The 72,089-nt window shown below is 42.8% G+C and overlaps 1 protein-coding gene across 2 annotated transcripts; it reads left to right on the forward strand.

Moving 5' to 3' along the window:
• The first annotated feature begins 18,190 nt into the window (after positions 1 to 18,190).
• On the forward strand, positions 18,191 to 46,960 carry LOC142439712 (zinc finger and BTB domain-containing protein 21). 2 transcript variants are annotated; one of them, XM_075542268.1, is made up of 4 exons: positions 18,191 to 18,330; positions 31,942 to 32,008; positions 39,875 to 41,481; positions 42,085 to 46,960. In XM_075542268.1, the coding sequence occupies exons 3-4, from the start codon at positions 39,888 to 39,890 to the stop codon at positions 43,086 to 43,088; spliced, it is 2,598 nt and encodes an 865-aa protein (XP_075398383.1). In that variant the 5' UTR covers positions 18,191 to 18,330; positions 31,942 to 32,008; positions 39,875 to 39,887; the 3' UTR covers positions 43,089 to 46,960. The 2 variants fall into 2 exon arrangements, with proteins under 2 accessions (XP_075398383.1, XP_075398382.1); XM_075542267.1 differs by having other exon boundaries at positions 39,875 to 46,960.
• The last annotated feature ends 25,129 nt before the right edge of the window (positions 46,961 to 72,089 follow it).

Consider the following 72,089-nt stretch of genomic DNA (forward strand, 5'->3'; position numbering starts at 1 on the left):
CTTCAGGCAATCCACATAGTCTCAAAAGTCTTTTCCAACACCATTACTCAATTGCATTAATTCTCTGCTTTTCCTTATTCATTGTTCAACATTCACATATACATGAGGTGATTAAAAATAGCATTGCTTAGGTCAGATACACCTTAGTCTCAAAGTGACATCTTTGTTACTTAACACTTTAAATAGAGCTTGTGCAGTAAATTTGTCCAATGCAATGAATAGTGGGTTTTTTATTACTACTCCAATGAGCACTTATTGTAGACCCAAGCAAGATGAAATCCTTAACAACTTCAATCTTTTTTCAATTTTTCATGGTGTCTACTTAGTCCAGCTTTGAGAATTTGTATTTTCTTCACATTGAGTTGTAATCTATATTGAAGGTTTTCATCTGTGATCTTATCAATAAGAGCTTCCCATTCAACAAGCAAAGTTGTGTGACTTGAATATCACATGTTGCAAATGAGCCTTGCACTGATCTTGATGCCTTGTTCTTCATATTGTCCAGCTTGTCAGATTATTTGTACTACAGATTAAATAAGTATAGTGAATGGACACAACCTTGATGAATGCCTTTCTTGACCTTAAATCATGCAGTATCTCCTTGTTCTGTATGAATGGTTGCCTCTTAATAAATGTACAGGTTCTGCATGACCACAATGAAATGTTCTGGAATTTCATTTTTCTATGTTATAGTTTGTTATGATCCACAAGTTGAATGCCTTTGCATATTTAATAAAACAAAAATGTTATAGTAGGCTTTTTATCAACTTGGCTAGGTCAGGCTTCCCAGTGGTTTAGCAGTTAACACTTAGTAATCCCCCTTGGCCTGACGTGAAACAACCTAATCATCTCTATAATGGGTTTGGCTATGATCAGCCACACAATTGTAAAAATGCAACTCTCTTATTCAGGTCAGGCCCTGATGCAATTCAAAGGAATTTTCTTCAGGGTATGGCCTATTACCAATATAAATATTTTGCTATGGAAAAGCTAACTTGCTTTTAGCTGGCCCATCAACTGGACCTACTGTTCACAAAGCTGACCTACTGACTTTAGATTCATTTGCCTCTGAAGCTACCAGTCTGTGGTCTCCCTGTTCATCTTAGGTTTGTCAGCCCTCAAAGCTACACAAGTCAGAACCCTTCAGTTCTCTAGCTGATTCATGACTTGGAATATAGCAGTAAATGCCTACTTCTACAGCTGTATGGGTCATTTTCTTGATATAAATTTATGTATGTAATTGGGTTTGCCTCTTTAGAGAACCCAGCCTAACAAGTAAACATTTTTCTGATATTCTCTGCTTTCATCCAAGACCCATATGACATCTGCAAGGATATCCATCATGCCATCTTCTCTTCTGAACCCTGCTCAAATTTTAAGCAGGTCCCTGTTTGATATACTGTTGCAACCATTATTGGATGATCTTCAGCAAAATCCTACTTGCATGTGATATTAATGATATCGTCCAGCAATTTCTGCTTTCTATTGGGGCACTTTTCTTTGGAATGGGCCCAAACAAGGATCTTCTCCAGCTGGTTAGCTAGACAGATGACTTCCAAGTTTCTTGATATGAACAAGTGAGTTTTTTTAATGCTCAATCAGCTTGTTGAAACATTTCAATTGGTATGCCATCAATTCCTGGATGCTTCTTTTCTGCTAATTGCTTCAATGCAGTTTAGGCTTCTTCCTTCAATACCATCAGTTTTTGATGACACACTGCCTCTAGAAATGGTTGGATGCTAACCAGTTCTTTTGGGTACAGTGACTCTTTGTAGTTCTCTCATTGCCTTTTTTATGTTTCATTCATTGTTCAATATCTCACCTACGGAATTCTTTGCTATTGCACCATGAGGCTTGATTATTGTTCTTCAGTTCTTTTAACTTGAAATGTGCTGAATAAACAGAACAAGTGATCTATCTAACAGAACTATCTTATGACCTATTTACCTAGGGAGATAATATATTTACTTCAAGCACTAACTCACATAATTGAGATGCCCCTACCAAAATGAAACCAAATACACTGTCATCCAGTTTATTCCAAACCATAGATACCCTATAGGATAGGGAATTTCTGATCTTTAGGGATCTATGTACATCTTTATGGAAGCAGACAGCCCACACAGTGGCTGATGGGTTTGAATCACCAGCCTGTGGTTAGCAGCACAATACTTAACCTGCTGCACCACCAGGGGTCAAATCAAGGGGGCTACCTACTGCCATTGAGGTGACTCCTACTCATTGCGATGGTATGTAGGGTTTCTGAGATTGTAAATCTATATAGGAGCAGACGGCCTCATCTTTACCCCAAGGAATGGCTGGCAGATTTGAACCTTACTGTGAATAGCACAACACATAACCTTCAGCACCAAAAAGGCCCAAATCAAACAACAAGCTGGATATTCCTGCCTAGTGAAGAAAGAAAGAGTTCTGCCAAGATATCTATTTTCGGACTGGGGAAGAACACACCTTAAGAAAACAGCAGTTTTCAATGAATTGATTACATCATGAAAAAGGATTGCACACATCACAAGCTATTCTGATATTTCAGGAGGTAGGATTTAATCAATAACCAATGATATTGAAGGAAGATATCTAAACTGAACTGAAGGCATTTTTTTTTATTAAGGCAGCAGAATTGACAGACCAACAACTGAAATGTTTCAATAAGCTGATGCAGCACTGGCAGGAGTAGCTCATGTATATTAAGAAATTTGGAAGACAAATACCAACAGGAAGAAATCCATATTCATCCTCATTGTATCATGTGAAGATTATTGAATAACATCATTAATATCTGATGCAAGTAAAATTTTGCTGAAGACAATTTTAAAATGGTTGCAGCAGTACATTCACAGGGAGCTGCTAGATACACAAAACCAGATTCAGGAACGTGCATGGAATGAGGGGTAGCATTGCTGACATCACATGGATCTTGACTGAAATAGAGACTAACAGGAAGGTGTCTATCAGTGTTTCATTACCTATGCAAAAGCATCAGATTGCATGGATTATAGTAAATTATGGATAATACTGAGAAGAATTGGCATTCTAGTACACTTAATTTGGTAATGCAGAATCTGTCCATAGACAAAGGGAGTCAGTTGAACAGAACCAGGTTTAAACTCAAAAAAAGTGTGCATCAGGATTGGGTCCTTGCACTGTACTTTTTCAATCTATATGGTTAGCAAATGATCCAAGAAGCTGCTCTATACAAGAAGAATGAAGCATCAAGATTGGTGGAAGACTCATTAACAACATATAATATGCAGATGATACAGCTTTGCTTGCAGAAAGAGGACATGAAACATTTTCTGACAGAGATCAAAGACAATAGCCTTCAATATGGATTAAATCTCAACTTTTAAAAAAATCCTCAAAACTGTTCTAACAGGAAAGATCACAATAAACGGGGAAAAGATTGACATTAGCAAGGATTTCATTTTATTTGGATCCAAAACTAACATTCATGCAAAACGTAGTCAGGAAATAAAATAACGTATTGCATTTGGGAAAATCTGCTGCAAAAGATCTTTCAGTAGTAACAAAGCAATGATGTCACTTTGAAGGTTAAAGTGTGCCTGGTTCAAGTCATGGTATTTTCAATCACCTCATCTGCATATGAAAGTTGGACAACAAATAAGGAAGGCTGAAAAGAACTGATGCCTCTGACTTTTGCTCTTGGCAAAGAATACTGACTATATCACAGAAAGAGCATAGTAGAATGCTCCTTAGAAGCAAAACGGTGAAATCTGGTCTCACATACTTTGGATAGGTCATCAAGAGGACTCAGTCCCTGGAAAAGAAGACCACATTTGATAAAATAGAGGATCCATGAAAGAGGAAGCCCCTCAACAAGACGGATTAAGACATAGTCTGCAACAGTGGATTCGAACATGGGAAGCAGCATTGTGAGGAAGGCACAGGACCAGGCACTGTTTCATTCTGTTCTTTCAGAGTCAGAATTCACTCAACAGCACCGACCAACCTAAGTAACATTATCATCACACGGTGTCTCATCCCACCACATAAGATAGCAACTAAACTAGGGTTTGGCTGCACCCCTGAGAAGCCTGGCCGAACTGACATGAAATTAACCATCACAGCAGTGTTATGCTTGGGAGAATCAGAAAGGGCACCTCAGTAGGTTATACCTAAACATAGTCTTTGAACGATGTGCTAGAGTTCACCAGGTCACCTGCCCTAAAGGATAACTATAAGGACAGTCTTATAGGTCTTTAGGTCTACTGAGTAAAGTGGTTTGGGTCATTCATGTATTGCAGAACTCTGAAAGTTAATTAATAATTTGATGATTACTAGGGAATCTATATTGTTACCCATCGTTACAACTTTAATCCATTTTTTAATTCTTCCTATGTTTCATTAGAAAAAATAACTGTGCAATTATTTGATGAAACATAGTTAAGTAGGTATCGCTTCTCAGCCTTTCGGCTAAGATCGAGTGCAAAGTTAACTTGGTGGCATACTAAGATGTATTCAGTGCCAGTCCTGCAGACTACATTCATTCCACAGGTCAAAGCAGCCCAGCTCCCCTCGGTACTCTGACAGTACTAGAAACACTCGGCCAGATCCCCAATGGGTGCTCTTGTACTCAGATACATTTGGAAAGTTCCTAATGTGGCCAGGATGCAAGATCTCTTTAATTAGTAGCCTTTTCAAAGCTGTTTTTAAAATACTATGGATATTTTAACTAATATGGAATTTCTTTTAATTTTCCTTTTAGCACCAATTTTCCTTTTTCCTGGTTCATATCTTGTCATACTAGGTGCTGTGCAGTAGGTTCTGATTCATAACAAGCTACAACAGGACAAAGCACTGCCTAGTCCTATGCCATCCTCACAAGTGTTATGTTTGAGCCTATTGTTGCAGCCACGAGTCAATCCATCTCATCCAGGGTCTTCCTCGTTTTTGCTGATCCTTTACCAAGCATGTCCTTTTCCAGAGACTGTCTCTCCTGATAACATGTCCAAAATACATGAGACTAAGCCTTGCCTTCCTCACTTCTAAGTACTGCATCTTTACTTCTTGCAAGACAGATTTGTGTGTTCTTCTGGCAGTCCATGCTATTTTCAATTTTCTTCCCCAACATCCTAATTCAAATGTATCAATTATTTGGTCTTCCTTATTCAATGTCCGTGTTTATGAGGTGACTGAAAACACATGGCATGGATCTGACACACCTTTATCCTCAAAATAACACTTTAAAAAGTATTCACCGCAGCATTGTTCACAACAGCAAGATGATGAAAACAGCCTAAATGCCCACCAGTAGAAGAACAGGTAAGGAAACTGGTACACTATGGAATACTATGTATCGCTAAGAAGCAATGATACAACTACAAAGCACCCCATGGTATGGGTCAACCAGGAATACATTATGCTACATGAAATTAGTCAATCACAAAAGGGTAAATATTGCATGAATTCACTGTTAGAAGGGTGGGGTGAGACAAAGATTGTCATACCAAAGGGAAGAGGCAGGGCCAAGAAGGAAAGATGAAGCAATAGGATAGTGTCAAAAGGTATAACAAGTGAATGGGGAATATAGCAATCCACAAGAATGTGGAGAGAGCTCAAAGGCAGGATAGGGTAAGCTATTGGGGGACTTGAAAAGCCGTTTAAACTGATAAGCACTTTAAATGTAAAATTGATCATCTGAAATGTAAAGCCAGCACCTAAATCACAATACACAAGCAGTTAAAAATATATAAATGCAGAGGTCTTGGTACAGGAGATATACCCAATGTAATACATCATTTGATTTCTTGACTGCTAATTCCATGAGCACTGGCTGTGGATCCAAGCAAGAATTTTTTGGCAACCTCAAACATTTCTCTGTTTATCATGATGTTATCTATTGGCCCAGTTGTGAGGATTTGCGTTTTCTTATATTGAGTTGAAATACATCCTGAAGGCTGCCATCCTTGACCTTCACTAGAAAGTGCTTCAAGTCCTTCATGCTTTCAGCAGCAAGATTATCTGCATATGTAAGCCTTCCTCCAATCCTGATGCTGAGTAGTGCTTCATATAGTCCAGCTTTTCTGATTATTTGTTCAGCATTCAGATTGAAATTAAGTATAGTGAAAGGATACATTCCTCACACACACACCTTTCCTGATTTTGAACCAAGCAGTATCCCCTTGCTGTTTGAACCACTGCCTTTTGGTCCATGTACAAGTTCTACATGAGCAAAATGAGGTCTTCTGGATTTCCCATGCTTTAAAATATTAGTTATAACTTGGTATGATGCACATACTGCCTTTGCAAAGTCAGTAAACTGCAACAAAACATCTTTCTGATTATCTATGCTTTCAACCAAGATCCATCTGAGACATCTGTAATGAAATCCCATATACCACTACCAAATCCTGCTTGAACAAGCAACTCCCTGTTAATGTATCACTCCAACTATTATTGAATTATCTTAGCAAAATTTTACTTGCATATGATATTGATATTGTTCAACCATTTGTGCATTAATCTGAGTCATTTTTCTTTGGAATAGGCACAAATATGGACATCTTCCAGTCAGTGGGCCAAGTAGCTATCTTCCAACTGTCTTGGCATAGACAAGTGAGCGCTTCCAGTGCTCCATCAGCTTGTTGAAATATTTCACTTGATATGCCATCAATTCCTGAAGCCTTGTTTTTGGCTCATGACTTCAATGCAGCTTGGACTACTATTGACTCTTGATCATAGGTTACTTCCTGCAGTGATGTTTTTGTATACCAGTTATTTTTGGTACAGTAACTGTGCATTTCTTAAATCTTCTTTAGATACTTCCTGCATAGTTCAATAATTACTGTCAGTGCAGTTTCAAATGTAAAATAGAGTATGAAAACCTTATCAATTTATCATAAGTGGTATCATAGGAAATTGTCATTATTTTATTATCTCTTTTGCTAACCTGAAACATAATTAGAGTCAGCATTTTCTCAGGATGTTTATATGCTGACTCCATTTTACCCCATGCAATTTGCTACTCACTTCAAGTAGATTGTGGACCACATCTATCTTAAGGGTACATTTATTCAAGATCTTTGTATGACTTTTAGCTGAAAGTGGCCCTTTTAAGTAAGCATTAGAAATGACAACAATATCTACTATCTGCTAAGTACTTTGTCTTAGTTTTATCATAAAATGCAACCTGATTAGATAGGTACTATCAGCGATCCCATTTTGTGGAGAGGGAAACTGAAGATTACAGGGATTATGTAACTTGCTCTAGGTCGTTTTGTAATTAAGTTGAAGAACTGGCAGTTTTAGGTTTTGAACCCAGAACTGAGTCCCCAGCACCAGCTCTCAGGATCAGTCTGCTTTGTCATGTACACCAGTATCAAACAGCAAATAAAACCCTACTTATTTATGGCTTTTTATTGTGAACATTTACAGAGAGTAAGTGGTTTTCCATTCAACAATTCATACACATGTGAACCACATGTATTTCTGTGGCTATGTTTCTGCCAGTGTTTTTAAAATTACTGTATCTACATGCTTGTGTTTTTCATTCTCTGCGGCTAAGGCGCTTTCTCTATTTCAGAGAAAATAACTTTTGAGTTAACCCATGGTTTCTCATCATCACACGAAGCTTCTTAATTTAGAGTATGAGAACAGCAGTTCTCACTTGAAGGTGTTTTAGTCTTCACAACGGCTCATCTTTGCTGTTATTGTTTCTCATCATCTATATGGTGATGAATTGTTGGTATAATTTTTGCTCATCTATTGCCTCTTCACATATCTGTAAAAAGGTAAGTTAAAAAAATGATTGCCACAAAACCGTATAAATCTTTATTAAACATATCAAAATGTGAGTTCTTCTTTCTCAACACATCCTCCATTCACCCACTCCATCTAAATACACTTCTGTCAGCGGTGCTTATGTAACTCTTCCTCAAAGATTTTGAAGAATTCTTTGTACTGCCATTAATGCCATGTCAAGATGACAACTTTGGCACCCTTTTGTTTCTTTGCAATATTGTTTGAGTTTTAGGATCTAAATGAAGTCTGAGGGGGCAAGAAGATGACTATAAGGTGGATAGATAAGGTTCCAGAACAAAATTTTCATCAACGAATTTACCTTACTACCTCAAGGAATGAGCAAGGTGCATAATCATAATGGGGTGGGAAAAATTCCCCAGTGCAACAATCTTGGCCATTTCTCACTAATGCAGTTTTCCTATAATTTTCTTAAAACTGCTTCCTAGTAAGCCCTGTGGTCATCCTGTATCCTCTGAGGCCAAATCTGTTAAGATTGCCACTTGGTTGTTTTTATTAGTGCCCTGAAGTTGGTTACAACTCCCAGGGGTCCCACATACATCAAAACAAGCACTGCCTACTCTTATCTGTACATCCTATACCATGCTCAATGATTATGGGTGAGTCCCTTGAGTCAATCCTTCTTGTGTAAGGTTTTCATATATTTTGATTACCCCCTACTTTATCAAGCACTATGGCCTTCTCCAAGGACTGATCTCTCTGTATATTTCTTCACCTCCTCAATGATTCTGCTTCTAGGTATGACTGCATCTCTCTTTCTAAACGCCCTAGGACTTTCCTATAGAATAAAAGTGTCATTGAAACTGACAGTCTGACAGGGATGGAGTAACTTGTGAGCAAGTTAAGTGCACATTTACTTATGTTTACTGATGTGTTGAAACCCATGTGAATTTGTTCACTACAAATTTGTAAGGACACACAAGTGGCCATGCACACCTTGTTAACTAGGTATTCCACCCCGATCACTTCAGTGAATTAACTGCAAGGGGAGAGCAAAATATAAAAAGGAAATCAGATTTAGTATGAATACTAAGCATGTTTCACGCTTATCTCTCTATCATAAATTCTAATTGTCTTTTATTTTTAAAATTTATTTAACTTGAAGTTTTAAGATAAAATTCTTGGAAATAAATCTTAGCATTATGTGAAAAGTCTCGATGTGATAAAGTGGATGAAATATGCAGACTTTGTAAAAACTCAATGACATCACTGTGGTTCTTGGTCATTGCTCATCACCACCTAACAATTCTCAAAGTGTTGGCATATTAAACATAATCTGTGTGCTTCTGAGAGGAATAGAATGTAAGAGGAAGAGGGGATCTATTTTTAGATGTAGTAATTTCACAGATATGAAAGGACCAGACAATTTATCAAATCAACTGAGTCACATTTAAAAGGGGGATAAGGAAGAGGGCAGTATCTAAGGGAGAAAACAGATGAAATCATTTGACCACATTTTTATGAGGTATAATCTTCAGGTATAAGTCCTATAATACTTTACCAGGACTAGTGTGAAAAGCAATGTGTTAATACAAATGTAGGAGAAAGTAGTTTTTAAGATGCTTAAATGGGTCAAATTTACAACATAAAACATGCCAAATATGAATCTTGAAGTATAATAAATATTTTAGAATCAAATTTAAATGCACATGTATATGTCTTTTTTCAATTTAGCCACTCCTCCTGTACCAATAAATACCTTTCAGCAAACATTTTATTCTGTTCATATAGAGCATGCACATGCAGCAAGAGGTATTTGTGTGAACAGAACAAAGGAACAGTGCATGGTTTAAAGTCATGAAAGGTGCACATCAGGGTTTATGCTCTCACCGTACCTATTCACTCTGTATGCAGAGCACATCACCAGGGAAGCTGACGAATCTAAAGAATGTGACACCAGGACTGAAGAAAGGCTTAACAACCTACGATATACACATGACACAACCTTGCTTGATGAAAATGAGGAGGACTTGAAACACTTGTGATGAAGATCAAGGATTGTAGCCTTAAGTATGGATTACGACTCAATGTAAGGTAGCATTGGAATAAATTGGAATGGAGAAAAAGTTGACATTGTTGAGGATTTTGTCTTTCTTGGATCCACAATCAATGCTTAGTCAAGAGATCAAAAGACATGTTGCATTGGGGAAATATGATGCACAAGACCTCTTTAGAACACTGAAAAGCAAAGATGTTGAGGATCAAGGTACACCTGACTCAAGTCATGACATTTTTAACTGCCTCATATGCATGTGTAAGTTGGCTATTGAACAAGAAAGATCAAAGACGAATCGATACATTGGAATTGTGGAGCTGGTGAAGAGTATGCACGGCTGAAGGGGAAATACATCGGTACTGGAAGAAGTATGGCCAGCATGCTCCTTAGTGGCTAGGATGGCAAGACTGTCACACACACTTGGGACATGTTGTCAGGAAAAGACTAGTCCCTGGACAAGAGCATGGTAAAGTGCTTGGTAAAGTTGCGGGGAAGTGAACGGGAGAAGGCTGTCAATGAGATGGATTGATGGAGTGGGTGCAACCATGGGCTCAGGCACAGGAACACCTATGAGGATTGGCACAGGAGTGGACAGTGTTTTGTTCTGTTGTGCACAGGATCCCTGTGGGTCAGAATTGACTTGAAGGCACCTAACAACAAAGCCTAGGTCAGGGTCCTAAGAATGGCTTTTGCTAAAAGGGGTAAAATGCTTAAAGGATCCAAGGGGTTAAAAAACAAACAAACTCAAAGCATTCAGAGTTCTGCTCTTTTAAAAAATAGCCTTAGGATTAGATATATCTAGTCAGCTTGATGTCCAAGTTGAACAAACACGGTCAGCAGCTTTGAACTGGCGGAGTCCTCAGTGCAGTGAGCTATTTAATATGATTCTTCTGGTCACTTTCTGTAACTCTACCTAGTGACCTTTTCCTGAATGTTCTGGGTAAGTGAAAGTAGGGGAAGACACTGATAGGATGCAGTTGAGTCACAGGGTTAATTGCGATTGCCATGCTGAAACATCTCACACAGGAAGGAGTGGGGGAATTTCACTACCAGAGAGATAAGACTCTGGTTGTATACTGTTGCTTTGTTTTCCTCTGTCTTGTTTTCGTGCATGTTAGTGACTCCACAGGTCTGTCTGAATAGGACAGGATGGATGAACTATCTGGAGGAAAAACAACGGGACCGACAGTTCCGGGGGGACTTGGGGTGGGGGGGTAGGGGGGGTAAGGAAGTGGTGTTAACAAACCCAGGGACAAGGGAAAAACATGGGACCCCAAATGGTAGAGAAGGGGGAGTGGCAGGCATGGTGGGAAATGATCAAGGGTAAGGTTGCTTAGAGAAGAGGTAGACTCTAGCCCAGGTGGCAATGAAGCATGGTAGTAGGGCAGGAGGAAAGTCAAGGGAGATGGAGGAAAGAGCTAGGAGTCAAAGGGCATTCATGGAGGTCTAGACAAAGACATGTACATGCAAATATATATAGGAAGATGGGGAAATAGATCTATGTGTCTATATTTATAGGTCAAGTATTAAGGTGGCGGAAGGACCTTGGGCCTCTACTCAAACACTCCCTCAATGCATGAATACCTTCTTTTATTAAATTGGAACTCTATGATGCTCACTCTCCCGACACAACGGCTGAAGCCAAAGTGGGTGAACAAGTAAATGTGGTGAAGAAAGCTGATGGTGCCCGGCTATCAAAAGAGATAGTGACTGGGGTCTTAAAGGCTTGAAGATAAACAAGCGGCCATCTAGCTCAGAAGCAACAAAGTCCACATGGAAGAACACACCAGCCGGTGTGATCGAGTGGTCCCAAAGGGATCAGTTACCAGGCATCAAAGAACAAAAAATCATATCATTGACTGCACACCTCCATGATAGGATCGCTGAAGACAAATGGGTGCATAAGCAAATGTGGTGAAGAAAGCTGATGGTGCCCGGCTATCAAAAGAGATAGCGTCTGGGGTCTTAAAGGCTTGAAGGTGAACAAGCGGCCATCTAGCTCAGAAGCAAAAAAGCCCACATGAAAGAAGCACACCGGCCAGTGCGATCACGAGGTGCCAAGGGACCAGGTATAAGGCATCATGCAAAAAAAACAACAATGATATAAGTGTGTGTATATATGTGTATATGTATATGTATATATATACCATATTAAATGAAGGGGGAAGTGCAGAGTGGAGACCCAAGGCCCAAGTGTCGGCCAATGGAGGTCCCCTCATAGAGGGGTTTAGGAGAGGAGATGGGTTAATTAGGGTGCGAGGTAGTACCGATGAAGAACACAGCTTTCCCCCAGATCCTGGATGCTTCCTCCCCCCAACTACCATGATCCGAATTCTACCTTGCAGGACTGGATAGGGCAGAGGCTGTACACTGGTACATATGAGGGCTGGAGGTACAGGGAATCCAGGGTGGATACCTTCAGGACCAAGGGTGTGAGGGGCGATACTGGGAGAGTGGAGGGTGAGTGGGTTGGAAGGGGGGAACTGATTACAAGGATCCACATGTGACCTCTTCCCTGGGAGAGGGACAGCAGAGAAGGGGGGAAGGGAGACTCCGGATAGGGCAAGATATGACAAAATAACGAGGTATAAATTACCAAGGGCACATGAGGGAGGGGGGAGAGGGGAGGGAGGGGAAAAAAAAAGAGGACCTGATGCAAGGGGCTTAAGTGGAGAGCAAATGCTTTGTGAATGATTGGGGCAGGGAATGTATGGATGTGCTTTATACAATTGATGTATGTATATGTATGGATGGTGATAAGAGTTGTATGGGTCCCTAATAAAATGTAAAAAAAGAAAAGAGGAGAAAAAAATGATTAGGGCAGGGACTGTACAGATGTGCTTTATACAATTGATGTATGTATATGTATGAACTGTGATAAGAATTGTATGAGCCCCTAATAAATTGTTAAAATTAAAAAAAAAAGATTGAAAAAGAAAAAGAAAGTGATTAGGGCAAAGAATGTACAGATGTGTTTTATACAATTGATGTATGTATATGTATGGATTGTGATAAGAGTTATAAGTGTTGTCTTCTTCCTGCTTACAGGCTCCTGAGCCAGGGAAGGGTAATCCGAGCCCCAGAAACAGTAGAACCCTCCCCATTCAATGGCCATAAATCAAAGCTAGTCAGCTTGGTCCTGATATAAGATGTCAGGCTATTTGCTGGGCAGTCATGAAGGAGCTGAGAATTGTTCTGGATATATGGATTGAGACCTCAGACTCTGGGAGGAGAGATGGTCTCATCAGAGGGCATTAATCTGTGAGGTCCATGCATGCCATAAGCACATCTTTTAAACAAACCCTGTGTCCCCTGCAGTAAAAGCAGGGGCAGGTGGCATGTTCCAGTGCTTCCTAGCCTGATCAAAGCTGGCAGCCCTCTGGCCCAGGGTCTTTGCTGTGCTTCTAACGGCACATTAGGACCACGGTGTCTGCTGTATTCTGCAGCCTGGGGACTACTTCTTGGCCACACCTTTCCCTGCTGCCTCCAGCAAGATGACACTGGAGACCAGAAGCAGCAAAATGGAGGTGGCCAGGGCAGATCTTAGTAATATCTAAAGAGGTTAATTGCTAATGACCAGTTGTGCAGAAACAGAGAGAATCTAAAATAGCCATCAAGTTTCTGGCTTGGGTAACAGGGCAGAAGTCAACACCATTAATCAAGTAGGGCAGGGATGGAGAAGCAAGAACAGGTTTAAGGTAAGATAGAATACAGATAGGAAGCTAATCTATGAGCTCATTAATTCATAACTGTGGGTTATCCAGGTGCTTTCTAAGTTGGAAGCTGGTTGTATATCTCATGTGATTTTTGTGAATAAATTTGTGTATGGATCTAGAGATCCTGTTTGGGAGCCATCCATGTATGGATAGCACTCAAAACAAAAACCAAAACTGTAGAGCTCCTAGGATGCTCAGCCCTGAGCAGGCAAAGGTGAATAAGAAACCTGTTGGAGTATGTGAGGCTCTGTGACAGGCAAAAGTGAACACAAGTGGTATTAACAAAAGCAACAGAGGGTGCTAAGGGAGCAAAGAAGTGGAGCTTCAAACACAGTAAGGTTGGGTAGGGTGACAGTCAAGGAATCAGGAAGGGAGAGGAGGAGGAAGGGGGCTTCTGGAGGAAGTACCACATGAACTTAGACCAGCAAGGCGAAATAATCAAGGTTAAAGGGGACATGTGCATGGTACCTAGAAGTAATACAGAGGGACAACATATGCAAAGACTCACGTGCAAAAGAAAGAGCATTTTTTTAGAAATGGCATGTATGTCTTGTGTGTGGGTAGAGAGATGTGTTCAGAGTGGGTCAGGTGATTAGGTCCTTGTAGGGCACAAGAAGTTTATCTCACTAACAATGGCAACCACTAAAAAGGTAAGTATGGGAATGAAATAATACAGTTCACTTTTTAAAAGATCGCTATAGTTGCATGGTTTAAAATCAAGAAAAATATGTGGCGGGTTGTGCTCTCTCACTATACGTATTCAATGAGTATGCTAAGCAAATCATCATAAAAGCTAGATCATATGGAGGAGAACGCAGCATGAGAATGGAAGGAAGGCTTATTAACAACCTGGGATATGCAGATGGCACAAACCTTAAAGACTTAAAGCACTTGCTGATGAAGATCATGGATGGTAGCCTTCAATACCTATTACAACTCAATGTCACGAAAACCAGAATCCTTACAATTGGACTGATAACATCATGATAAACAGAAAAGATTGAAATTACCAAGGATTTCATCTTGCTTAGATCTATAATCAATGCTCATGGAAGCAGCAAAAGATCAAATGATGCATGGGGCTGGGAAAATCTGCTGTACAAGACCTCTGTAAAGTGTTGAAAAGCAAGGATATTCCTTTGAGGACAAAGGTGTGCCTGACCCAAGCCGTGGCATTTTCAATTTTCTCATTCCCATGTGAAAGTTGGACATTAAATAAGGAAAACCAAAGAAGAATTGATGTTTTTGAAGTATGGTTCTGGTGAAGAATGTTGTGTAAGTACCATGGACTTCAAAACAGAACACACAAATCTGTCTTGAGAAGTACAGTTAAAACTCTCCTTAGAAACAAGGATGGCAAATCTTCATCTCATACTTTGGGCATGTTGTCCATAGACTAGTCCCTGGAAAAGCACAACATGCTTGGTAAAGTAGAGGGGCAGTGAAAAGAGGAAGACCTCCAACAAGATGGATTGACATAGTGGCCGCAATGAGGGCCTCAAATATAACAAAAATTGTGATGATGGCACAGGACTGGGCAGTGTTTCGTTGTTCACAGGGTCACTATGAGTCAGAACCGATTGGAAAGCACCTAACAACATAGTTGATTAAAGAAGAAAACAGCAAGGCCAGGAGAGCAGTTAGGATGCTGTTAAGGGTGGAATGAAGTAATCATGTCAGGGAAACCTTAAGAGCAGTGGTTCTCAACCTTCCTAATGCCAAGACCCTTTAATACAGGTTCCTCATGTTGTGGTGATCCTCCAACCATAAAATTATTTTAATTTCTACTTCATAACTGTAATTTTGCTACTGTTATGAATTGGGAGACTCCTGTGAAAGGGTCGTTTGACCGCCCAAAAGGGTCGTGACCCACAGGTGGAGAACCGCTGCTTTAGAGGATAGGGAGCACCAATGCCTTAGTGATGGGTGAATATTGGCAACAAGGGATAGGACCCAGGTTCCTGGATCAAACAACTGGGCTAATGAGCCAGGAATGGATGAGCATCCACAAGGAGAAAGTTTTAAGATCAAATAAGAGAGTCTGGGTCTGAAGCCTGGGGAAATCCCAATGAGAGGAGGAACAAGGGCAAAGGAACCTAACAAGAGGCAGAGAATGAGTAGTCAGAGAAGAGACAGAAAATCCAGGGTCATTGAGGTAACCAACTCTCAAGGAAGAAATGGTAAAGAGTGTCACAAACCAGAATGAAATAATGCTGGAAAGACTTCTGCTGACCTGAGAGGTTTCAATAATTTCAGTAAAATGATGAGGGAAAAATCCTGATGATGAATTTACAGGCAACCAATGTGTATCTTCATGATGAAACCTGAAAAAAAAATACTCCATGTGCCTAGAAGGGGCTACAAGGGTGAGGAAGTTTGGTTTTAAACAGGAGGGAGACCCCGGATGATTAACACATTGGGTTATAACCGCTAGGTAGGAGGTTCAAGTCCATTCAGAGGCACTTCAAAAGAAAGCAATGGTGATCTAAAAGGTCATATTCTGAAAACACATGGGGTTGTCATGAAGCAAAAATGACAGCAACGCATACTGGTAATAATAAACAAAGACTTAGAAAACCTAGCTTCTAACTTTAGTTCACACAATACAGCTAATCAGTGATTACTGGGTAATCACAGTATGGGTGAAATTGAGTTTAACTATATGTTAAGAGTTAATCAGACCCAGACTCATAGCAACCTGTTGTGTCAAATTGAACTGTACTCTGTAGGTTTTTAGTGGCTGATTTTTGGGAAGGAGAGCATCTTGGGGTAGACACAAACCTCCCAACTCTGTTAGCAACCAAGAACATTAACTGTCTGCACCACTCGGGGACTCATGGGCAGTCATCTCAGATGCAACTATTGGCTTCACCTTCTCTAGTGGAAAGAAGAGTGATGAAAATCAAAGACACAGTCAAACAATTAGTTCAATGGACTAATGACTCGCACAGATGTTCTCTACAACACCAAAAGAACAAGATGGTACCCAACTAAAAACACCAACTGCTCTGAAAGGGGTCATATTAGAAAGTTCTGGATAGAGTGGGAGAAAGTGTGGACTAAAATCAAAAATTTTAAAATACTAGTCTTACTGATCAGATAGACTGGTGGAACCCCTGAGACTACATACCTAAGTCACCCTCAGGTCTAGAAATGAATTCACCCATGATTATACACACACACACACACACACACAAAACCTGCCATTGACTCAATTCTGACTTATAGTGATACGGCTGGGTAGAACTGCCCTAGTAGGTTTCCGAGGCTGTAACTCGATGGGAGCAGAAAGTCTTATTTTTCTCCCCAAATGTCATTGGGAGGTTCCGCAGTTAACAGCCTAATTACATAACCCACTATGCCACTGGGCCCCTAACAATAACATTAATGAGGTATATACACCTTAACATTTGAGATCAAAAGGGCAGCATTACCTGGAGGACAAAGTTCAGAAGGGGTAGGGAAGGAGCAAGGGGAACAGGAAACGCATGGAAGAAGGGGGGTAATGGAAGGGATTGTGATTATGGCATGAAACAATGCATGAGTTGCTAAATGCAAAATGGATTATCTGCTCTTGAAACCTTCATCCTATCTACACGTTTTTTAAATAAAAGGCCACTATTATTAGTTGCCATACCAACAAGTACAGTCATCCCCTATGTTAATGAAGTGTAACTGCTCCACCACGGGGTTTTCTTAGTTGTAATCTTGGATATAAAATGTAATCTTAGCAGAAGACAAAAAAATGCTGTGGAAAGCGTCCAGGAATTGAAAGGGACGGGAACATAACCAGTTCGGGGTTAACTTTCTAACGTTGGACTGCAAATAGATCCTTTAACTCAAAACCGATTTTTAAAAGGTGCTTGTAGGTAAAGATGCGGTTTACGAAGAGACGTCCCCTGGCAGCGCAGCTACAGCCAGGGTCCCGCTGAAGAAGCCTGGAAGCCCAGGTTTTCTCAGCTCGCCGGCCGGCTGGCTGTCCTTTGTGACCCGGTTCAGTGAACCGGGGCTGGAAATGGACATTCCTGGGACCGACCCTCAGAAACGCCAGCTCGGTGTCATTCCCACGCTGCAGGGGCGCCTGAAACAAAGTTGTTGGCGCGCCCTGAGCTGCGTGGCCACATGGCCTCGGCCCGGTGACTCGGGACCCTCGGAAGGTGGGCTCGGACCGCTGTCCCCCGACGTCAGGTCCTGTGACGCAGGCCCCTCCGCCACACTTCCCAAGCGGATGCTCCATCCATCCGGGGGTCATCCCGCCGAGGGGCTCACGACCGACCCGGGTCGGCAAAGTCCGGACGGCACGGAGGCAGTAAAAGGAAGGCGGCGGCGGCGGCGGGCGGCCCTTTGGCAGATACGACATGTGGACGGGCACGTCCGGCTCCGGCCGGCAGGGTCCTCGGGATGTGCTCCTGGCAGAAGCCGCGGCGACCCCTCCCCGCCGCCCACTGACCTTTCCGCCCTTTCGGACGCGACGGCGGGCCGGGGCCGTGCGCTTCTCTGCCAAGCAGGAAGCTGACTCGGCAGCGCCGGCGGCGGATGCGGCAGGGGGCCGCCGCGGCGCGCGCTTCTGCTCGGCCCGCCCTCGGCCGGACCCCCAGCGTCTCGCACCTCCCTGGAGGCCCGCGCCCCCGCCCCGCGCCGCCGGGCAGCCAATCACAGCGCTGCGCACGTGACGAGCGCTGCCGGCGATGACCTCATCCCTGGTGTGGGATGACGTCAAATTCAAGATGGATGGAATCACAGCGGCAGCGGCGGCTGCGGCGCGCGCGAGCCGAGTGTGAGCGGAAGGGGGCCCTGCGCCTGCCTCGGGGCTGGAGAGCGGTGAGTACCTGCCTTGCCCCTCGCTCCGTGAGAACGACGGGGCCCCGTGGTAGGCGACAGTCTCCCCGCAAAACGCGGCCTTTCCTGACGTAACTCTGAGGTGATTTCTCTCCTCTTTTTTCTCTCCACTAGCGGGCTGCGGTCGCTGGGGGTTCTGCGCGTGCGCCGGGGCAGTAACTCTTACGGAGCATGCCCTGGGCTCCCACGTCGCCGCTCGTGCCTCCGCGCTGCGCATGCTCTGTGCTTGCGCCTGGCTTTGCCCACGCTTCTGCGCACGCTCCGTGGCTCCGCGCTTTTCTCAACCGGCTGGGCTGGAGACGCCGTCCGAGTAGGGCGCGTGCTCGCGGCCTGGGGAGGCTCTTTCGGGCTGGCGGGTGTTGCAAGGTCCGCCTAAACGAGCCTGCTTGGGTCGTGGCCGGCCGTTGTCGCGACTTGTTCCGCCGTCCCGAGTCCCCGGGTTGTCCCCCGCCCTCCACTTACTGTCAGGTCGCACCCCGCCGCAGCCCTGCCGACCCGGCGGCAGGGGGCTGTCACCGCCCGCACGACCGACCGGGTCCCAAGTTGGCTCTCCCCATCCGCAGGCGGGCCGGGAGTCTGGACGTCTGCACATCCGTTTCCACCCAGAATCTCGTGAAGGAAGACCTGGTCTCCGATTTTCACCGCTTAGCGCCCAGCTTTCCCTCTTGGTGAAAGCCCCTTGTCCTGAAGGCTTTTGGGAGGGCAGGGGTGTGGCGGGAGGAGGTCCAGCCCCAGCCACAGCCCACCGCACCTGTTACTGGGACCCCAGTGGCCAGAGGTGCCCTGGAGCCCCTCAGGGAGTTGTCGTGGGTTTTCTTATCAGCCCACCCACACAGACCCACTGCCATGGAGTTGATTTCGACTCATGCAGACTCCATAGGACAGAGTACAACGGCACAGTAGGGCCTCTGGTCTGTACATCTCTCAGGAGGAGACAGCACCCAAGGGGTGGCTGGTGCATTTGAACCCCTGTTATTGCAGATAGCAGGCCAATACATAACCCACTGCGCCACCAAGGCGCCTTCTTAACACCTACACCTTATCTGGAACAAGCTTGAGCTCTTCCAGAAAGCATCCTTTATCGTTCTATCTTACATGCTGTATGGTTCTGGAGATAACACAAATGCAGCACATTGGAAGGAGGGTAATTTTGGAGGCAGGCACACCAAGGGGATTGCCTGACAGTTTGCAAGCGCTAACAGCTCTGGAGTTCTAGCATCAGAGGGCGTCATTGAATGGCAGCACAACCCAGTGCCTGTCCATAATCTTGACCGCCCAGTTGTCAATAGGGACCTTGCCTGTGTAAACCTTATTTAAGAGGCGATGGAAATGGGCTAACTCATTTTAGAAAGTTGTTAGAAATTATTGTAAGAAAACGTTTCCCACTGGTGCTTGAAGAAGTAAATCCTTCACCCATCTCGAATTCACTGTGCTTGTCAGCGCCACACAATATTGTTCTTTAAAGGAGCTGCGCGGGTGCTATGTCAGGTAAGCGTTGGACTATGCACCTCAAGGTCAACGGTTCAGACCTACCACCTGCTCCAAGGGAGAAAGATTTACCACTTTGGAAACTATCTAAGGCCACTTTGAGTCAGAATTAATTCAGCGGTACCAGAGTTGGAGTAGAAAAATCAATATTACAATGGTAGACATTTAGGACAGTTTTTGCGTAGAAGTAGAGTTTTAATTCATTTTTCAAAGAGCATTCATTGACTGTTTCAACCAGCCCCACTGCCCTTGAGGTAGTTCTAACTCGTGACGGTATATAAAGGGCTTGAGAGTAAATCTTTATGGGAGCAGAGAGCCTCGTCTTCGCCTGGTGAGTGGTTGCTGTTTGAACTGATGACCTGTGGGTAGCAGCCCAATGCCTAATCTCACAGCAGGCTTTATTTCACGTGCAACAGGCTTCCTTCTCAGGAAATGAAAAGGATCTAACCCCTCCTCTCAAGGAAATCACAGTAGCATCTAATAGTGTTACCCGTAGAAACTGACCAAGAAAAATGAATAACTGAAAGGAGCCCTGGTGGCACTGAGGGTTAGGCTAATGATAAGGCCAGTGGTTCAAACGTATCTGCCAGTTCAGGGGAGAAAGATGAGGCTATCTGCCCAAGTTAAGATTTATAGTCTCAGAAATTGTGTGTACGGTCACTGTAAGTCTACAAATTACCTCCATGGCCTTGGGTTTGGTTTTGGTTTAAGGAGCCTTTACGTCACTGAGAAAGGCCTCTAAAGGAGAGGGGGATCACTGATGGGGCAATTTTGATTGGCCTCGGGTCCGATGAAGATAGGAAACACAGGCTAGGGATGACAACTCATAGTAAGTGGCTATAAAAGAAAGAGAAGTTGTTTCTGCTTTAGGATGCCAGGCGATTAGCGGCAATTAAACTAAATAGACAATTTGTGAGAGCAAGGAGATAGGGGTAAGGTGAAGGAGGATGTTGCTACTAAGTACCACACTGCACCTGTCGACTTTCAGGTCCAAGTTTTAGTAGCACAGTAGTGAAAGTGCTAGGCTGCAAATCAAAAGGTTAGTAGTTCCAACCTGTCAGCTGCTCTCCAGGGGAAGGGTGTGTCAGGCTAGAGAGTCACCAGTACCCAACTGGAAGGCCCTGGGTTTGGGCTGGGATATACTTTGGTGGAACCCTTCAGTAGACACATGAGAGACTGGAGTCCCAAGTAGAAGTCTTAAAGAGAACAGATTTGGGAGTCGTCATCAAGCAATGCTTAGAGCTTTAAGAATTCATGAGAACAGCGAAGAAAGCTGCCGTTTGCTGGACTCTGTGACAGACCCATGGAACCTAAAGAAAAGCTAGGGTCTAGGGATCTCCAGGTTACTGATCATCCCCTCGTGCAATACATACTTGCCAGGGCTGGTTCTTAGCACTAAGGATAGATACATAGGAAGCTAAGTCAAAAAATATTGCCACAAAATAATTGAAACATTATTAAGCCAGAATATAAAAATGTGAAGCTATAGGGTGTTTAGGGTTTGTTTGTTTTTTTTTTTTGGACATTACTCCATGTAGGTCTTTACACTTCTAAAGGCAGCACTTCTATAACCCTTCCACAAAGAATTCTTTTTTTAATCGTTTTATTAGGGGCTCATACAACTCATCACAATCCATACATGCATCAGTCGTGTAAAGCACATCTGTACATTCATTGCCCTCATTATTCTCAAAACATTTGCTCTCCACTGAAGTCCCTGGCATCAGCTCCCCATTTTTTCCCTCCTTCCCTGCACCCCCTCCCTTATGAACCCTTGATAATTTATAAATTATTATTTTGTCATATCTTGCCCAGTCCGACATCTCCCTTCACCCACTTTTTTGTTGTCCGAACCCCAGGGAGGAGGTCATATGTAGATCCTTGTAATTGGCAAACCCTTCCTAACCCACCCTCCCTCTACCCTCCCAGTATCACCACTCACACCACTGGTCCTGAAGGGATCATCTGTCCTGGGTTCCCTGTTTTCAGTTCCTGTCTGTACCAGTGTACAGTACATCCTCTGGTCTAGCCAGTTTTGTAAGGTAGAATTGGGATCATGATAGTGGGGGAAGGGGACTTAGGAACAGAGGAAAGTTGTATGTTTCATCGTTGCTACACTGCACCCTGACTGGCTTGTCTCCTCCCCTAGACCCTTCTGTGTAAGGGGATGTCCAGTGGACTACAAATAGGCTTTGGGTCTCCACTCCCCTCATTCACAAGGATATGAATTTTTGTTCTGATGATGCCTAGTACCTGATCCCTTTGACACCTTTTGATCGCACAGGCTGGTATGCTTCTTCCATTCCACAAAGAATTCTATAGATGATTTACACCACAGCAGAACAGCAAGATCCTTGAGGGACTCATATCACATTCCTTCTAAATGTTCATAAGAGTTTGGGGAACAGAAGTGTGAAGGGACAAGGGCAGGGCTGTAGAGGGTAAAGTTTCCCAAGGAAATTCTCATAGGACAGCCCTTGCTACCATCTTAAGAATGAGCGGGTGCACTGTCATGATGGAGGGGGAAATTCCTCAGCCCAATTTTCCTGGCCCTTTTCTCACCAGTACAGGTTTTCGTTTGCATAAGCAGCCCCATGATACGCGCACCATGATAGGCCTTGAATTGAAATCGCAATGCTTTGGGTGCCACAAGCTTGCTGAGGCCAAGATGTTAGCTTCAAATTAGAAATCTAGAGCCATGTGCGATCCTAGCTTCAGTTCCCATTTCATCAGTGGTTATTTTGTGGTCATCTTCCACCAGTTTCTGGATGCCCGCCGTAGATTCTTCCTTCATTGAAGTGAACATTCTTCCATCTCTGACTTCTCTTTGACGTCTTTCTGACCATCCTTGATTCATCTCAAGTTTTGTTTTACGTGGGGCAGCATTGCCATGAATGTGCCAAAGCTCTAATGGTCCAGGAAAATGTCCGTTTGAGTTGAATTTTCTTTTTAAGACACCCTCACAAGACGTATATTACTGAGAGAATTTGCAGCCCTCCACAGAGAGATTTTTAATGAACTTGGGCTTGTATGTACTAGAACCTCACTAGCGATCCTTTTTTACTTAGCCCTGTAGATGAGGAAACAAGGGCATCAGCTTAGCGGGTGAACCGTGAGGGCGATGAGGCAGAGTAACTAAAGAGTGGTGCGTTAATGCAGGAAGATGACGTGTTGCGCTAGGTGAATGGCTGAATTGCTGATGGAGGTGGGGAGAGATTACTAACCCTCTGTACACAAGGTTACTTTTGAGCTAGCTCCTTCGGCGGATGTTGTTAAGAAGAGGTAAGAAAGGTATTTCACGTTGTGGATACTGGGTGCATCTATCCTACGAGCTTGTAGGATAGATGGAGGGTGTGTCCAATAAGGGTGGAACGATGAATTGTAGCCAGAATGTAGAATTATGTTTGCTAGACTGTGCAGTTTATAGTTCATCCAGGAAGTTTTAGAAAAATCAATACAGTATTTTCAAGCAGAGTAGTGGGGTGACCACTTTTGCTTTAGGAAAACCAAACGCATGATTCCATTCCTTTGTGCCTAATTCAAGTGTCAGCACAGAAAATCAATAAGCATTTATTGTTGTGCAAGTTACTGTGTTAGGCATTTTGAAGAGGGTTCACGTGCAATAGATTCTCATTCCCTGGGGAACTCACAAGCATACTGTAGAGATACAGATGGCAGACAATATAAGCCAATGAATAAACACAACATGAAATGGTGCAGGCTCTTTGTAATCCATCAGAAAGGAGAGGTTTGCTCATTATAAACTGAAGTGATCAAGGCAGACTAGTGGGATGTGAAAATGATTCATACTCATGTTGAGAGAGTGGCAAGGTGAAGTCTCTCACTCACTGCCATCAAGTTGATTCTAATAAGGACCCTATAAGACAGGGCAGAACTGCTCCTGTTGGCTTCTGAGCCTGTAACTCAACAGGAGTAGAAGTCCTATTCTTTCTCCCACATGGACTGGTGGTTTCAAACTGCTTACCTTGTGGTTAACTGCCCAATATTTACCCCACTCCTAACACCTGGGCACGAGAGGAGGTACACTCACTGCAATTTAGTTAATACCGACTCATAGTGACCCGAAGCACAGGGTAGAACTGCCCCAGAGAGTTTCCAAGACTAACTGTTTACAGGAGTAGAAAAGCCAAGGAGCCACTGGTGGTTTTGAACTACTAGCCTTGCAGATTGCAGTCCAACACATAACCCCTATGCCACCAGAGCTCCTAAGATGATGTATAGGATATTCCAAATTGGGAAATAGAATGAACAGAAGCAAGATGGGCAGGTTGTGTCTCAAAGCAAAATGACTGGCTCTGTTCAGTTGGGTCTCAGCTAAAATATCAGGTGAAGGTATTTTCTGACAGTCCTCTCTAAAAGGTCTCCAGTTACTTCACCCAGCCACGGCACCCTAATTATTTCCACCCTAGCACTTGGCACAATCTAAACTTATCTTTATATGTTTCCTTGTTTATCATCTGGCTTCCCTCACTACTTAGTGGAGGCCTTATCTGTTTTGTACACCCCTGTATGGAGATATGTATCACCACACTTGGTACATGGAAGCTTTTGTTTTTATGAGGCTCAATCTAGCAACAGCATGAAGTATGGTTTTTGAAGGAACAATGAATACCACTTGGGAAAATATTAGTTAGGCTCCTTTAATAACCAGGAACATAAACTGGCTGACTGGCTTGAATAGAAAAGGTAATTTATTGCCAAGTTAAAGGGTTGCTCTTATGTTTAAAAAAAATCTAAAGGGTTGAGCCAGACAGGACAAAAACTAGGACGACTTGAGGAGTGTTTGTAGCAGGTACTGGCATGCTTCATTTTCACACCATTGCTCAGATAAACCAGCTCTGCTCAGCCGGCCTTCTTACTCCCCCAGAATGATCGTCCAAGGGAAAATGCTCAGTTGGCTTGATTCTGGTGATTCTGGTGGTGTGACTACTACCCCTGAGTGAGGGGACAAAGTTTGTTCTTCCAAAGCACAGTCAAGGGTCAGGAGGAGGAGGAATGACTGCTGGGTGGCTCAAACCAAAGAACAAAAGTCTGCTCTGCCAACAAAGTGCAACTGAAGAGCAGTAACTATGTTGTTGTAGAGTGATTTGGCTGGACATGGAAAGAACACATTCAACCCACATCAAACACACACTCCTGAGAATAAAGGTATACGAAGCAGTAACATTGCTACTCTTGAAAGATTGGATAAACTATAGCTTTGGAAACTGAAGCATTTGACATAACGTTTGAGTGTTGTCCAGTGAGATGATGATGAGACTTAGACTCAGGCAGCCTAGTAGAATCAAATAGAGTTAGGGCGAAATGATGGTGATGGTTTGTGGGCAGTGAATGTGTGTCTGTATATGTGTGTACAGTCCAATATAGATGCTTTGGATTTTTTACACACTTGTAATACATGCATTTTTCCTTTTGTCTAACATCATGGTTAAGGCTTGAAAAGCCATCCCACAACCTTGCAAAAGATCATGTGTGCACTTTGTTTCATGTTTTGGATGCAAAGACATGTTTTTCTGTAGAACTAGTAGTAAAAGTTTTGTGGACTAGTCTTGGAGCCATTTTAATTTTTTTATGTTGCTTAGCAACAACTCCAACCTATGTTTTAGTCTCCCGTTTGAAAGAAGATGAGGTTCCTTATGCCTCTTTCAAAGTCCCCATTTCAGCCCTTGTTCATCTCCTCTTACTGTTATAGCAACCTGTGTAGAGCAGAGCAAAGCACTGCCCACTCCTGCACCGTCATGATGATGTTTAAGTGCATTTCGGGAGTCTTTTGTCAACCCAGCTTATTGTGAGTTTCTCTCATTTTCACTGACCTTCTACTTTAGGACAACCATACTATTATTTTCTAGCTATTGGTCTTTTTTGATTACTTGTCCAAAGCAAGCACTACTTAGTCTTAAGATCCTTGTTACCAAGGAGACCAATTTGTTCATTCTTCTGGGGTCCATGAGATACTGAATATTTTTGCCAGCACTGTAATTCAGGTCTGTGTTTTCCATTGTCCAGCTTTGACACACATACTGTTTGTTGTCAGAGGCAGTTGAGTCGCTTCTAACCCCAGCGACCCAACAGAGGGATGCTGAGCCGTCCTTCGGATACAATCTCTGATAATCGACTCAGCATACAGAGGACACACTTGGCACACACCTTTTTAAAAATTTTAAATCACACCCTATTCCCATGTTCTGTTCTCAAAACTACCTCTTGATCCATGCACAGGTTCTGCATGAGCACAATGAAGTGTTTGGAATTTCCATTCTTCTCAAAGCTGCCCATAGTTTGTTGTGATCCGCACAGTTGAATGCCTTTGCATCGTCAACAAAAACACAAGCGGACGTCTTTCTTGTCTTCGCGGCTTTCAGCCAAGAGCTATCTGACCTCAGTAATGATAGCCCTCAGAACACATCCTATTCGGAATCTGGCTTGAACCTCTTGTAGACCACCTGTTGGGGTCCTGCTGCAACTGTTGGTGGGTGATTTGCAGCAGAATTTTACTTGAATGTAATATCAATGATACTGTTCTGTCATGTGCTCTGTTGAGTCACCTGCCTTTGGAATAGGTACAAATATGGATCTTTTCCAGCTGGCTAAGTAGCTGTCTTCTAAATTTCTTGGCATAGATGGATGAGTGCTTCCGGTGCTTTATCAACTTAACTTGTGGAAACATTTCAATTGGTATTCCATCAACTTCTTGACTAATGCCTTTACTGCTGCTTGGAATGCAGGATCGCTGGTTCTTGAAATGGTTGGATGTTGACTAGTTTTTTTAGTATAGTGACTACTTTTTCCCATCTTCCTGCATCGTTCAATTATGTTGCCATACAATCTTTGAATTGTATCTCAAGGCTTGAACTTTTTCTTGAGTTCTTTCAGGTTACGGTATGGTTTGCATGTTCTTCCCTTTTAGTTTTCCAGGTTTTTATGTCCTCTGGGTTTTTGTGGCTATCATTATAACAGTTCCCTCTGTCTTCTCCAGCTGCTTCTTGACATTTTCTGTTCGACTCCTTTACTTCATCATTTCTTCCATTTGCTTTAGCTACTCTAGAATTAAGAGCAAGTGTCAGTCTCTTCTGATGCCCACTTTGATTTTTCTTCACGTATGAAGCTCTTGACGATCTGTCATTAGTGTTGCATGTGTCAAACTGTACTTGAGATGCTCTCGAAATGCAGGTGAGATAATACTCAAGGTCGTATTTGGGCCCTCTTGGACTTGTTTTAATTTTCTTCTGCTTCAACCTGAACTTACTTAGAGCAATGAATGGTCTCTTCCACAATCTGCTGCTGGCCAGGTTTTAGCTGCCAATAGTGAATTTCTCCATTGTCTCTTCCCACAGATGTAGGCAGTTTGATTTCTGTGCCTGCCGTCTAGAGAAGTCCACATGCACAGTTGCCTTTTCTGTTGTTGAAAAAGGCCATATTTCCCACCTACTCCTTCCTCTTTGTTTCCAACCTTTGCATTTCATTTGCCAATAATTATCAATGCATTTTGATCCCATGTTTGCTTCCATTTCTTCATTAGCTTTAGTAGTTGGTCTGCAAACTTGAATAATAGTTGTATTAATTGGATTTCCTTGTCTATGGATATATAGTATCCTATCACAGAGAGCACTGTACTTCAAGATAGATCTTGAAATGTTCTTTCTGACCGTGAATGCACTGCCATTGCTCACTCCTATGTAGTAAACAGTATGCTTTTCCGATTACAAACAGTATGCTTTTCCAAAATTACCAATCCATTTCAGCTCACTAATGCCTAGTATATTGATTTTTATGCATTTGTTTCATTTTTGACCACTTTCAACTTCCTAGATTCATACTTTGTACATTCCAAATTTCAAATATTAATAGATGTTTGCCACTATTTCTTCTCATTTTGAGTTATGCTGATCAACAAATGAAAGTTCCCCAAAGCATTCCTCTCTCAGACCTTATTTTATCCACATACTTCAAGAAGGTAACTCTTCCGTTGGCACATTTCAAGTGCCTTCCAACTTGAAGGGCTCATCTTCTGGTACTTTCTCTGACAATGTTCTGCTTGCTGTTCATTAAGTTTTCCGTGTGTGACATATTTCAATGCTTTCCATAAAATTTTCCCTGGCTGTTTTCCTCCAAAGTAGACATCCTATTTCTTCTTGGGCCTCTGTTCTCAGCCTGGGAGCTTAAGCCATTTCACTTTGAGTGGCCCTGCTGGTATTGGAAATACCAGTGACACAGCTTCTGGCATCTGAGCAACACAAGCTACCACAGTATGACAAACAAAATTAAAATGACAGTCTTCTTAGGTCTTCCTTATTCATTGTCCAGTTTTCTCATAAAAAGTAGGTAATTGAAGAACTCTGCTTTAGGTCAGGAACACCTTAGTCCTCAAAGTGACACATTTGCTTTTTAACACATTAAAGAAATCGTTTGCAGTGATCTGACCATTGTCATATAGTCTGCGTTCTCAGATTATTTGCTCAATGTACAAATTAAGTAATTATGGTGAAAGGATATAACTCTGACTCACATGATTGAAAAGACAATAGTTAGGGTCTTCTTTGATATCACATGCAAATAAAATGTTGCTGAAGATCAATGGTTGCAGCAGTACATTGACAGGGAAATGCTAGAGGTTCAGGCCAGATTCAGAAGAGAATGCGGAACAAGAGATATCATTGCTGATATCAGATGGATCGTGGCTGAAAGCAGAAAATACCAGAAAGATGTTGTTAAGTGTTTTGTGGACTATGCGAAAGTCTTCATTCAACTGTGTGAATTATAACAAAGTATGAATATCCTTGCGAAGAGAGGAAATTCTAGACTACTTCATTGTGCTCATGTGGAACTTGTACGTGGGTCAAGAGGCATTTGTGCGAAAAGAGCAAGGGAATACTGTGTTGTTTAAAATCAAGAAAGGTGTGCACCACAATTGGGTCCTCACTAAACTTCCTCAGTTTGTATGCTGAGCAAATGAGACTGGATTATATGAAGAAGAATGAGGCGTCAGGATTGGAGAAAGACTTATTAACAACCTGGGATGTGCACAGGACAGAACCATGCTTGCTGAAAATGAGGACTTGACGCATTTGCTGATGAAGATCAAGAATTGCAACCATTAGTATGGATTACAACTCTAAGTAAAGAAAACCAAAATCCTCACAACTAGACCAATAGGTAGCATCAATAAATGGAGAAAGGGTTGAAGTTGTCAAGGATTTCATCTTGCTTGGATCCACAATCAATGCTCAGTCGAGATCAAAAGATGCTTTATTTAAAGTATTGAAAAGCACGATGTTACTTTAAGGACTAAGGTGCACCTGACCCATACCATGATATTTTCATATGCCTCATATACATGTGAAAATTGAACATTAAATAAAGAAGACTGCAGAATTGTTGGTACATTATTGTGGTGCAGGGGAAGAATATTGATAGTACCATGGACTACCAAGAGGAAAAGCATCCGGATGAAGATAGAACAAGAATGGTGAGACATCATCATTAGGACATCAGGAGAGACCCGTCCCTGGAGAATACCATGCTTGGTAAAGTAGAAGGGCAGCACGAAAGAGGAAGACCCTCGGTGAGATGAATTAGCACAATACCTACAACAATGGGTTCAAACATAAACCATCTGTGAGGATGGCACAGGACCAGGCAGTGTTTTATTCTCTCATGCAAGGCGTCACTATCATGTTTATAGATCCAGTTAGAAAGAGTTTGGTATTCCCATGGCTCATCTTGTAGTGTTCTTCTATCCAAGTGCCTAGAATTTATGTCTGTGTTTAGCTTTCTTCTGATTCTATTCCCAAAGTGCTGTTGCCTATCTCCCTCTAACGTATTTGCTTTGAATTAATTTATATCTAATTTATCATCCCCCCCCCAAGCATTTAGTACCTGAGGAAGGAATCTGTGAGGTAATACTGTGTAATAACTTACTGGCACCCAGTTGTGAAAGGCTTCGTCGCTACGGAAAGGGTGTGGGGGTCCATTCTGGCCTTCTTTGGCTACCCTAGGGAGAAGGGCAATCCAACTCGTCACCACACCCAGGCCCATCATCCCAAGGCAGGGGTCAGACACGTGTCTACCCTCTGTTCTTTTCTCCCCTGTTGTGACACTGACCAGTTCTCTCTCTGCTAGTTCAAGAATCGGTTGCAATGACCACATAGAACTCACAAGTGATACCCATGATTAAGAGAACTTAGTAGGGAATTTACCACAAGCCAGGCTCAGGAAACATTAAGGTTGCAGTCATTGGCCACGGCTACCTCCATCCTCAGCCAGCAACGAAGTCTCTCTCTTTAGTCCCCAGCATCTCAACTATGTGGTCACTTGGCCTCTGTCTCCATGGGCCAGGAAGCAGCATAGCCTCTCTGCTCTGGTCCAGTCGCCTATGGCTCAGTCTCCATCGCTTCAACTGGATCTCCAGCATGCTACAATGGTGGCTCTTCTTCCCTGATGGTCCTGGCAATTCGCTCCCTTCTGAGATGGCTCTCTGATGTGAAGGTGTGGTTTTTGTCTTTCAGCAGATCTTACTCACAATATATCCCACCTTAATCCCGACTGTTAGCATAAGAGAACTCCCACCAAAATAAGAGTTTAACCACTAGTGATTCTCAACCTGTGGGTCACAACCCCTTTAGGGGTCAAACGACTTTCACAGGTGTCGCCTAAGACCATCGGAAAACACATATTTCCGATGGTCTTAAGAATTGAGACCCCGCTCCTCTACCCATCTCCAGGTGGGTCCTCCGACATGCAGATATGCCCACATACATGTACCTTGCATGAACAGTTTGTTACCTGTGCTACACCATACTTCAAGATAAAATTTCATTTGTTTGTCATTAGAAGTAAATATTTCACAATATATAATTACATATTGCTTTTGTGATTAATCTGATGTTTTCATTATGTTTAATTTGAAAATACATCTTGCATGTCAGATATTTAGATTACAACTCATAACTAGCAAAATTACAGTTGTGAACTAGCAACGGAAGTAACTTACATGTTAGGAGGTCACGACAACATGAGGAAGAGGAACTGTATTAAAGGATCGCAGCATTAGGAAGGTTGAGAGCCACGAGCTGGGGTTTATAATCATCACAAAAGGCATATGGCTAAAAGGGCCCTATTCATTGGCTACATTTCTCTAGCCATTCTAGGGAATTCAGGGCAAGTCTGAAGTCATTTTTTAAGATCAGGTAGCGTTCTTGAACTATGCCTGTAGTAGGTATGAAAATGGAGCCTTGGGTATTGTTGAAATAGTTAAATGCCTTGCACCCCAAACTTTCTCTATTGTCCCCACTATTCCAAGTACCCCCACCTGCAGCTCCTTGGCAAAATTGGTTGCGTCCTAAAATCAGTATTCTCCTGACATTTTCACATTGTTTTAATTCTTTGTGACTAGCCCAACAGTACAATGTGTGCTACTAGAAAACAGCAGGTTGGCCTTAGCTATTCATGTCCATATCACCAGCTCCCCTGATGATGTGTGGTATGTAACAGGCCTTTTTTAAAAAAAAAAAAACATTTTATTAGGGGCTCATACAACTCTTATCACAATCCATACATATACATACATCAATTGTATAAAGCACATCCGTACATTCTTTGCCCTAATCATTTTCAAAGCATTTGCTCTCCACTTAAGCCCATTGCATCAGGTCCTCTGTAACAGGCCTTTATAACACATCTATGTAAGGAAGAGAGGAAGGGGCGGGGTGGGAGGCGGCAGGTAGCATGTTTTCCATGTGGGGAGTGCTAAATACAAGGGGTGGGGGGGCTTCAAAAAGTTTGTGAAGATTTTCCATTATTTCATTCCATTGTACCACAAACTTCTTTAAAGTCCCTTCATACAGTGGGAGCTTGCTAACTTATCTTTCGTTCACTGTGACAAGTCCATTGCTGGGTAGTGTCCCACTTTGCAGTTGGGGAAGCTAGAACTTAGAAAGGTGGTGCTCTGCTCTTCACAAGGTGATCCACCCAGGAGGTGGCACAGAGAGGAGTTGAGGTAAGTAGGTCTAAAAAGCCTTTTCTGTGGAGCTCTCATGTCTGCCATGAGTTGTTAGTCATAAAGATTCTCTCATTTTGAAATTTCAGGAAACACCATGAAATAGAAACACTTCAGGCAGACTTTGGGAAGATTTTGCCTGCAGGAATCCAAGTGGTAAGCAAACTAGCCCTCTTTCAGAATCTGGGTTCCCTGGGGAGTTTCCTCTAAGCTGTTTCTGCCATCCACCCAGGCTTCCCTCCTTCCACATCTCGCCCACTCTTTAGAGCCCCCTGATTTTCCACTGGACTGAAGTGGTGGTAGGATCTGTCCTGGGTTGATGAGTCCGGGGGTTGTGTTAGGCCTAATTGACTAGGGAAACTAACCAATGATACTCATATAAGAGAGAGCTTTGTATCAAGAAGCTTTATATATCAGGAAAACATCCCAGGCCAGTAAGTCCATAAGTCCTTTAGACTCACACAGCCACATGCGATGATGCAGCGTGCAGGGAGATCATAGGCTGGTGGGTGCAAAGTCCCATGGATCCAATGCCACAGTTCATCACAGGGCTCTGGTGGACTTCCAGGTGTCTCCCCAGCAAGAAGGTGAAGCAGAGAGAGAAAGAGAGAGGTTCCCAGGAGCCTCCTTAAAAGGAGGTCAGCCCACAAGGAGGCACCATTAGGCTGTGATCTGATTGACAGACTTGACTCCACCCCCTACACATCAAGTTGACATGAGATTATGTAACATACCACAGGGAACTAGGACAGCACTGGCTGAACATGTTGGTATGTAAGAGCTTTTCAGCTTGTGATGGACTGGTTTCCACAAGGTAGCGCAGATGATATTTTGAGAATTAACCCCTATCTGGATCAGAAAAACCTAATGTAGAGAAAATATATAGCAACAAAGCTGGTCTGAGTAGCAGAAAAATCAGGCTTGTAGAATTCAGTCTGTCTCCAGACTACCTACCACAAATGGCCTGACTGGCCTCTCTGGTGGCATTTCACAGTTGACACTTCACGTTGGGACATTGAATGGTGGATCCACTTCCTGCTCATAATCCTTGAGTATGACATGTTTTAGCCCAAGGCCCTTAGGCTCTGTCGCTCTCTCTAGCCTTGTTGCCTGCCCTCCCCTTCCCCTCTGCTCTGCTTGATCTCTCAACACTGGACACAGCGTTGTCTTCCTTCAGTTGCTCATCACTCTTCTTCCCTGCCGCTCTCCAGGCTGTCTCCCTCCTCCTTGGTCATCTCCTACTGAATGCCTTGCCTGACCACTCTCATATCTGGTTCAGCTGCCCATACCTGTGCTCCAAAGACTTCTGTATACAGTACGCCCTCCTAGTGCTGCGATTTTAAGTACTTAGCTTTCTACACTGTGGTAACTGATTGACTGTGGTCCCATCCCTACAAGTCTTGATGCTTAGATCAGGACTGTGCTTATGAGATTGAGACCACCATCCACATTTAGCAGCCTTTCTGGACAAACTTCATCGATGTATAGTGACAAGTCACATATGTGGTCGAGAGCACAGGCTGTAGAACATGACTCTCAGTTCCACACGGAGTGATGGCAATGCTAGCTCAGATGAGGATAAGAGAATGAGAGAAAGCTAGAAGCAGTGTGGTGTAGGGGTTAAGAGTGTGGCTTTGAGTCCGACCACCTGGATTTGGATCCTCTGTTCCTAATTACTGTTTGTTAGACCTTGAGTAGGTGGCTGGTCTAAGTTTTCTCATCCGGACAATGGGGGTAATTAAAATTACCTCTAAGAATGGTGTCTGACATCTAACCTGACAAGACAGGAAGTGGAGAATCAGCATCCGCACAGTTCTTGCAGACCATACTCAAAATTTGGAAAATAACAGTTACAATTCAGGTAAAAGAACCCTTGGTATACAGTTCTTCAGGTCAGAGCACCCCCTCCCAGTCATTGCAAGAAGCCCTTGGTCCCGCAGCCTATTTAGGCAAAGATTCTAAACATCGCTTAGTTCTTTACCTATAAGCCTCAGCTGGAAGGCACTCAACTTGCTCCAAGGGTCAGCAAACCTTTCTCCCTCAGTTAAGTTTCTGGAGGCCCCTCCCTTTGCCAGTAGTCTTCCTGCGGTGGGTGGGGAGCCTCCACTTTCTCTCTCTGTGGGCCAGAGGCCCACTGCTCTGTTGCATAATCTTGGTTCTGCCACTGCTACTTCTCGTATGTCACAGCTCTCTGTCTCGAAGGTTACCTCATGTTTGCATATTCCTTTAGTAGGAATCGCAAAGACTGACTAACCATAGCAAGTAATTCACTACACCACAATACCTCATAGAATTGTTGTCAGTATTGACACACATGAAAAATGTATACATAGCATGTGGCAGAAAGCACTGAAATATTCGTTATTCTTAGGTGCCCAATTCCCATTTGAATGGAGAATGTGAATGAATATGGATGAGAATCCATAAATGAATGGAGAATCAATGATTCTGCCCAGATTCATCAGATTCATCATACCTAGCTACTTTTCAGGCAGGCATTCTCATTAATGACTCAAAATCAAGATTATCATCAAATAGGTAGCTTTAAACCTTTAATAATTTTCAGAGACAGTATTGTTTTGTCCTACTACACTCTATAAGTGAATTCCATATTATTCCCTAGATCCTAGACTTTTTGTTTTTAGGTTATAAGCGATACTGGGCCAAGAGATTGGAGAAATTACTTAAGTGTTATCCAGAAAGGGAAAAATGCAGAACAAAATTCAAATCCTTATGGAATCCAACTTTCTAGACCTATTGTGGCTGAACGATGAGCCCCTGAATTCGTGTTTCTATCTTGAAACTTTAAAAGACCTATACTTAAAACCACGCACTGATTTAGCTTAAGTAGTCCATGTCTGCTTCAATCACTATGCTTTTAAGCTCCATCTGAATGGGATCAAAGTGGTAACAGTAATGCAGACGATTACGTAAGAAACTTAGGAGGAGTGTTGACATTAATTGGGGGGGGGGGCATTCAGAAAATGAGAACATTCATGGTTGCACAGCTCAAAGAATGCGATCGATGTCTCTGAATTGGACAAATAGACCTTGTAGGTCGGTGTATGTTCCGCTGCGTATATTCTCAATATCGGCAATAAAAACACTTCAAAAATAGAGATTGTAATCATTTCAACGGAGCATAAAGAAGGAAACCTTTCTAATCAAAGAAGAGTGAACAACCGTTACTGTTCAGTGGGCAGTGGGTGCAGGCGGTTCCTGGAATGTCCATTGATACAGAAAGCTTGGTTACTCCTCATTCGGTACCTTTCCCATATCGAGGCCTTCAAATGCCTTTGGTGCCTTAGTTGAGGTTTCCCTAAAAACGGACTCAGGGATAACAGATACAGACCAAAACCAAACTCACTGCCATTGAGTCGATGCCAACTCACAACAGACCTATAGGACAGGGTAGAACTGTCCCTTTGAGTTTCTGAGAGTGTAACTCTTTCCCAGAGTAAAAAGCCCCATCTCGCTCCTGAGGACCAGCTGGGCAGCTGGTGGTTTTGAACTGCTGACCTGGCAGATATAGACACAGACCATTTATTTGAGAAATGATCCTGAAGAAATATAAGAAAGGGAATGGAGGAAACACAAGAAAGGGATTAGAGTAAAATAGACAGGGAGGACACCTTGGTACAGAGCATTAATTAACAGGTTCCTGCTCATATTTAGAATTTCAGAACTAAAAAAAAGTCTGAACTCTGATTCTTTGTTAAATTCCATCTCAAGTAAGACCAATCATGTTCTTCCCGTTGTTCAGGCAGAATCCTTGCCATCATCTTTAATCCCTCTCCTTCTCTTGCCCTCTGTACTCAGTCCATTTGACTCTGACTGATTCTGCCTTGACCTTCACTGCTACCATCCTGGACCCAGTCACCACCATGTCATCCCTCACCTGGATTATTGCCATCGACACCTCAGTGCTCTCCCAGCCTCACCCTCCATGCTTCATTCTCAATGGCATAGGCAGAGTGAGGCTTTTACAACAAAATTCAGTTCAATGTCATGCCTTTGCTCAAAGGCTCCCGGTGGCTTCTAGCCTCACACAGTTTGACTTATCATTGCTTCTCAGTTGTCTTCCATGACTGTCCCTGGAGGGCTACCTGACTCTTCCTCCGCTGTCATGTTCTTCCCAAAGTTACCCCTTTGGGTCTCGAGTGAAAGACCACTTCCTTAAGGTCTTGAGGGAAGGACCAAGTAGTCATAGATGTACCCAGTTAAGGAGTCCCTTTTAATAGTCAAAACAAGGATCACAGCACTGCTGAGAAGAAAAGGTGACTGTATAGAATCAAACAAAGATGTTGCGTGGATGTGGACGTTTGGGGCCTTTTCAAAGGAGAAAACTAAGACAAGGGTCAAATATGGAAAGTCAAGCATTATTTGGGTTTGAAGTCGCTTCATCTACATGGAATGCATGTGGGGTGAATCTGTACCTTTTCCTTTGACACTGAATTAAGCATGAATTCAATACTGGTTTTGAAAATATGGCTTTGTACAACCCAAAGTTAATGAACCAACCTTTTTATAAAGAAAATTACAAATTTGAAGTACAGTCAGTTCATAATAACAAACTGGTGTTACTTTATGATGTACATCAAAGCATTATTGTTAATGTCACATGTTAAAGATGTTTTAGGGTATGCGGAAGTATCTAATGCCGTTTATGCACAGAAAGGTATACTATAGACTGTATACCAAATCAACCAAAAAACTGACTGGCATTAAGTCCATTCCAACTCAGCAATGCTTAAGTGACTCTCTAGGACAGAATAGAACAGCCTCTGGGTTTCCTAGACTGTAATTCTTTACAACAATGGAGAGCCTAATCGTTCTTCTGCAGAGCAGCTGGTGGTTTCAAACTACTGACTTTGAGATTAGCAGCCCAACTCGACCCACAGTGCCACCAAGACTCCGCTGTACAGCATACTAGACTAATAACTGACTGACATGAGATAAGAGTCATGCTGCACTGTTCTCATTGTTGTGAAAATTTGATTGAGATGAGAACAGAGCTCATTCATAATCTTGGTGCTGCCTATACCTATTAATATTGTGACTTCTGAAAATAAGTAGCACAGTATACATTATGTGTTCATTGCAAATCAGTTGCTACCTCATCTAATCACTGCAACATGCCTTCAGAGCACATAATTCTTCCTTCCATCCACACTAGAGACCAGGTGCAGAGAGGCTAAGAAACAAGCTCTCATTTTTCTCTCTTGGAGCCACTGGTGGATTCCAACTGTTAACCTTATGGTTAGCAGGTCAGTGTATAGCCTGCCACACCACCTGGGCTGCTAAGGAATGGAAGCAGTCGCCAAAGGAATAAAGACTCTGTGAGTGGGCTTGTACAAAATGGAATTTTCTCCCAGACATTTTGAAGGCCCTTCCTGTAATAAACCTTTGGTTTTCAAATATTTTCTCTTTATATACCTGCTAAGTTCCAAGAACATTTTTGCTGCTAATGCTAGGCTTTTTAAAAATTATTATTATTAATCATTTTATTGGGGGCTCATACAACTCATCACAATCCATACAAAAATCAATTGTATAAAGCACACCTGTGCATTCCTCATCATTCTCAAAACACTTGCTCTCCACATAAGCCCCTGGCATCAGCTCCTCATTTTTCCCTCTCCCTCCCGGCTCACCCCTCCTTCATGAACCCTTGATGATAATTTACAAATTATTTTGTCATCTCTTACACTGTCCAATGTCTCCCTTCACCCACTTTTCTGTTGTCCGTCCCCCAGGGAGGATTTTATATGTAGATCCTTATAATCAGTTCCCCCTCACTACCCCACCCTTCCTCTACCCTTCCGGTGTCACCACTCTCAGCACTGATCCTAAAGGGATCATCTGTCCTGGATTCCCTGTGTTTTCACGTTCTATCTGTTAGTGTACATCCTTTGGTCTAGCCAGATTTGAAAGGTCGAATTGGGATCATGATAGTGGGTGGGGTGGAAGCATTTAGGAACTAGAGGAAAGTTGTAGGTTTCATCATTGCTACCTGCACCCTGACTGGCTCATCTCCCCCGGAGACCCTTCTGTACGGGGATGTCCAGTTGCCTACATAGGAGCTTTGGGTCCCCACTCCGCATTCCCACTCATTCACAATGATAGGATTTTTTTGTTCTTTGATACCTGACACCTCACCCCTTCAATACCTTGTGATCACACAGGCTTGCGTGCTTCTTCCTTGTGGGCTTTGTTGCTTCCGAGCTAGATGGCCGCTTGTTTACCTTCAAGCCTTAAAGACCTCAGACACTATATCTTTTGCTAGCCGCGCACCATCAGCTTTCTTCACCACATTTGCTTATGCACCCATTTGTCTTCAGCGATCATATCTGGGAGGTGAGCACACAATGATATGATTTTTTTGTTCTTTGATGTCTGATAACTGATCCCTTCAGCACCTCGTGATCACACAGTTTGGTGTGCTTCTTCCATGTGGGTTTTGTTGCTTCTGAGCTAGATAGCCACTTGTTTACCTTCAAATCTTTAAGACCCTAGATGCTAGGTCTTTTTTTTTTTTTTTTTTTAGTTCAAGGATTGTTGGCCTTTAGGAGTGTTTTCCAGTCCAATCTGTTGGGGCACCACACTCTGGCCCCAAAGTCCACTTTCAGCATTCCCTGGGGACCTTGCCACTCCATTCCCTTGCTGTTCCGCTGCACTCCCCCAATGGCTATATCTTTTTATAACAAGGCTCCTTCAGCTTTCTTCACCACATTTGCTTGTGCACCACCTGCTTTGTCTTCAGTGATCTTGTCAGGAAAGTGAGCACCATGGAATGCTAGTTTAATAGAACAAAGTATTCTTGCATTGAGGAAGTACTTGAGTGGAGGTCCAGTGTCCTTCTGCTACCTTAATACTAAACCTATAAATATATGCACATAAATCTATTTCCCCATCCTCATATAGAAATATATTTACATATGTACATGCCTTTATTTAGACCTCTATAAATGCCCTTTCCCTCCTAGCTCTTTCCTCTATTTCCTTTTACTTTCCTCTTGTCCCCCTATCATGCTCAGCCTTCATTTGGTTTCAGTAATTCCTCTCAGTTACATTACCTTGATCACGCCCTACCAGGCCTCCTACACCCTCTTCACCAATGATTTGGATCACTTGTGTTGTTCCCTTGTCCCTGGGTTTGTTAACACCACTTCCTATCCTCTCACTTCTCCCTCTCCCCTGTCTCCCCAAGACTGTCAATCCCGTTGTTTTCTCCTCCAGATTGTTCATCTAGCCTATCTTATTTAGACAGACCTGCGGAGATAATAACATGCACAAAAACAAGGCAGAGCAAAACCAAGCAACAAAAGAAAACAAAACAACAAAAAAGAAAAGCTTGTAGTTAGTTCAAGGACTGTTTGTTGGCCTTTAGGAGTGTTTTCCGGTCTAGTCTGATGAGGTGCAAAGACCTGGCCCCAAAGTCTATTTTTTGGCATTCCCTGGCGACTTCCTTGCTCTGTTCCCCTTGCTGTTCTGTTGCATATCCTTAAGTGTTTTGCCTCGGTGTGGTGGGATCATATTGGGTGCAATTCCCATACAGTGTCTCCAGTGTTGTCCCCTGTAGGGCTATGGGTCAGTGAGGGATGTTGTGTCTCGTACTGGGGCCGGCCATATGGTCCTCTCTGTGGATTGGCTGCTCTGAGCAGGAATATCATTGTCAAGGCTTCCTCTACCTTCATTTGCCCCCGTGTGCTCTGATCAGACATGTCCCTCTCCCTGAGCTGCAGCTTCAGTGCTGCCCTCTGAAGTAAATTCTTCTGGGGGAGGGGCAGCGCTCCACATAGTTGGGATTGGGGTGGGCCCCTCAGCTAATGCTAGTCTTTAGTGCCTAAAATTCTTCCCATTTCAACAACTTTCTTTTCCCCCCAGCATTGTTCAAACCCATTGTTCATCTAGAAACCTGTCTACATACTGCTTTGGTAAATAAGGGCACCTATGTAAAGAAAACTGGTGTTCCCTGCCGTTGAGGGGCACTAACTATAACACTGTGCGTTTCTCTTTCAGAGCAACCCAGACAATGGAGGGATTACTGCATTACATCAACCCAGCACACGCCATCTCTCTCCTGAGTGCCCTCAACGAGGAACGCCTCAAAGGACAGCTCTGTGATGTGCTTCTGATCGTCGGCGACCAGAAATTCCGAGCTCATAAGAATGTCCTGGCAGCCAGCAGCGAATACTTCCAGAGTTTATTCAACAATAAGGAGAACGAGTCACAGACTGTCTTCCAGCTGGACTTTTGTGAGCCAGATGCTTTTGACAATGTCTTGAACTACATCTATTCTTCATCCCTGTTTGTTGAGAAGAGCAGCCTGGCGGCAGTGCAAGAACTCGGCTATAGTCTGGGGATTTCCTTCCTGACGAACATCGTTTCTAAAACGCCTCAAGCCCCCTTCCTGCCGTGTCCTAGTAGGAAAAGAGTTTTCCTGGAGGAGGATGAAAGCAGCTCCCAAAAGAGAAGCGTCATTGTCTGTCAGAGTAGAAATGAAGCACAAGGGAAAACTGTGAGTCAAAACCCGCCCGAAGGAAGCCATATTTCCCGGCCCTCACCCGGCATCACCAGCAAGACAAGTACCAGTAAGCTGCATGTCCCCACACCCACGGATCCGCTTCACAATCTGTCGCTAAGTGAAAGGAGTTGGCCCAGAGATAGTTCAGTGGGATATGCTAAGACCCTTCAGCGCTCTGGCTCTTTGGATGAGCCTAGTAGAAGCAATGTGGCACAAAGAAATGCGGTCTTGCCTTCAAAGCCTCCACAAGACCGAGAAGCTGCAGAGGATAAGGCAGGTGGGAGTGGTCAGCTCCCCAAAGGAAAAGCCATCGAGCTGGCTTTGAAAAAAACACGGCCACCTGTTTTGTCCCTGTGCGGCTCATCGGAGGCTTCTTACCTCTTGAAAGAGACGAACCCAGGAGGGGGTCATGGCGAGGACAGAAGCTTGCTGTACTATTCCAAAATGGGTCTCGTGGTCCCGTCCAGAGAGCCTGGTCCTGGCAACCAGAGCATTGACCGAAGTGGCCCTCTTGTTAAGAGTCTCCTCAGACGGTCGCTGTCAGTAGACAGCCAGGTTCCTATGTATTCACCCTCTTCAGATTTGAAGTCTTCCCAGGGATTATCTGCCGTGGGTTGTGACGCACCAGGGAGCGTGCTTTGTGCTTTAGCTCAGAAGTCGGTGTTCAAAGAGGGCGGGGCAAAAGCAGCCTTGGATGGCTGTACTCCAGTCCTATCGCCACACCGCCTTAGGTCCTTCAGTGCATCGCAGTCCACCGACAGGGAGGCCGCCTCACCCGTCACGGAGGTTCGCATCAAGACGGAGCCCACCAGCCCCCTCTCAGACCCTTCTGACATCATCAGAGTCACCGTGGGGGATGCAGCAGCGTCCTCCCTGTCAGCAGTCACAAGAGACTTTTCCCTGAAAACAGAGGATGACTCGAAGGAAATGAGCAGGCTCCCAGCCAAGAGGAGGTTCCAGGCTGACAGAAGGCTGCCGTTGAAGAAGCTAAAGGTAAATGAGCACGGATCTCCTGTGTCGGAAGATAACTTTGAGGAAGGCTCGAACCCTCCTCTCCTCGAGACAAACCTTCCACATTCTGACATGAATAAAGATGCATTTGGTGAGTTGGAGGGAACGAAACCCAACAAAAAGTTTAAATGCAAACATTGCCTTAAGATCTTTAGGTCAACAGCAGGCCTTCACCGCCACGTTAACATATACCATAACCCCGAAAAGCCCTATGCTTGTGACATTTGTCACAAGAGATTTCACACAAACTTTAAAGTGTGGACACACTGTCAGACACAGCACGGCATAGTGAAGAACCCGTCCCCAGCCTCTAGTTCACATGCTGTTTTGGATGAAAAATTCCAAAGAAAACTGATTGACATAGTGAGAGAGAGGGAAATTAAGAAGGCCCTGATCTTTAAATTAAGGCGTGGCAAACCTGGTTTTCAGGGGCAGACTAGTTCCCCAGCACAGCAAGCCATCAAGAGGAACTTAAGATCAAGAGTCAAAGGAGCATACATTTGCACTTACTGTGGAAAAGCCTATCGCTTCCTCTCTCAATTTAAGCAGCACATAAAAATGCACCCGGGAGAAAAGCCCATTGGAGTACATAGAGTCACTAAGCCAAAAGAGCATGTCCCTCTTGAAAGCCCAGTAGACAGCAAGGAGGTTTACCAGTGTCGCCTCTGTAATGCTAAGCTCTCTTCTCTTCTAGAACAAGGCAACCACGAGCGATTGTGCAGAAATGCAACCGTTTGCCCTTACTGCAGCCTTAGGTTTTTCACGCCCGAGCTCAAGCAGGAGCACGAGAGCAAGTGTGAGTACAAGAAGCTGACCTGCCTGGAGTGCATGCGCACCTTCAAGTCCTCCTTCAGCATCTGGCGGCACCAGGTGGAAGTCCACAACCAGAACAGCATGGCGCCCACCGAAGACTTCACCCTGCCAGTTCTTGACCACAACGGCGACATCACCAGCTCCAGCTCGGCGAGGCCCCAGGCTCAGTCGGAGCCAAATAAAGTGAACCACGTGAACCCCGCCAAAGAGGACACCAATGTCTGCAGCGACTCTTCGGAACAAATTAACTTTGATTCCGAAGACTCCACTTGCCTCCCCGAAGACCTCAGTCTGTCCAAGCAACTTAAAATCCAAGTCAAAGAGGAGCCCGTGGAAGAGGCAGAGGAGGAGGTGCCCGAGATCAGCGTAGCCCCCAAAGAAGCGGCCACCAGCAAGGAGCCCGGCCTGTGGCCCTGTGAGAAATGTGGGAAGATGTTCACGGTGCACAAGCAGCTGGAGCGGCACCAGGAGCTCCTGTGCTCCGTGAAGCCTTTCATCTGTCACGTTTGCAACAAAGCTTTTCGCACAAATTTCCGGCTCTGGAGTCACTTCCAGTCCCACATGTCTCAGGCCACAGAGGAGCCGGTGCATAAGGAATCCGAGGGGTGCCCTGTGCCCACCAACTCGCCCTCCCCACCACCCCTGCCGCCGCCACCCCCACTGCCCAAGATCCAGCCTTTGGAACCTGACAGCCCAACTGGCCTGTCTGAAAATCCAACTCCTGCCACGGAGAAATTGTTTGCACCCCAGGAGTCAGACACACTTTTTTACCACGCCCCACCTCTCTCAGCAATCACATTTAAAAGACAGTTTATGTGTAAACTGTGCCATAGGACATTCAAGACTGCATTTAGTCTTTGGAGTCATGAACAAACCCACAATTAAAAGACTGACACTTTTTTACCTATTTCTGGAGTGGAGGTGGTTTCCAGATTTCAACTTACATTATGAAATGCCACAAGAGAAGCAGCTATTTTTGGAAAAAAAGAATAGTAAAGGTCAGAAATTATGTTTGAATTTACATTTGAGGCAAACAGATAATAGTAACAGCTGTGTTCAACTTTAGGAAAACTTAACAATATTGTGGTTCTGGGCTTTTCGGTCACAGAATGATTTTTATTTCATTAATGTTGAGATTTTATTCATCTTGATTGCACAGTAACTCATTCCACGGTGTCAGTATAATCTTTTAATTGAGGTTTTGTTTATTTTTCTAAACTAATTTAAAATTAGTGAAATACTTTATTAAAGTATCTTTAAAAAAAATCCCAGGCATCAAAGTTCTAGTTAATTTGTAGCCATGTTTTCCAGTCCAGAATGAATCAGGAAGAAGTGGAGTAGTTTGCAGTATTGCTTTAGCTACTAGAATACCTTAGCAATAATAAAGAATTTTTTAAAAAGATAAACCTCAACTTTAATAAGTTATCCTGACACTTGATCAAAAAATAGATATTTGGTATTTTGTGGTCACGTAGGACTTTTTTGTACAAAAATTGTGAGACATTTAAATGAGCAATAGTAATACTTAGTAACACTTAGATGCTTATAAAATAGTGAAAGCCTGAAGGCCAGATTCTGAGACTGGGGACATGCAAAGACGGCTTCCTGGAGGACCTCTGAAGGCAGTCACAGGCACTTCAGCAGCTATAGCCACGGTACTAAGAGTGCAGCTGCACCACCGTCTAGACACAGGGTAGCACTTGAGCGACTGTCGGGGTTTGGCTTGTCTCTGGTGTGTGCTATTCCGGAACTGAAAATCAGGGTGGGCTCGAGACAAAGACCCGAGGTCCTCCTCGGCTTATCAGCCTTCATTGAACAAAAACAGAACGTGTGTTGACATAGGTCCCCAATTCTGAAGCCATGCAGCACCTCTGAAATTTCTCAGTCCCTGCTTCCTTACAGACCCATCAAAGCCGAGAGAGACATGGCGCACGCACTTTCTGTGTGCTTTCTGAGAGCAGTCTAGACGACACACACACTTTGCTGCCTCTGTGTCTTCCATGGCGGTTTCTGTTAGAACTTTTCCTTGGAGGTTTCCTGACCCCCCTCGGGATAGTACATATGGTGGTTAAAAAGTCAGGGGCAAAATCATTCTCTGCTTGGAGTAACTGCTTACTGATTCGTGGAATCAAGAGGCCTCAAGGTTCTGCAAAAAATGAAATAGAAAAATAAGGGAATTTTTCCATTAATTTTTGGGAGCCTCCTGACCTGTTAAAATGCATCAAGTCTTCAAATCTGTACTAGCTACTTCCTTAGCTCCGTGGGGGCCGAGCTGCCCTTTTTTGCTGTTATAGAGAGAGGAATTACAGTGGCATGTGTAAGCCTTTCGGTCCGTGTAGCCAAAGCTCAATGGAGTGCGTCAAAAGGGAGAATTGTTTTACCTAGAGAGAGGTGGACTCGATCCATAAAAATAGAAATATTCTTGAAACGACCCAGTCTGTTGTAAGATCGAGGTATGGTTTAAAACTACCAAGGTTACTCCTTATCTTTTTTTTTTTTTTTGCAGTTAACCATTAAACAAAGCAATTACCGTGACAAAGAAATAATGTGTAGAATACTTAAATTTTGCTCTAGCCACTAGAACTTGTATCTGTCTCATTTGTCCACATTCCATACCAGTGGTAGGCAAAGCATTTCTTTTTATTGAAACAATCAATTTTTGTGAAATCCTAATTGATTTTTTCACATTTTAGAAATTGTATGATTTTTTTTACTTTTCTTTCATTTGAAAAATGCTAAATAAATAAACAAACAAACCAAAAACGCCACACCAAATAGTGGAGCGATTACACCCTATTTTGCCCTCCTTAAATTTGATCGAGTAGAAAAGTCAGAGTTACTGCTTGTGGCCATCGTTCTGCTTTCTGGAAGAAATCTATGCATTTTAAAGACAAACCTAAGCTAACGCATAAGATTTTCTATGGGACACCGGGACAGATAATTGTCAGCCAGCCGTCTCAGTGCGGCGACGGGTGTTTCTAACTGCAGGCGTCCCGGTAGGCTTTCCCTTCTTCAGAAGATGACAGCCGGCCCCAGAGCAGCCGTCACATGCACGTTGTATACGGAATGCCAGGCTACCGGACTGTTGTGACGTTGCAAACTCACTATCCCAGGACTTGAAACTTTATGCTACATTTTTGAAAATTTTTAATATTAGCAAAAAGTATTTTTGATCTAAACAATAGGCTCAACATATCTGTTAGGTTTAAATTTTTCCCAGTGTTTTGTCGATTCACATTTTTGTCTAGGCAAGGAACATAATTCAAATAAGATTTTGAACCAAAAGCATTTATAATGCAGTTCTCGTTTTCTATTACTTTTTATACTGTATCTTAAGAGCACTAGGCAGAAAGAATTTATTTTGGTGGTCAAAAATTATGCTTCCACTCATGTAACTATTTTCAATGTTAAGAAGTAAAATAATGAAAGATGTTAATTGCTTTATTTAGCACACTGTTTTATAAAGAATGTTTATCTCAGCAATTATTTGGTGTGAAACAGGTTGGCCTTTCATTGTTGCAACTCCTTAAATTAGCTAGTAAAGATATTCTTGTAAATGATTTTTCTGGTTGTAATTAATTTTGAAACTAGACAGCTCTCATTCCTCCTTGTAAGTATTCAGAATGCCATTTTTTTATGCAGTTGTGGAAAGAAATGTAAAATGTTTTAATATATTTGTTAATCTGAGAACTTGTTATTGAATCACTTTCTTTACTTGGGGTGAGGAGCTAGTAACAATATATGTATTGTTATATATGTATTATTTTTATCAAAGTAAGCAATGGAGATATCAAAATATTGTACATTTTTAATAGTTATATTTCAAGATTACTAGAATGTTCATCTTTAAACTACTTGGAGTTCATATGCATTATAGTTTTATCAAAATATATGACTAACAATTCAATGGTGATGTTATTTGCACTTGTGAGGAGATGAATGTACTTCCTGGTTTTGTTTTGGAATGCATTGTTACTGCCTGCTCTTCTTCAACTCAACGGCCGCAGCAATTCATTAGGAGTAATGGGATCCACACAGAGCAGCCCCTTTGGTGCTATGAGAACAGCAGCTCCTGTAAGACAATGGGCCATTCAGTGGAGTCACTAGGGTAGGCGACTCCCAGGGTAGAAGCTGGTCCTTTCAAGCAGCCTCACCCCCCCTCCCCCAGTACACTTCCTTCCCTATCAGACCATATGGAATCCTTTGTAATGCTTATTAGCAATAGGAAAATGTGTGATAGACTTACAAACCATTTAAATATAATATTTCTTAGATTATATGCATACTAACAAATGTTTTTACAAAATCTTTCTACATTGAATTACAACATCCCAAATAACTGAGCAGAGGCCTTTTTTCTTTTTCTCTTTTAATTACTTTATTTGCAAAAAATAAATAAAAGGCTATTGTCATAGGAGTACAAATAGTACTTAGCACATTGTTGCAGCAGAAACACCGTAAGATGTGACAAAGTGAGAGCCTGTAGGGGCCCACAACCAGAGCAGCAGCACATGCTTGTGTGTGTGCCGATGAACCCATAGCCTGTTCTCTGAGTAAGCACAGCTCTGAAGAAGATTCAAAAAGTCACCATAGACTTTCTAGCCTTGTCTGTGTTTTGATTTATGTAAGCTGGACTTAAAATGTTCTTGTTACAGCTAACTAAAGGGATACTTTTCTGAAAAATAATTTCTCCTGAAACTTCACAGAAATTATATAGGCAACCATTTAGGTGTCACCTGGTGTGGTCTGCACCCCAATCCCACCCCACCCCTCTAGTGATGCCACTGGAGAAAATGTGTTCTCCAAAGGAGGCAGGAGGTGGCTCCCTCTGCTGGTGGGCTAGAAGGTGGGGGTGAGGGAAAGACGTTGATACTACTAGAAGAATGAATAGGTCTCAAGTTGGCCTTTGTTTCTCTCAAACTAGGGTTGTGTGTGGGTATGTGTGTGTGTAATAAAATCATCTGAAATTTTAAGAAATAAAATTTGAATTTTCATATTGCAAAAATAATTAGATGTCATTTGTACAGGTTTCTAAATTGCAATTCACCAGTTTTGAAATCTTACAAGTCTATTAATTTCTGATGCCTCAGCAATGTTTTCTGCAATAATCGAAAAGTATTATTGGTTTAAATAATGCTAATAACCATTAATAAGCATTCTTTAACACTAGCTACTGACCTTTTGAAATTTTTTTACTTGGATCTTTCTTTAGCACTTTAAAAAGTTCAATGTTTGCCTAATTCTTAACACCCTTGCTAAGTGCTTCTGAGTTTTCTCGGGATGATGGCGTTTCCATGTGACGGGGGAAAAACAAAGCCAATCAGTGTTGAGATTTGGGAGAAGAGTAAGATGAGTTAATGTTGAATTTGAAAAAAAAATGTAAACAGTTAAAGGCAACCTTTTGGGAGCCCAAATATTCTCCTGTAAATCTTGACAAGAATTGAACTCACTGCTCTTTCAGTTATTAGTGCTTCAGAATTCTGGGAAATCTTGGTTAACATGAATTTTCAAGAGGTGATGATTTCTTGTTGATATTAATCCAAAGCAAATTCAGAACTTCCATTGAGTAAACACTTCTGTTCAAGCAAATGAGCGGCTTTGTCGTTGTGTATATTTTATAGTCCTATGCCTTAGGATAAACCACTGTTCAGTTTTATCTAGGAGTAAACTTTTGGGACTAAACTCTGGAGCAGGAGTTCTTTCTAATGTTAATCCCTTGCTAATTCGTAACACAGCTCTTGTCAGGTTCCTTTGCATAAAGCTTGACTTAAGAATGATTAGGGTCAATAAATTTGTACTGTATTTTGTTTTGAGTCACACTCTTGCTTGTGTGTGTGTTGGAATTTGATCATGGTTAATAACTTCAATGTATGAAGGCCGAGGAAAGCCCTTCTGTTTGGGTAGCGTGAATAACCACGTAAGAGTTGTGGGTGACGGCTGATGAGCCCCCACAGTTACTGGTTGCTTCTACAGTTGAGTTTGTATTAAAGCTTCAGTTACTTGGACACCGCAAACACGTGATCATTAAAACCAGGTAAGAGAGAACAGGATATAGTCACTTTCATGGCTTTCCCTTTCAAGTTAGGAATGAGCTGGAGGCATTTCAAACACCATCAAGTTGGCTGGGAAATAAACCAAGTTGCTGGAGTTGATTCTACCTCCTAGTGACCCTGTCCAGCACGGGGAGGAGTGGCCGAGGCTGACTACAGATCTCGTCGTCTTCCTGCAGAGAAAGCCGATGACTGAACTGCTCGCTTCATGCTCAGCAGCCCAACTCTAACCACTGTGCCACCAGGGCTCCTGACGAAAACGGGGAAAGGGGATGGAGTGGAGAGGAGGGCAGCGGACAAAGGGAGATTCCTGCTTGATTGATCCATTCCCAGCCACTGGCCTTGGGTTACACTTGGCCAGAATCCTAGCCTGTCTGTCTTGGGAACTTCTGGTTGAAATTTCCCAGAATACAATGTGCTAGAAACAAACGGTATACTCTTTCTCTTCCTTCTGCTTTAGCCCTGCTATTCAATTTGCTATCAAATGTTGATTTTAAAACATCACATGGTCCCTTCCTTAGTAGTAATAACAGGCTTTTTGAGGCTTGAGTTGTGCGCCTATTGCACCCAGAGACAGTAACTACTGGTGGTGGTAAAGCCATTACCTGCAGCAGTTAATGCTTCCGTGGCCAAGAGGGTAAATCTTGGCTCTGTTCCTGGGAATGGGGCTCCATGAACGTTGCATGGCAGGTGTGCAGATCAGAGTCGAGTCACGAGAAGAATCCACGAATTGGCATTGAAAACCCTGAAGATTCAAACATGGTATAAAGCCCTGCTGTAAATGTGAATTTGGCCATGGGCCCCCTACCTCCACAGTAAGGCCCCTCGGGGTGAGTTCATTTCCAAGCCTGAAGAATAATTTAGGGCCATAATCTCAGGAGTTGCACCCATCTCTGTTCAACCATTAAGCCTGGCCCCTTTATAATGTTGAGTATTGTCTCACACTTTGCCCACTCAGCCCAGAAGGGTTTCAATGCTTCGATGGCAGTCATTCCCTGCACTGAAGATTCACTCTACTTTCCATTGTTGCTGGGAGCAGTCATACTGAATCTAACAGATTGCCCCTAGTAGATAACCTTTCACTTTTTGCCTCTTTTCAAATTGTTGGTTCAGCTTAGTGTTGTGCCGTTTTGCTATCATATGCTTAGGCATGAGTTTCTCCATGTATGTCAGAATTCCACAAAATTTTTTACTAGTTTTATTGGGGTATAATTTCTATATAATAAGCTATGCATAATAAAAGGGTAAAATATGGAATGATATGTATACACTCCTGAATCCATCACCGTATTCAAGATAATGAGCATCAGCCCTAAAGATTCCTCATGGACAGCGATGGCATCATTTCCCATTTGCCCATCCCTTCATCCTAGCCAGCTAGGGATCTGCTTCCTAGCACTACAGGTGTGTTAGGGTTCTCTAGAGAAACAAAAGCAGGACACTGATAATTATATATATTTAGATAACATAAGAAATTATAGAGCAGCACAAATGGCTCAGTGCAACTCACTTCCATGAGACAGCTAATACACTGGCAGTCCTTCAAGTCTCAAGGGCTACCGGGTAGTCCTCTGTAGAGCAATTCAGGCTATCCGGGCACAGGCAGCAAACAGCAAGGCAGGTCACCAACAGCCAGATGACAGTCCCCAACTCAAGAGATGTATATTCCAGCAGTATGGTGAAGCAGGTTTTAAAGGAACCTCAAATTACAACGACACAGTCCACGGGTTAGGTGTCCCACAGGTAATGTAGTTTGCAAATTGAGGCGCAGAACAAGCGAGACAGCCGCACACTGGTCCAATGATCAAAGACCAAGAGACAAGAAAGGCAAGGCTCACTGAGCCATTAATCTTTCTGCCCTTCAATTAATCTCACATGTTCGTCGTCCATATTTGGCACAATAAACCTACCTATAACAAAAGGTTTGGTTAAATGCTTTCTCATTTTGTATACATTGCATCATAAAGTACATATCCTGCTGTTCCTGGCTTTTTGAAAGCATAATTATTTTAATACTTATCTATGTTGTATATATTGATAGTTCATTTGTTCTATTGCTGTGTGGTATTTCATCATCTGGATATACCACAATTCATTTATTCATTTACCTGTTGGCTGTTTCCTGTTTTTATTACAAATCCAGCTGCAATGAAGATCTGTGTATAGGCCTTAAGTGAACATGTTCTTTCATTTCATGCGAGTAAATAGTGTGTCAGCTGTGCTACACATAATTTCTTACATCGTCATTTTAACTTGCTTCAACTTAGTTGTTTCTTACAGGGTGGTCAACCCAGGCCCTATCTTGGCCAGGAGCAGAACTGAAACTTGTCATTTTAAGTTGCCTTTTGTACTGTATGGTATTTGGGTTTGGGGTTTTTTTTTATGATTATTGATTTTTTCAGCTGACTTATCTTGAGACACTGAGCATTGGATTCATGTATGTGGAAGCTACAGCAGAAGATTGTGAAAAACCCTCCCAAATTCCGGACAGCCTATATGTGAAAAAACTCAGTAGACATTTTCCCAAATTTGACAACAATCACATATACATCTCACTAAATCCAAACTACGATCATCGTTTCTTCACCTTGCCCTGAGTTTCCCCCTAAAGCCTGTGGTCACTTTGACATTAACCAGCAGGAAAGGAGAATGGTAGAGATAAAATCCAAATGGAAAGAGACAAGCATCAGTTTTGTATTCAATATGTGGATGGTCCTTTCCAGCCCTTGGTGGCTCAGGTCGTGTGCTACAGATTACTGGGACTTGCGACTTTTGTCCTTTCAAGGTGTGCAACATCCCTCACAGGCCATGCTGAGAGGACTCGATGTGGAAACCCTACTAAGTGAGCTGGCCTTTACCTCAAACTCACCTGTATCGCTTAGACTTAGGCTGAAGCTCCCATTGTGAAAAGAAGCAGGTGAGGGACTACCATATACTTACTAAGGTAATCCCTCTCTGCTTTATCATGACATGGATGAAGCGTGGTTCTGCAGTTGTAAATGAATATTTTTTAAAGTTTTATTGGCACATTATCCACATACCTTACAATTCAATAGGTTAATCATATCAAGAAGAGTTGTACAGTCATTGCCACAATTTTAGAACATTTTGTTCTTTCTTGTACTTTTTGTTATTAGCTACCCATTTCCCCCCAACCTCCCCTGCCAATAAAGAACAAAAACTAACAATAACAGAGGAAAACCTCAATCAAGAGGAAAGTAGAAAACATTTAAAACTAGAACAAGTTTAAAATGAGTCAAAAGAGATGATAAGGTATTCAATTATATCCTGACTACATCTGCAATAATCCACCTCCCAGTGCATTCTACATGGTAGCAAGGCGCTTCACACCGCTGGTCAGAAGGGAGTCACCAGATGTGAATCCTTGTGTATTTCCCCTTCACTTTTTTTTTTTAAACTGAAACAACTTCTATAAAGGTCAAAGCGAGATCAAATGGTAAGATTCTGCACGTTAACTTAAGTGTCTCTACCGTCATTGACCTTATAGTGCTCTCTGTCTGGTAATAACACTATTCAAATCCCTCGACTGTGGTTGGAGGGAATTCATTGGAGGCTTAATCTATGTGTAGACTCTGCAAATGGATGTTGGGCTTCTGTCATCCATAGTCTGCAAACCAGGTGGTCACCCTCCTTCCAATTTCAACTATATTGTTTGCAGTCCTTGGGTTACATAGGCTGGTGTGTTTTGTCTAGGTGGAGTTAGTTGATATCTCACTTAGGTGGCTGTTTGAAGACAAGCCTTTAAGACCCTAGATCAGGGGTCCTCAAATTTTTAAACAGAGAGTCAGTTCACTGTCCCTCAGACCATTGGAGGGCCGGACTATAGTTAAAAAACAAAACTATGAACAAATTTGTATGCATACTGCATATATCTTATTTTTAAGTAAAAGAACAAAATGGGAACAAATACAATATTTAAAATGAAGAGCAAGCAAAGATCAATCAACAAACTTGCCAGTATTTCAGTGGGAACTATGGGTCTGCTTTTTGCTAATGAGATAGTCAATTTGCATTAACACTGAGCACTTAGAATTATTACCTCTGAGCACCTAAGACTATTTGCATTACCTCTGAGCACTGCCTATTTGCATTACCTCTGAGCACTGCCTATTTGCATTATCTCTGAGCACTGCCAATTTGCATTAGCACTGAGTGCTATTTAGGTTAGCACCATGATGCAACCCCCCTAGAAACCATCCCCAACCAACTAACCAACTTTAAGTAAAAAAAGACTTCCTAACTTCAGGAAAAAAGGCAAGGCCCCCCTTAACCGCCAAAAAAAAAAAAAAAAAAAAGGCCCTACTAACTGCAAACTTAAAAATAAAAGATCTCCTAACTTTAAAAAAAATCCTAGCTTGTTCTTACCTAGGTCCTCAGGCAGCAGCAGGATCTTCACAGGCAAGCTCTTGACTCATCTCATCACACCTGAGACTGAGAGGAGGAAGGGAGTCAGACAGATGGGGATTAGTCAGCTGCTAAGCAGGACAGGCTGTGGCAGAAAAAACACCAGGTGGGCTGGATGAATAAATGTCCTCTGTGGGGCTGCATGTGGCTTAAGTTTGCGGACACCTACCCTAAATACTCTTGTTTCTGGTAGCCAGGCACCTCTGGTTTGTGAATTAATATTATTGAAAGTTTTGCTCACCAACCCCCATTGTTTGTGTGAGTAGTTAGTATCCAATCACTGAAAAGGTTTATCTGTACCTGTCAACAATTCATGTTTTCTGATCCATATATTAAGATATATAATTTTATGATAATATATCACTATAAATCCTTGATAATAGATTAAGTTATGATAATATATTTGCATTTTTATAAAAATCAAATATAAGTATAGTTCATGTTTTTCTTAAAATTTGTTACAGTGAAGTATGTCTAGATAGGTAGTCCTAAATGGTGCAGAGGTAGGTACTCCACTACGAGCTGAAAGATTAGCAGTTTGAACACACCCAAAGTTACCTCTAAACCCCGAGCTGCAAGTCTGCTCTGAAAGCTCACAGCCTTGAAAATCCTATGGATCAGTACTACCATGAACGTGACAGCAACTAACAGCAACATTAAGATATTGATGACTTATTAAATGGTCTGTATAGGGCCCTGGTGGCATAGTGGGTTATGAACTGCACTGTTCACCACAAAGTCAGCCGTTTGAACCCACCAGCTGCTCCAGAGGAGAAAGAGAGGTTTGGTAGGGTTACAGCCTCAGAAACTGTATGTCCTACTGTGTTCTGCAGGGTTGCTATGACTCGGAATCAACTTGATGACAGTGAATTTTGAGTTTAGAATTCTCTGTATAAGTCGGGCTCTCAAGCTCAAAATTCGCCCACGTCATAGTCAATCTTCCTCTATTGTAGTTATTTACCTGAATACCTTAGTCATAAACACCTGACATGGATTTCATCGTCTGTAAATGGGTCACAATCTGCCACTGGGCAACCTTGCTGTTTGCTGCCTGTGCCCGGATAACCTGAGTTCCTCTACAGAGGACTACCCGGCGGCCCTCAAGACTTGAAGGACTGCCAGTGTCCCACAACTGTCTCACGGGAGTGAGCTGCACTGAGCCATTTGTACTGCTTTATTATGTAATTAAAACTGTTTATTTCTTATGTTATCTATCTGTGTGTGTGTGTATTATTAGCATTCTGGTTTTGTTTCTCTAGAGAGCCCTGTCTAATACAGCCTTAGTCAGATTTTCAGATGATCTGGGGGGCAAGGATAGTCGCCTTGTATATTTTTCAGAGGAACTCAGAATTGTATCACTAAGTCAAGTTTATAGGACTTATCAGGAGCCAGTTTCTGGCCACAAAATCAAGAAACCCCAAATAGAAATTACTGAATAGTGTGTAACTTTTCACAGGGGGCCTGGTGGTGTAGTGGGTACGAGTTGGGCTGCCGTCTACAAGGTTGGCAGTTTGAAACCACAGGAGAAGGACTGGGCTTTCTATGCTCAGAAACCCACAGGGGTCGCTCTGAGCTCTTATTCATTGAATGGCAGTGAGTTTTGTTTGGGTTATTTTGGTTTGACGTTTCTTATTCTTTTTGCCTGCTTTCTTGGTAAGATTGGTAATAATAATTTAAGAGCGTAACATGTAAAACATCCTAGTTCTTTCATTTGAACTAAAATAATGTGCATCATGTGCTGTTAGGGCTCTATAAGATTTGGGTTCTCTCCCTTTCCTCCCCTACAGACCCACACCATTTTGGATACATCCAATGGTGGTTGTTTTTTTGAGGGGGTTGTGACATCTCAAAGCGAATCGTTTGGAAAAGACAGTTGGGTTCCAACCCCTAACAACCACATGCACAACCGAACAAAACACTGCCCTTTCCTGCACCAGGCTTACAAGTGTTTCCTGTGCCTGAGCCAGAGCCCACTGTGGTAGCCCATCCAGCTCATGGAGGTCTTCCTCTCCTTCACCGCCAGGCAGGAGGACCTTCTCCGGGGAAGGATCTCTACAGAAAGGCTTTAAACAATTCAGAAGGCTGAAGTCTTATTCCCTGAAAGTTTACTTTGATTTGTTCAAAGAGAGTTGAAGGAGTCACGAGAGTTGGGAGTTAAAAGTTTTATGATTTATACAACTTGGCAATGTTGTTCTTAGAAATAACTGGGTTTTCCAATGTCATTGCTGGGATGTAGTTCTAGGAACATACTATGCTCCAGAAAGTTGGACATTGAGTGAAAAAGAGTAGGAAGGGATAGACACATTTGAATACATTGAATTATGGTGCTGTCTCAGAATAACGAGAGTACCGTGAGCTTCAAGAAGAACAAACATTCCTCTCTACTTTCCGAGAAGACACGGGAACTACATGTGTTTTCTGCTGCATCTTAAAGTTGCAAGACTTATATCCTTATAGCTGGTTTAGTGAAGGTATGATATGAGTCCAAGAAGACACCAGTGCTCAAATGGATTGTGGTAATGACCTTGATATGATTGCATCATTGAATTGTATGTTATGTGGAAGAAATGTCAATAAAACTGTTTAATAATAATAAGAAGAAGAAGAACAAACAAATCTGTCCTGGAAGAAGTATAGCCAGAATGCTCCTAAGATGCAAAGATGGCAAGACTTAGTCTCACATACTTGGGCCATGTTACCAGGAGAGACCAGTCCTTAGAAAAGAGCATCATGCTTGGTACAGCAGAAGAGCAGGGACCAAGAGGAAGACACTCCAGGAGATGGATGGACACAGTTGCTGCAACAATAGACTGCAAGATAACAATTCTGTGGACGGCACAGGGCTCGGGAACGTGTCTGTCTTTCATAGACAGGGACAAACCACAGCAGACACTTTGCAAGGAGTTCTGGTGGTGCGATGGTTAAAACATCAGGTGGTAACCAAAAGGTTGGCTATTGGATCCCATTAGCTATGCCGAGGAAGAAAAGACTTAGCAATTGGTGGCAATACAGATTATAGCAAAGAAGACCCTCCAGGACACATCTGTATCCTCTGGGGCCACCATGAGTTGGAATTGACTCCATCACAAATAACAACCAACAACAACACTTTTGCTTTTGGAAGCTCCTTTTTTAAAAAAAAATCCAAATTATTGATTATTTTATTTCATGGATAGCTTTTGGCATTGTCTAACATAAAAAATCTGCACTTATCTCTGTTATAACAATATTACTGCTTTTACTTTTATGTATAGGATTCATCTTAAGTTAACTTTGTTCTCTGTGTGCATGTGTGTGTTTCTTTTTTTAAAAATAAATCATTTTACTGGGGGCTCTTACAGCTCTTATAACAATCCATACATCAATTGTATCAAGCATATTTGTACATATGTTGCCATCATCATTTTCTAAATATTTACTTTCTATTTGAGCCATTGGGATCAGCTCCTCTTTTCTCCCTCCTCCCCCCTCCCACCTTCATGACCCCTTGATAAATGATAAATTATTATTGATTTCATATCTTATACCAACTGCTGTCTCCCTTCACCCATGTTTTTGTTGTTCATCCCTCTGGGAGTAGGATTATGCATCAACCATTTCAATCGGTTTCCTCTTCCCTCCTCCCCCCACCTTGCCCCTACTCTTCCGGTATCACTACTCCCATTTCTGTACCTGAGGAGTTTATCTGATCTAGATGCCATGTGTCCTGAGCTCTTATCTGTACCAGTGTACATGCTCCAGTGTAGCCAGAACTGAAAGGCAGGACTGGGGTCATGATAGTGGGATGGTGAGGCAGCCTCAAAGAACCAGAGGAATATTGTGTGTTTCATCAGAACTATATGGCACCCTGGTTGACTCATGCCTTCCTTGTGACCCTTCTGTGAGGGGATGTTCTATTGTCTATAGATCTTTTTCTCAATAATATGTTTGTTTGTTTGTTTGTTTGTTTGTGGTCTTCTGGTACCTGTTACCTGATTCTGTTGACACCTCATGATCTCACACACTGGTGTGCTTCTGCCGTGTGGGCTTGTTGCTTCTTTGCTAGAGGCCGCTTGTTTAACTTCAAGCCTTTAAGACGCCAGATTCTGTATCTTTTGGTAGCCGGGCACCATCAGCTTTCTTCACCAGATTTGCTTGTGTACCCATTTTGTCTTCAGGAATCTTGTCAGGAGGGTGAGCATCACAGAATGCCTGGTTGTTAGGAAGAAAAGTGTTCTTGCGTTGAGGGAAGGTTTGAGCAGAGGCTCAAAGCCCATCCACCTCCTCAATGTATTGCCATATAAATATATATACATAGGCCAATACCTCTATTTTTATGAATTAATATATTCACATGAGTGCACACCTATGTTTATACCTCTATCCACAGCTTTTCTTCCTAGATCTTTTCTGTTTCCTTTTACCTTCCTCCTGTCCCACCATCATATTTACCCTTCTTCTGCCTCTTAGTAATTCCTCTCAGCTAGATTGCTATTGCTCCAACACCACTGGGATCTCTACGTCCTCCTCCTTGTTGATTTTAAATCCCTAGTTGTTCCCCTGTCTGTAGTGTTGTTTGCTCACCACTCCTTTTCCCTGTCTCAGGTCCCTCTGGAACTGTCGGTCCTATTGCTTTCTCCTCAGGCTTGCTTCCAATGCCCATCTTATATAGGTAGGCAAAACAATAACTGAGACAAAGCAAAAAGCAAACAAAAGATTGAATGAAAAGAGAAAAAAAACTAGCAAAAAAGAAAAATCATACATAATTCCAGGTTCGTCAGCTGACCTTTATGACAATCTCCCCACCAATCCTGGGGGGTTCTGGGAACTGCCCCTCCAAGGCAGAAGTCTGTTTTTGAGGCTCCTCAGGGGTTTTGTGGCTTTGCTTTGCTCCCATTGCTGATCTATTATGTTCCTTTCTTGGTTCACCCCATTGTGGGGCTGGTCAGACTGGACTCACTCCTGCCATGTGTCCCCAGTATTGTCTCTTTGTCGTGGTGTGCTCCAGCGAGGGGACAGCCTGTGTCCAGCTGTTGTCAGCCCTCCAGTCCTCTCTGTGCCTTAACAGCTCCGTGCAGGGACATCATCCTTAGGACTTGATGTGCCAATATGGAGTGCCAATAGGGGGTCTAGTCCTTCGCTCTCTCGTTTTCCTTCTTGGTTTGCTTCTGTATGGACCTGGCAGGCTGCTGCTCTCCCCAACCTGTAGGTTTAGTGTTGCCCTCCTACTTTGGGGTGGGGGGGTCAGTTTGGCTCTGATTGGGGCCAGCCATGTAGACCTCTTTGTTCATGAGTTGCTCCGTGGGGTTACGTTGCCCTTGAGATTTGGCGTGCATTGGTGGGGTCTGCACTCACACTCCCGTTTCCGTGGAGACAGAAACGATACCTTCCCCCGGTGGATTAGTACTTTACTCCCGCAGTGCCACCTCTCTCTCCCCCCACTTGTCTCCCCCCCTCCCCAATACCTCTCCCCTTCTTTGTGTCAGAATGACATGCTCATCCTTGGGTTTGTTCTGTCCCCGGCAGACTGCCTGTACCTCGGCCCATAAAGTGTGAGATACGTGGCTTTTCTTCTATACCTACTGTGCGGATCATACTCACTTCGGTGGACTCATGTTGCACTTGTCCTTTGGTAATTGGAAGCTCCTTCTGGTGGGGAATGGTCTTTGTCAACTGGGTTCGCCATGATTCTGAGAAGTATGGAATTGTCCTCTATTTTGCTGTCTGATGTAAGGGAAATTTCCTTAGGCGTGTGGACTGCATCCAGTGTAGATACATGTAGACGAATGTTCTTCTAACCAAGCTCTCCATTGGCATGCCGCTCACCATCATCTGACCTCTGGTTCTTGGGACGTGAGTCAGTAGCTTGGCATTTGACCTGCCAATTTGGGTTCAATAACCCCTACCACCATGTCAGTCAAGAGAAACTGCCAGCCTGATGCCTGATCCACTGGTTTGGAAGTTAATAAGCTCAACAGATGTGGGAGCCATTTCCTTGAAATAAATCTCTCAGTAGATAAATAGTTACCCATCACTGGTTATGTTTCTCTAGAGAGCCCTACCTAAGACCTCCCTTCTTCCATTACAAAAATATACTTTAAAATTCTATTTTATAACTGCATTGATGTAAACACAAATATAATCCAATGAAAACATTTTCTTCTATCCTAAAAGCAGACTTTTTTGCTTCTGATTTTAAAAATCATTAAAACATTTTTGTAGAAATTTGTTTGACACAATGAATGGATTATGATAAGAGTTGTCTAAGCCCTCAAAATGATTTTTAAAATATTTTTGTAGATCCATAAAAGTATTATGGGCACCAGGCACTCACTGTACCTAGTGGGTATGTTGGAACTGTCAGGAGGAATAAATGAAACAAGTAATCATTCAAACCCAGCAAAAGAAACCGATTTCTACGTGGTGGTGGCGGTGGTGGTGGTTGTTAAGTGCCATCAAATGGGGACCGACCCATAGCAACCCTGTGCACACCATAATGAAACACTGCCTGGTCCTTTGACATCCTGACCATTGTTCTTATGTTTGAACTCATTTTTGCAGTCACTGTGAATCCTTCTTGCTGAGGACTTTCCTCTTATTTCACTGTCCCTCTATTTTACCAAGTGTGAGGTCCTTTTCCAGGGACTGGTCTCTCCTGAAAACATGTCCAAAGTACATAAGACCAAGTCTCGCCATCCTTGCCTCTAAGAAGCACTCTGACCTTATTTCTTCCAACACAGATCAGTTCGTCCTTTTGGCAGTCCATGGTACCTCCAATAGTTTTCACAAGCACCATATGTCAAATGCATCAATTCTTCTTTGGTCTTCCTTATTCAATGTCCAACTTTCATATGCATATGGAACCACTGAATATACCATGGCTGTGGGGAAAGGTGCACTTAGTCTTCAAAGTAACATCCATTGCTTTTCAACCCTTTAAAGCAGTCTTGTGCAGCAGATTTATGGAATGCAATGTGTTGTTTGATTTCTTGGCAGCTGCTTCCATGAGCATTGATTGTGAATCCAAGCAAGATGAAATCCCCGGTACAGAAATGGGAAGTTGGGCTTACAAAGATCCTATTAGAAAAGCAATTCAATGGATAAAGACCTGCCAACATATTTTTTTCTTTTAAGTCTGAGTAACTGAGATTAGTCATTTGTAATGGAATTTAAGTTTTTTAAATATGGAGGACTTTTATTTCCAAAATGATGAATTAGATGTTCTGAGGAGCCTTCCTGCTGGGAAGATTTTATGTTCTTAATAAGATGAATTACCAACTGTACAAGAAATCAGGCTGTTTTTCAAGCCCCTCCCCCATCCATTCTACCTTCATGAAGCAAGTTAAACTCATGAATTAGGGGAACTTAATTCTGTGGGTAGATGCACCTACCGCCTGCTAGTCACACTGAGCCTGGGCTCAGTAATGGGTGGAAACAGAACCTGTGGTGCTCACGCTGACTTGAGACCCTGAGATGAAGGAAATAATTAACAGAGTGGGGTTGGGATGCTCTCCTCAGAAAGGCCTGCTGGGAAGCTTAGCCCTTGGTCGATGGATGCCTAAGAACTTAGATTTGGGAAGGGTTACCGACATTTCCTGCATCTAAGCTGTTTGTACAAGGAACATGCTTTGTGCTGAACATCTGCTTTCTTGTGGGCATCCGGAATTTTGGTGTGTGGCAGGCAGAAGTGCCTACGGGACCGGCCCCCAATAAAAACCCTGGGCATGAAGTCTCTAATGAGCTTCCCTGGTTGAGGGTAGTTAATGCATGTTGTCCCAACTGCTTGCTGGGGGAACCATGTACATCCCATGTGATTCCACAGGGGACGATGCTGGAAGCTTGTGCCTGGTTTTCCCCGGACCTTGCTCCGTGTGCCTTTGCCCTTTGCTGGTTTTGCTCTGTATCCTTCTGTGGTAAGTCATCTTTAGCCATGAGTATGGTTATATGCCGGGTCCTGTGAATCCTCTTAGTCAGTCGCTGAATCTGAGGTGGTCTGACAGATGTCCAACACGCACCGTTTCAAGCCCGTTTCATCCTGGATCAGGCAGCAGTCGTCTCTATGAAAGCCCCCAAATTTAGGCTTTCCTGATGCCAATCAATTGGGGAAAGTACCCACACTCAAACATTACCAAACACACAAGGAGACAAGGTCCATGAGTGACAGTCAGCAGAAACAATCAACAGCAGTATCTGATAACCAGGTGACGGGTATTAGAAATGTCATATGTCAAAGATTACAATTATGAAACATGTTTAGATTAACAAAGGAAATAATCCAGATGACCAGTGTGCAGATGTCATAGAGACTGAAAGCCAATTTGAGAGAGAAAAAGGAGAACTTCTGGAAAGGTGAAATAAAAGTATCAACCAATAGGGTAAGAGAGCAGACTGCACATGGCCAAAGAGATTTCACGAACCAGCAGGAGAAATTACATAGAAGAAGCACAAATGAGAAAAGAAAACTGAAAATATGAAGTTCCAGGCCGTGGAGAACTTCCTTTCCGATCAAGATGGAACAAAAGGGACTTGATACATTATCCTACGTGAAGCTAACGAACAAAACGGACAAAATATATGAACCAACAGTTCTGAAGACATTGGACCTGAGTTGAGGAAGCGACCATCTTAAATAATTCAAATGTTATTAAGATATGTAGGTAATTTCAATGTTATCTAGTATTGATAAGCATATTTGGTAATACTATCTAATAATTAAAATATTTGGTACCCCTTGAGAGAATTACCAGGTTTTATAATTTCTCTTGAGAAGTGACCACTTATGTAATGTTAATGTCATTAAGATATTTTGTTTCATGTTATTTAATATTAAAATAATATTTTATATCAGTTTAAATTATTCTAGTGTGTTAGTCTGGGTAGACTAGAGAAACAAATTCAGCGACACTCATATGTGTATAAGAAAGAGCTTTATATACAAGAGCAACTGAATATTTAGAAAACATCCCAGCCCAGTCTAGATCAAGGCCATAAGTCCTATATTAGCCCATATGTCCAATACCAGTCTATGAATTCCTCTTCAGATTCACGAAACACATGCAATGACGCCAAATGCAGGATGATCACAGGCCAGTGGGTGGGAAGTCTTGTGGATCTAGTGGCGTTGGAAGAAGTTTAGCACTGGCAGGGGTCTCCACGTGGCTTCTCCAACTCAGGACTCTAGCTTAGCTCCATACGTCTTGTCAGTTGGAATGTCTTCAGGGGGTATGCATGTTTCCTGCCTCCACCAAACTATTGATCACCCTAGTGCCTTCAAATGAGATCATCAAGCTGTGACCTGACTGACAAGCTAAACTCTACTCCTTCACTTGTAAGCCTCAAATTGACAACCGATTATGTAACTACCACATCTAGATTGTCATTTGGTTAAGAGAAATTGTAGAACATGATAGTGACTGTAAGTGAACATGAGTTTTAAAAATTATATTTTGGAAATATTATTGATTATTCTCTCCAGGAAAATAAAATTATGATGAATTCTACTTATACTCAAGCATTTGAATTTAAAGTAATGTTTTAAGTTCTAGTACAACTACTTTTCAATATTCTTCAGGGTTCTGAGAAGAAAACAACCATGAATAAAAACATAGAGCTTGTATATAAAGAGGCACATTTTTCAGTTTGCTCACGGTTCACTATGACTCAACTTGGCACTGACCTTTATTTCTGAATGTCCTATTTAATTCATCACAGATCCTTTGTATTCACTTTAATTTTTTAAAATATTGCATTACTCTTGCTTGTCTCAATTCTAGAGGTTTTGGCTTCCCCTCTAAATTTTGCACCCCATCAAATCCCTCCCTGACATCATTTCAGCCATGGTCCTGGGGTCTAACGCCCATTGGGAAGTTGTCTAGTTCCTTGTTTCAATAATACTTCACTGCTTTTTCAGTAAATGTTTGCATAAAAGCTTAGGTTGCCACTCAACAATCTCTAAAACAAATTGCTCAGGGATCTTGGTCACAATTTCATGAGGCCTTACACTCCTTGTTTCTGCTCTTGTTGTTTGCTCTCCTCTTAATTCTCAGTGTGGTTTCAATGGCACCGGTGACTGGTGGGTCTTACAGAAGCTGTGTCTATTTAATAAGGAGCACAGTTCTTATGTGTGATATTCATTGTTTTCTTTTTGTTGTGTTTGTTTGTTTTTGCCAATTTGTTACTTAACTACAAGGTGAGCTCTGGGATTAGTGTTGGCTCGCATTTGAATAATATCTCAGGGTCATAGTCTCAGGGAGCCCTCCGATCTCCACCAGTCTAAGTGTTTTGTTGTTTGTCTTTCTGGGAATGTGAGGTTTTGTTCCCAACTTTTCTCCCATTCTGTCAGGGCCCATCTACCGTGGTCCCGATCAGAAAATAAGGGCGCCGTCTAGTTCTCCTTCTCTCAAGGTAGATGAGCCCGTGGTTCCTGTAGACTATTTGTCCTTTTGACTCGTTTCTTCTGTGAGTCTTGGTTTTCTCCTTTCTCTTTTTCCCTGGATGAGGAGAGAACAGTGGTTATGTGACTGGTACAACACAATGAGCTGAATGCTTTAAGACAACTTCTTCCTGGGAGAGAACTCACATTCTTCATAACACATACTTTCTGATGAATCACCTACCAATGTACATTCAAATGACCTGATTCTTTATTAATATGTAGGTTTAGATTTCTTCATCTGGGCTGAGGCAAGAAGCAGGAGACTGAGCCATGAGTCAGACTGCAACATTCTTCTGTGCTGCATAAGAAGGCATTTCGGTGTAGGATAGTGGCCTTGTTTGTCAGGGCTCTGGATCGTGACCCAAGCCAAGAGAACCTTAAAATCCACTGCAGCGCCTTCTCAGTAATGACAAGAACTGGTCTCTTTTCATTACTGGGCTACAGGACACGGAGGAAAACAGACCAGATTGCTAGCAGTGGCTCCATGGACACGGGGTGGGGCTGATGGGAAAGGGTGGGGCTGACACCTGACAAAGGTGTGTATTTGTTTCCCACAGGTGTGTCAGCATTGTGTACCTGGAGGTGACCGAACACTGTTTAGGTCAGTGGCTGTCAAACCTTGTTCTATATTAAAGTCACCTTGGGAGCAAGCAGGTGTCATATTCACAACAGCCCTGAACTGAAAAATGAACTCATTCCCTCAGCATAGGGGTGGATCAAAAATAAACTAAGTAAACCAAACCCACTACAAGCCAGTCAGTTCAGTTTCTTGGTGACCCTATAGGGACAACAAGGGTTTACAGGAAGAGACGCCTCACCTTTCTCCCACGGAGCAGCTGGTGGGTTCAAACTGCCGACCTGATGATTAGCAGCCCAAGGTTTATAAAGCCCACGATGCCACCAGGGCTCCTCTAGGGGGTTATCTACAAGTGTGTCATACTGTGGTCGCATGAGTGTTGCTGTGATGCTGGGAGCTATGTGCACTGATCCCAAAGAGGGAGCCCGACCTGGCAACGCTTCCTTCGGAGGGGCATGCAGTCCCCAGGATTCAGAGTGAATCTGGTGACTAATATCAGCATTCACACAACAGGCTCTCCACGGCAGGGAGGATGAATAAGCCAGAGCAGGTCACAACACTCTGGACACGCCTCACTCCAGTCAGGCAGGAGACAGATGTGTGGTTCCCTTGACACCAAAGATAAAAATAGGCAGAAGAATCTATGCTGTTAGAAGGCAGTATCTACTTATCTTGATTGGGAGTGAGGGAGACTGGCTCAGTAGGTGGGGCTTTAGGAATTATGGGTGTGGCTGGGCCATGGTTGGCTGGGTGTTGTTGCCCATTGGGTGGGGTGAGGAGAGACAGAAAAAGAAAGATTACAGCAAAACATAAAATAACTAAAAAAAAAAGGGAGGGGGAGTGCTAGGGTTGGGTGCCAAGGGACTCTGGGAAAGAGAAGCAGGCAAATAAGAGCAAGGAACAAGAATAACAAGTAAAAGAGGAAAGGGAAATGAAATGAGAAGAGAGAAAAAATGACAATAAATAAAGAATAAAAGAGACTAGTAAAGAAAAAAACTAAGAAAAGTAAACAAGGAGAGGGGGGAAAAGCAAACAGAAAAGGAAGGGGAAAAAAAGAAAACAGAACACAACACAAAGGAAGACACAGAAACGGAAGGTGAAAACGTTGGTACATTCATTTTGTCTTCAGTGATCTTGTCAGAAGGGTGAGCATCACATGGAAGAAGCACACCGGCCAGTGCGATCACGAGGTGCCAAGGGACCAGGTATAAGGCATCATGCAAAAAAAAAAGTTGCATGTGTGTATGTATGTGTATATGTATATGTATATATATATATATATATATATATATATATATATATATATATATATATATATATATATATATATATATACCATATTAAATGAAGGGGGAAGTGCAGAGTGGAGACCCAAGGCCCAAGTGTCGGCCAGTGGAGATCCCCTCATAGAGGGGTTTAGGAGAGGAGATGGGTTAATTAGGGTGCGAGGTAGTACCGATGAAGAACACAGCTTTCCCCCAGATCCTGGGTGCTTCCTCCCCCCAACTACCATGATCCGAATTCTACCTTGCAGGGCTGGATAGGACAGAGACTGTACACTGGTACATATGAGGCCTGGAGACACAGGGAATCCAGAGTGGATGATACCTTCAGGACCAAGGGTGTGAGGGGCGATGCTGGGAGAGTGGAGGGTGAGTGGGTTGGAAAGGGGGAACTGATTACAAGGATCCACATGTGACCTCTTCCCTAGGTGAGGGACAGCAGAGAAGGGGGGGAGGGGAGACTCCGGATAGGGCAAGATATGACAAAATAACGATGTATAAATTACCAAGGGCACATGAGGGAGGGGGAGAGAGGGGAGGGAGGGGGAAAAAAAGAGGACCTGATGCAAAGGGCTTAAGTGGAGAGCAAATGCTTTGAGAATGATTGGGGCAGGGAATGTATGGATGTGCTTTATACAATTGATGTATGTATATGTATGGATTGTGATAAGAGTTGTATGAGTCCCTAATAAAATGTAAAAAAAGAAAAGAGGAGAAAAAAAATGATTAGGGAAAAGAATGTACAGATGTGCTTTATACAATTGATGTATGTATATGTATGGACTGTGATAAGAGTTGTATGAGCCCCTAATAAATTGTTTAAAAAAATGGTAAAAAAAAAAGGTGAGCATCACGGAGTGCCGGGTTGTTAGAACAAAGTGTTCTTGTGTTGAGGGAGGGATTGAGCAGAGGCCCAAAGTCCATCCACTTCCTCAATGTACTGGCATAGAAACACATGTATATATGCTAATGCCTCCATTGTTATGAATTACTATATTGACATAGCGCACCCTATGCTTATACTTCTATCCATCGCTTTGCTTCCTAGATCTTTCCTCTGTTCTCTTTTACCTTCCTCCTGCCCCCCCCATCATGATAACTTTTCTTCTGCCTCAATAATACCTCTCAGCTAGATTGCTGTTGCTCCAACACCCCCAGGATCTCTACCTCTGCCTCGCTGTTTTTAATTCCCTAGTTGTTCCCCTGTCTGTGGTATTGTTTGCTCACCGCACCCTTCCCTGTCACTTCCTCCCCTTACGTCCCTCTGGAACCGTCAGTCCTGTTGCTTTCTCCTCAAGCTTGCTTCCCTTGCCTATCTCCTATTGGCAGGCAAACCAATAGCAATAGAGACAAAATAAAAACAAAAAAAATTGAATACAAACAGAAAAAAATATAAAAGTAACACTAACTAGCAAAGAAACGCGAAAAAGCATAGACAATTTCAGGTCTGTCTGCTGAACTTTATAATTATCTCCCCACTGGTCCTGGGGATTCCAGGAACTGCCCCTCCTAATGTGAAGTTTATTTGGGGGCTCTTTGGGGTCTTTGTAGCTTTGATGTGCTCCTGCTAATCTGTTATGTTCCTTTCTTGGCTTTCGCCCCTGTGGGGATTCAGCCTGGCCTCACTCCCCGCGGTGTGTCCCCAGGACTGTCCTCTGTTGCGGTGTGCTCCAGCGAGGGCTTATCATGTCTCCAGCTGTTGTGGCACCTGGTCCTCTCTATGCCTTAGCAGCTCTGTGCAGGGAGTCATCCTTAGAAAGCTAATGGTGCCTGGCGATCGAAAGATATAGCACCTAGGGTTTTAAAGACCTGAAGCTAAACAAGTGACCATCTAGCAGAGAAGCAACAAGCCCACACAGAAAAAGCACACCAGCCTGTGCAATCACGAGGAGTCGATGGGACCAGGTAGTAGAAGACCCAATACTAACAAACAACAAAAACATATTGTTGAGAATGAGGGGGGTCAGAACAGAGACCCAAAATCCATCTAGAGACAATGGGATAGCTCCTCACAGAAGGGTCACAAAGAAGGGATGAGTCAGTCAGGGCGCAATATAGTACTGATGAAACACACACTTCTCCTCTGGTTCTTTGAGGCTTCCTCACCCTCCCCGCCCCGCCCCCACTATCATGACCCCAGCCCTACTTTTCACTGTGGGCTAGGCCGGAACTGGTTATAGGAGTGCGTGCCTGTCCAGGCATAGTCATGGACCCAGCACTGCATGTTCTACTGGTGCAGTGAGGGAGAGTTCACATGCTTCCAGCTGCGGAAGTGATGCAACCGGTGTCCAGTCCACAAGTGCACAGATGGGATCTCAGCTAGAGAAGGGGCTGCACAAGGGGGAGTCTCACTGGCCGCTGGGTGGGTGAGGGTGGGAGATGGCCATACCTCTGGTCACCAGGAGGGCGTGGGGAACCGGGGAAGACCCCATCTTTCTCATTGCCAGCCACTGGAGTGCTGTCCTTTCCTTTATGCATGTTACACTGAATGAAAAGTTTTAAAAGAATAACAAGTATAACTGGTGCTTTACACTCATTCCTTCTTTTTAAAAAAATTGTTTTTTTCCAAATTTTTATTAGGAGCTAAACCAGGCATCATACCATTCCACAGTTCAATATCAAGTGTGCACAATTGCTGCCAAAGTCAATTTCAAAACATTTTCTTCCTGCTTGAACTCCTTGGTATCAGCTCCCCCTCACCCCATGCCCCACCTCCCCCTCTATCTCCCCGGGAGCCCTTCTGCCAGTTGTTGTCTCTATACATTCACCTATCCTGGGTTTCACAGACCGAAACGCAAAAGCCACCTAACAAGGAGTCAAGAAGGTCAGCAACAATGATAAAATACAGCAGAGATAACCTTTATATGAAAAAAACACACACAGAGAAATATTAAAAACCAGATCAAGGCCAAAGTGTATCAGAGAGGAGATCCTGTGATAAGGTTTTAACTGTTTGAGTCAGATTTATCATTGTAATCTACTATAGTCATTATAATCTGTGCCTTAGTTTCTCTGCCTGACAACCAGGTTATTCCCATCCCCCAAGTATAGCTACAGGGAAGTAGACTGAGGCACATTTCCTGTGTAGATCCTGAAAATGTATTTTGGGCTTCTACTGTCAACCATAGACTTTTGGACACTAGAATTCCACAATTTAAGCTCTGATACTATTCCCTCCTTCAGATTAGGATTATATAATTTACAGTCCTTGGGTTACTGATATTACTTCTTTCATGTGGGCTTGGTTGGCATCTCCCTTTGGAAACTTTTTGTTTGGAAACAAGCGTTTATAAGATTCCAGGTGCTAGTCTATCTGACAGCGAGGCATCATCTGACTTCTTCACCGCACTTTCCTACGGCACCCGTATCTTCTGTGTTTCCCTCAGGAGGGCGCGTGTCCAGCAGAGCTGTGTCAGAGTAACTATTTGTTCCATTCTTATCAGATTGGAGCTGGATACATGCAAGCCCAACATTCATTCATGGATCTATGTTTTCAATCGGTCTCTGGTTCACCGTAGAGACAGCCTTGTTAATTTATGGTAGAGAATCTTATCGATCATCTCTCTGGAGCATAAGGACCTTCTGTTTATAGTGTTATTGATTAGCCCGTGGTACTAGTTTTAAAACACTGTTGAGAGAGGGCGATTGAACAAATTCAGGCTAACTACATATCACAATACCTATATTATTCACTTGCACAATATAAATCCTTACATACTCATTGTTTTCTTAAGCAGGACTCAGTCACAACTTTTTTTAATACGTGTAAGTGAGCATCCCATGTATTTTTAGTCTAAAAAGCTGCCTTATGCATGAAAAAAACCCTCTTATCTGAGGGTTTTTAAATCCTATGCCATCGGCTAGTTTAATGATACTATTATTAGAATTATCTAAGGCTCCATGGAGGCTACTGAAACTATCTCTCAAAAAAAAGGTAATAATACTGCTACTAATGTAAATCAGGGAGATATATATATATATAAACTGAGATATATTGATGGATTTTGAGCTATCACTTAACTATAAATTCTAACCTAAGAACAATGATTTCTTTTGGTGTGCCGCTGCTTAATACTTACCCTCATGAAGGATCACTGGAGAGATGGGTGTTGAAGCAAAGTATGGTGAAGAAAGCATTGGTACCTGGCTATCAGAAAGAACAGCATCTGTCTGTGGTCATAAAAGCTTGTCTTAGAACAAGTAGCCATCTAAGTGAAGTGTCATTTAACCCACATGGAAGAAGCACACCAGTCTATGTGATCTAAGAGTTGCAATTAACAAAATCCAAGATCAGAGGAGGGAATTGTATTAGATCTTAAATTCTGAGCACCAAGTTTTCAGAAAGCTATGGATGATGGTGAAAACCCAAAATCCATCTTCAGAGTCCCCAGGGGGATTAAACCGCCAGTGAATTCCTTTGGGCTATTGGCCAGGGATGGGAACAGTCTTTCCCTCAGACAGAGGATGACAGAAAGTGAATGGATGAAGACATAGGTTAAATTTTAGCATCTTATGATTTTTATATTCATTTTTAATTTGTTCTCGTTTTTATTATTTTCTGTTTTCGTTTGGATTGAAGTTTTTCAGTGTTTTATTTAGTTATTGTTGGGAGTGAGTGGTTTGGTATGATTTCCTTGATATGAAATCTAGGACAGGCAAATCTATAGAGACAGTAACTAGATGAATAGTTTCTTAGTGTTATGACAGGGGAGGTTGGGCAGAAATGAGGAGCTAATAACAATGAGTACAAAAGTGAAGGAAATGTTCTAAAGTTGATATGGTGAGGATTGCATGACTTTTAATATGTTCAAGCCATTGAATTACACGGTACGTCAATTATGTCAACAGAACACTTTGAAAGGAGGGGATTCACAGCTCTTCACAGGCAGTTGTTATTCCCATGAAATATTAGCAGCCTGGTATTTAAAATAACTTTCTCATATCTCAGCTTATTAATTAATTAAGCTACTCAAACCTTTCCTAATATCTTCATTTTATCCTGAATTACAATAAAATAGCTTATTATGATAAAATGATCAGTATGTTTGTATGCCCATAATTTTGTTTGTTTTACTAGAAGAAGAAAAGTTAAAGTCTGCTCTCCGACTAAAGGCTCAGAGATTAAATTTTAAAAAGGGGAAGGAGGAGGAGGTGCAAGAAGAGAAGGAGAAAGAGGAAAAGAAGAAATATTGATGCCTGGGATCCAGCACACGCTAATCAGAGGTCCATGGGTGACCCCATACCTTGACCATTTTGATCCCTTAGAGGATTTGCATGTGCAGTCAAGGTCAAGGCCATTGAAATGGTTGAAAATGAGGTTTTTCAAAGTTTAAAGAATCTTGTTAAACATGCAAATTCGGCTTTCCTACTGGTAGATCTGAGGCCGGCCTCAAGACTTTGCCTTTTCTCCCCCGCCCCTTAGGTATATTGTTTTTTAATAGTTAAAGCAGTCATCAGGGCAGCCAACCAGTTGTGAAATTGTTTGAATCACATGACTGGACTGGTCTCTCTTGACAGGTCCAGCCTATAGGAGATGATGTCTTGCCAGCCGCACTTATAAGGAGTATTTTGGTTGAACTTCCAAGACAGATCTGTTGGTTCTTTTGACAGTCATTGATGCTTTCCATATTCTCCCCCAGCACTGTAATTCAAACGCATAGATTCTGCTTCGGTCTTCCTCATCCAATGTCCTTATCCAGTATCCAATATGCGTATGAGGTGATTGAAAACACCATGGCTTGGATCAGGTGCACCTTAGTCCTCAAAGTAATATCCTTGCTTTTCAACACGTTCACGACATCTGGTGCAGCAGATTGACCCAACGCAACATATCATTTGGTGGGTTGCTCTTGACTGCTGCTTCCATGTGCACTGATGGAAGATCCAAGACTCTGCCTTTCTAATAAGTTCCCAGGTGATGCCGATCACATAGTCCCATTAGGAGACCACATTTTGAGTGTTGTTATTGTCGCGAACTGCCATCGAGTCAGCTCCTGACTAACAGGGACCCGACTGGTGACTCCAGTGGGTTTTTTTTCATGGCCGTACTTTTTCCAAACACAGATGACCAGGGCCCTCTTCCCCAGGGATGCTGGCTGACGTGAATTTCCAACATTGAGGTGGAGAGAAGCAAGGGAGGGATGAGCAAGAAGAACTTCATGAAAATAATAATAGTTTATAAATTATCAAGGCTTCATGGGGGAGGGGTAGCAGGGAGGGAGGGGAAAAATGAGGAGCTGATACCAAAGGCTCAAGTAGAAAGCAAATGTTTTGGAATGATGATGGCAACATATGTACAAATGTGCTGGACACAAATGGATGGATGTATGGATTAGATGTACAAATGGATGGATGTATGGGTTGTGATAAGAGTTGTATGAGCTCCCAATAAAATGGTTTAACAAAAGAAAGAGCTTCATGTTGAGCAAAAGTCGCTGTTTGTTCTAAAGAGGGTTCCACAGAGGTCCAAAGAGGACGGCGACTCCTCCAAGATCCCATATGAACTGGAGACAGAACCAGGGCCCAGACCGATATGGTGGCTCCATACGACATCAGGAGCTTGGGGACACTCGAGGAAATGATTCAATAGTGCATCCCTGCCTCTTAGCTCTAGTGCTTCCATTTTCAACTCCGATGTTGCTTCTGATTCCCTCACCGAAGACATCATAGTCATCAAGCAGAACCCAAACCATGGCATCCTCTGTGTCAGACTACTGGGTGCTCAGGGACGGAACTTTGAGAAGTAAGTCACCAGGCCTCTCTTCTAGGCATCTCTGGCTAGATTGGAACCTCCAAACTTTCTGTGAGTAGCTGAGCTGTCTGCACCAACCAGGGACTCCCAAAGACAAGTGTACTCACCCTACAAACTCATTCAACAGCATCCACAGAGAGGGCATTGAAACTGGAGAGGAACTTTCCTGTGTGATTTGGGTCAGCTCCGTGGGCCCGGGGGAGTCAATACAAAGGTGTTGAGAGACAGCATGCAGGTGTGGGGCCAGGGGACTAGCCTCCATAATCGGGATAATGGAAGAAGGTAGGTGAGTGGTGGGATAGCATCTTGTGAAAGAAGCTGGACCCCTGGCCTCTTTTGGCCCTTTCCTTATGCTGCCCAGGAAGAGGGGTGTCTTAACCCATTGG

The sequence above is a fragment of the Tenrec ecaudatus genome, chromosome 2 (genome assembly GCF_050624435.1).
Source record: "Tenrec ecaudatus isolate mTenEca1 chromosome 2, mTenEca1.hap1, whole genome shotgun sequence".
Classification (NCBI taxonomy): domain Eukaryota; kingdom Metazoa; phylum Chordata; class Mammalia; order Afrosoricida; family Tenrecidae; genus Tenrec; species Tenrec ecaudatus.

Excerpts from the sequence above, each read along its gene's own strand:
- LOC142439712 (XM_075542267.1), top strand. The coding sequence starts at position 39,888 with ATGGAGGGATTACTGCATTACATCAACCCAGCACACGCCATCTCTCTC.